General features: G+C 55.1%; 2 protein-coding genes across 9 annotated transcripts; both read left to right on the forward strand.

Moving 5' to 3' along the window:
- Positions 1 to 5253: 5253 nt before the first annotated feature.
- Positions 5254 to 36087, forward strand: HIF3A (hypoxia inducible factor 3 subunit alpha). 7 transcript variants are annotated; one of them, XM_027618883.1, is made up of 15 exons: positions 5254 to 5312; positions 10235 to 10425; positions 11351 to 11496; positions 13347 to 13431; positions 13714 to 13826; positions 13966 to 14174; positions 15848 to 15954; positions 16167 to 16314; positions 19707 to 19825; positions 20862 to 21052; positions 21992 to 22096; positions 27818 to 28089; positions 29401 to 29518; positions 31101 to 31182; positions 33464 to 36087. In XM_027618883.1, the coding sequence occupies exons 1-15, from the start codon at positions 5287 to 5289 to the stop codon at positions 33559 to 33561; spliced, it is 2010 nt and encodes a 669-aa protein (XP_027474684.1). In that variant the 5' UTR covers positions 5254 to 5286; the 3' UTR covers positions 33562 to 36087. The 7 variants fall into 7 exon arrangements, with proteins under 7 accessions (XP_027474684.1, XP_027474685.1, XP_027474687.1 ...); XM_027618884.1 differs by lacking the exon at positions 11351 to 11496; XM_027618886.1 differs by lacking the exons at positions 5254 to 5312; positions 11351 to 11496 and adding an exon at positions 8924 to 9094.
- A 2131-nt stretch (positions 36088 to 38218) lies between these two features.
- On the forward strand, positions 38219 to 60676 carry PPP5C (protein phosphatase 5 catalytic subunit). Of its 2 annotated transcripts, none has more exons than XM_027618890.2 (13): positions 38219 to 38420; positions 44873 to 45114; positions 51796 to 51943; positions 52678 to 52799; positions 55082 to 55147; positions 55483 to 55581; positions 56410 to 56515; positions 57307 to 57449; positions 57602 to 57689; positions 58524 to 58564; positions 58657 to 58835; positions 59903 to 59984; positions 60134 to 60676. In XM_027618890.2, the coding sequence occupies exons 1-13, from the start codon at positions 38300 to 38302 to the stop codon at positions 60194 to 60196; spliced, it is 1500 nt and encodes a 499-aa protein (XP_027474691.1). In that variant the 5' UTR covers positions 38219 to 38299; the 3' UTR covers positions 60197 to 60676. The 2 variants fall into 2 exon arrangements, with proteins under 2 accessions (XP_027474691.1, XP_035581015.1); XM_035725122.1 differs by lacking the exon at positions 38219 to 38420 and adding an exon at positions 40872 to 40993.
- The last annotated feature ends 272 nt before the right edge of the window (positions 60677 to 60948 follow it).

Consider the following 60948-nt stretch of genomic DNA (forward strand, 5'->3'; position numbering starts at 1 on the left):
CATCTCATTGGCCAAGCGATGGATGTCACATGACCAAATGGGCCAGGGAATGTATATGATTTACTCAGGAGGGCCTCCATGGGCACATAGTGAAATCATGGACGTGCGGTTCTATAACAAGGAGGAACTGGAGATCGGGAGACAATAATCCACTCTACCCCGGGCGACAGTGTGGTTTTTATCAAATGCATTTTTCGGAAATGACTCTCAGAGTCGCAGAGAAGTTAAGTAACTTGCCCAAGGTCACACAGCTGGCAAATGAGGGATCCAAGATTTGAACCCAGGCAGGCGGGCGCCAGTGCCCTGGATGGTAATGCCACACTACAGGGAAATACCTGATGGGGTTGTCATGATGTTCTAGTAAGAGCAGGAATGTGAAGGGCTTAGTACGGCACTTGGCACAGGAGCTGTGCATGATACTTCTGACCTGTGCTGTTTATTTCCATCACCTAATTCCAGGCTAGTCTTGGTTCGATGTTGGAGGGATTTTCTGCCCCTGGCAGCATTCCAGGAATGCCAGCTGGCCTTTCTAAACCTATATGATTAGGAGTCAGAGTCCGGGGAAGGGAGAGTGGGGAGAGAATCAGATCACAAGAGGTAGCTGTAAAGAGGTTAGGAGCAGGGGCGCCTGGGTGGCTCAGTTGGTTGAGCATCTGCCTTCAGCTCGGGTCATGATCTCAGGGTTCTGGGATCAAGCCCCGCATGGGGCTCTCTGCTGAGCAGGGAGCCTGCTTCTCCCTCTCCCTCTGCTGCTCCCCACTACGTACTCACTTGCTCTCTCTCTCTCTGTCAAATAAATAAAATCTTTAAAAAAAAAAAAAAAGAGGTTAGAAGCAACTCCTGCCCATCTCCAGCAGCAGGGAGGGTGAACATAGGGAGGTGAACACCAGGGGTAAAATGTCTGAGCAGATGTACAGGAGAGAGTGGCCAGAGATCCTGACTTATCAGATTTGGGTTGTCTGCACAATTTGGGGACCCTATCCCCCGTTCCTTCTCCGGTATCTCAAAGCTCAAGACTCCACCCCCACGGGGCTGCTCCTAGGCAGAGCTCCAAGATGGTCTTATGAGGAGTGTGGCTCATGTTACCCCCGCCAAATGGCCACAGAAATATTTTGAGTCCCATGAACTCTTCCTTGTGCAAGCTTGCCCCTTCCCATCAGGAAGTGGAGTCTCTTCCCTCCCCTGGAAGCTGGGCAGGACCTCGTGACTGACTTGAGAAAGGGGCGTGGAGGTGACACTGCATGGCTTCCAGGTCTAGGTCATAAAGGAGACACAGCTCCTGCCTGTTCCCTCGCTCGCTCTTCCTCCCTCCCTCCCGGGGCCCCAGCTGCCACGATGTGGGAAAGCCCAAGCGACCACGTGGAAAGGTCGCGTGTGGAGGTTCCAGCCACAGCCCACAGGTGAGGTCCCAGCTGAGAGCAGCAACAACAAGCAGGTGAGTGGGGGAGCTGCAGATCATGCCAGCCCACTGCCTTTGAGCGGCCCCTGTTGATGCCAGGTAGGGTGGAGGTGAGCTTTCTGCACAGAGCCCTGCCCAGATGGCAATTCATGAGCAAAATAAATCTCTCCACGGGATGGTTTGTTTTGTAAATGAGAGAGCTGCCAATTCCCACCTGAAGGGAACGAGGACTTCATTCAAACCTAACCCAGATGTCATGTTCCTGTTCAAAAGCCTCCCATGCTCCCATCGCCCTCAGAGTGAAAGCCAAGGTCCACGCGTAACCTAAAAACCCATCCTACGTGATCTTCCCACACTGTTGTCCACCTCATACCCCACACCACCTTTTCTGACCTAATCTCCCACTCTCCCCATCCATCCTTCTGCTCTAGCCACACTGGTTTCCTTGCTGATCCCTGAACTTACCGGGCCAGTCCAACCTCAGGACCTTTGCACTTGCTGTTCTCTTCGTTCAGCACACTCTTCTCCCAGAAATCCATGGGGTATCCCCCGTCCTCATCTTCAAGTCTTTGCTCAGATGTCACCTTCTCATTAAGCTCTTCCACAACCAAACCATTTAAAATTATAACTCCCACTGCCAAAAATCACTACGCCCTCCATTCTCTGGGTTACATTTCCCTATAGCACTTGTTAAAATGTACTATATATTTCACTTACGTTTCTGTGTATAGTCATTCTGCCCAAATAGAGTGTAAGTTCCATGAAGGCAGGTCAGGCATCTTAACCTGCCTTGTTCACCACCATATCCCCAGTGCCTACAACAGCTCCTCCTGTATATTTGGCACTCTGTCTCCTGAGTCCTTCTGCCTTCTATCAATATTTGTTTGCTCTTCAGATTTTTCTCTTTTGAGATAAAACTTACATATAACAAGATGCACAAATCTTAAGAGTACGATTTGCTGAGTTTTGACAAATGCATATACCTTTGTAACCCAGACTCTGTCGAGATAAGGAACCACTGTCCTGATTTTTTTTTTCCCACCTGCGATCAGCCTTGCCCATTCTGAACTTCATGTAATTGAAATCACGCAGCATAGTTTGTTTTGTGTCTGGCTTCTTTCATTCGGCATAATGATCTTGAGATTCATCCATGTCGGATGTGTATCAATAGTTCATCCTTTTTCTTGCTGGGTAGTGTTCACCATATGGGTATACCACAGTTTGTTATTCATATTGATATATTGATGTGTTGGTATGTGAACCTCAATATCTCTTCAATCCATCTCCTCTCCTTCACCCCCCCCACGGCCCCTGCCCTGGCCCCAGTCTTCTTTATACCCAGGCTCCTTCCAGTTCTCTGACCTCCTGTCTCACCCCATCATCCGCTCTCCACAGAGCAACCAGAGGAATCTTTATAGGCACACATTGTGTTCCTGTCCTGCTCAAAACTCTGCCATGGCTCCCTAGTGCCCTCAGGAGATCGCCCAATCTTCTTCAATGCCTTTCAGACCTGCTTTGATCTCACCTGCATGCACCACTCCAGCATCACCTCCCACCTCTTTATGCTCCAGGTTGCAGGCGGTCTCCTTCTCAGGTCCCTCATGGTACCAAGCTGTCTTGCCTCCACACCATTATAGTCTCTGTCCAGAGTACTTTTCCCTAGCCCTCTCTTTACCTTCCTAACTGCTATTCATCCTATTCATTCAGATGTCTCCTCCTTAGGAAACCTTCTTGAGAGGCTGGGTGAGACACCTGCACAGAGCTCCCATGGTCCCTGGTGGCTCAGATCAGTCTACATTTTAATAACAAAAAGGTCTCTGCTAAACTTCCGTTCCAGGAACAAACCTTGTTTCTCGAGGCAAACAAGAACACATCCATTCAGCAAAAATGGGAAACCATTTCAACAAACACGTTTCCCCTATTGCCTTAGCTAGGAAGCACCGAGTGAAGCTTCATGCTAACCTAGATCATAGATGCCTGGTGCATCCATACGTATTTGTAAATTCTGTTTCGATGTGTGTTTAACAAGTGCCAGTTTTCCTTGGGTCCTGTAGATCCTCACATGGCTCTCTGCTGTGTCTTGCATAGCCCCTACTTCTTCGTGTAGGATACTGCTTCCCCAGCAGCCCTTTCTAATTTAGGCCTCTTGTTTTCTCATACTCCACATGCCTCCACACTGGAGCGTGGGAGATGTTTTCTCTGTTTATCAAGATTCTTTCTTTTGGGTGAAAGCAGCTGAAATTAATTCACACCAATCTAAGCACAAAGTAAACGAATAAAGTAATATTTAACAACAACAGCAACAGCCAAAAAAGCCCATAATCGTTCTGAGATTAGAGTGAAGTTCAGGTACGGCTGGATCCAGGTACCCAAGTGCTGATGTCAGGACCGTCTTTCACAAATTTTCATTTCTGCTTTCTTCTGTATAAACTTTCATCTCATAAAGCCTCTTCTTTCCTGGTGACAGGCTCACCTCCCACCAGCTGGGCAACTCCAGTAGAAATAAAGAACCTTTTTCTTTAGTTGCAGCAAATGTCTCAGGGTTGGTTCTCACTGGCCAGGTTAGGTCACATGCCTTCCCTGAACCAATTACTGTGACCAAGGAAACAGAATAAACTGATTGGCTAGGTTGGGATCCTATGTCTCTGGAGCTGGTGCGGTGAGGGTTATGGCCAGCCCTATTCAAATTTAATAGAGTGAGAGCGGAAAGAAATGGTTCCCCACAAGAAAGCTGAGTGAGGGCAAAGCTGGGGAGGGCAAATCCTAGAAACTTTGGCTATAGTATCCTTTTCCCTGTCCAAAGCTGCATCCAGAATACCGGTCCCCTGTGGATTAGTAAACCGTCCCCTACACACACACACGCACACACACGCACACACACACACGCACACACACGCACACGCACACGCACACACACACGCACACACACACACACGCACACACACACACACACGCACACACACACACACGCACGCACACACACGCGCACACACGCACACACACACGCACACACACGCGCACACACACACACACTCGGTTCCCTAGCCAATCCTAATGCTTTAGCCACTCCTTGGTCACCTTGTACCTCTCTCTTCTTACTTCACTAGTAGAAAGATACCATTTCTCTGCTCTTTTAAAAAGTGGGTGTGTTTGGGTTTTACATATTTACTTGACATAAACTTAATCATTCAACAGTGGGAACTTGAAAAGGGAGTGAGGGAGGCAAGGAGGTGGGGCTGGGGTACAAAGGGTGCCACACTGGAGGAGGGGGGTGAGGTGGGGGGTACTGGCTGCAGGGATGGGGGCAGAGGGGCTGCGGACCGAGAGGGAATGGCGAGATACAGAGGGGGAGGGATTGTAGAGCTGCGGTATGGGTGGCGAGAAGCGGGGGTTCTCCGTGGATAAGGACGAGGAGATGGAGGAAGCAGAGCTGGGCGACTTGCAGGGGGTGGGACTGGTGGTCTGAGGGGCCCAACCGGGGGTGGGAAATGGAGGGGTGGGCCGGGGGTGAGGGTTAAAGGGTGCGGTGTCAGGTCAGAGTGAACTGGGTGGTTCGGGAGAGGGCTGGTGTCGGAACTTGGCGAGAGAGGCTGGGCCAGGAGGCGCGGCCCGCGGACCTTGCGGGCGACACTGCCGAGGAAGCCCGCGGCTAGGGGAGTGGCTGGGGGGCGGTGTACGCCGCGGTGTTCCCCCCCCCGGGAGTTCCAGGTCTTCGCCTCTGGTCCCGCCTCTTTCTGGGAAGTGACACACCCGTCGTCCAACCGGAGCCGCGGGCCGGGCGCGGCGCAGCCAACGGCGCGGCGGGGGGCGGAGCTGGGGAGGGGGCTCGCTGGGCCAGGGGAGGGGGCTAGGGGCCTCGAAGGGCTCCGGAGCGGCGACGGCGAGCCATGGCGCTGGGGCTACAGCGCGCAAGGTACTCGGGTTCGGGGCAGGAATGATGGGAAGCGGGGGGCTCTCCTTCCAGAGACCCCCCGAGCTGGGTGGGGGATGCGCGGGTGCAAGCCGAGGACGCCCCGGGACGCGCGGTTGGAGGCACATCCCCGGCGCACCCTCCACCCTACGGGATTGCAGGCAAGGGGGATTTCCCCAAGTCCCCGGCTGCCCCGCCCCGCCCCTTTAGCCTGGAGTGACTTCAGGGTGGTGATCCCCAATTTCCTGCTGCTCCGGGTTCGCTTTCCCTCCAGGTTAGGGTCCGTACGGAATTGGGGGTGCTTGTGTTCGAGTAGTTCCCGGGCTTCTGCGGAAGGCATTCTCTTTCCACGTATTGAACCTACTGGCCTCCGAATTCCCAGAATTGAGGTTGTTCCTTGCCACGGGACTCTGGGGATCCTAGGGTATACGGGGTAACCGCCAAACTAAGCCTTCCCAGATCCAGGGAGTCCCTTGGAATGGGAAGTCAGATTCTGAGTTCAAGAGCAGAGAGAGATCCCCTATAGTTGGATGCTCCCTGACAGTCTCTCAAACCTTGGGTTCCTTAGAAATAAGCAGGGGGGGGTCCCCTTTCAGCAACTACCTGGGACCGTTCCCAGGGACCTTTTTGTATCCTTTTGAAAGGTAGAGTCACCCCTTTTAATAACAGAGAAACAGCCTGACCCACTTCCCAAAGTCTGGCCCCTTATCTCCCTCTCCACCCCCACTCAGTGCCTGTGACTGTGGACAGGGGCACACCATCCAAGCCTTATTTGGGGAATCCCCCATGGAGGGTGCTGTGCCTGATTCAGTGCAAGCCTTGATGGGAGCACCCCCTGCCGAAGTGTTCAGCTGGGTCCTCCTGGCCAGAGGGTAGGTTTCTGTGATCACCTCCAACTGCTGAGTGCTCTGGGTCCAATGCCAGGGGGTCTACCTGGCCATGTTTTCTTGGGGCCCTGGAAAATCTTGCAGGCCCTTGGTTTCCCTTGTCCAGTCTGAGGCATCCAGGAAGCCTCACCCCCTTCCCTCCTCCCTGGCTTCCCAGGTCTGATTGGGTCTGTCCACACCCCCATGTTTTTTAGTCCCCCCTCCCCTGCTGTTCCCCTCTTCAGTTCTATTCCAGTCTCTGGCTCTGGGCCTGCCAGGGAACTCCATCCCACCCCTTCTGGGCCAGTCTCAGCGCAGCCCCTCCCAGCGCCCCCTCCTGGCTAGGTGGGGGCCCCTCTTGGCTGAGCTGGGGCGCTCCCCCCCTCCCCACCAAGGCCAGCCCTTTCCTGTGGTGTCATCCCAGTGCTGCGCACCACCCACTCATAACTCGCACCCGGATCCTGGCCACGCTCCGTCCCCTCCTGCACCCCTAGGATGGCCCTTGGGCCAAAGGGGGCCTGGGTGATGGTGAGTGGGCCCCCGTACCTCCTCACCCCTTTCCCTTCTTCCAGCTCAGGCTTACTGCCATCCTACCCCGGGCAGGGATGTTCTTGGGAAGTCCCTGATGGGTATAAGGGCCCGGGTGCCCCCCAGATCCGAGGGTTCCCAGAGAAGATGGACTTTGGGTACAGGTACCCCACTGGATTACCATGTCCTTGGGAATGAGCAGAGGCAGAGGCAGAGAGACTCCTCCTGACTGACCCCACCCCAAGTCCTTTCTCAAACCCAAACCCTGCTTCTGGACAGCCTAAGGCCCCATAGATCCTCTATACTTTCTTCAAGACCCCCACTACCCGCTCAGTGTCAGAAGAGAGAGGGCCAAGAGCAGCCCTGAATGTGGCTCAGGGTCTTCCTACTTTCTCCTTGCCTTTGCTCTCTGGTGGCAGTTTCTTCAGAGGTGGGCTTCTCCCTCTCTTGGTTGGGCGGGGGGTACTGGGCCCCAGCCCCCATTCCCAGGCCTCACTCTGGGGCCTCCAGACCCTGGCCCCGCCTTCTGTTCTCTGCTGGAACACAGAGGAAGGGTGGCAGGGTTCCAGCTGCACGTCCCAAGCTGGGCAGGGTGCCAGGGGGCTGGACCAGGGCTGGGCATGGGGCCAGCTGGGGAGGCTGGCCAGCTGGGGAAATCCGGAGGCAGCAGAGGTGGGACAAGGGGAAGGCACTGAGGCCACCGGGCAAAGGAGGGACAGGGCGGGGGCCCCTGGGGTGGACGTGCCCACCCAGGCATGCATTTAAGAGCAGAGGCCCTAAAGTCAGGTTCAGATCCCCGCTCATCTGCTTCTTGGGTGGGTGGCCTTGGGCCAGTGACTGCCTCTCGGAGCCTCAGTGACATATCCTGGAAAATGGGGGGTCATACCTCCCCTCCCTTGCACCACATCAAAATAAGGAGCAGTGAGGGAACCGATCTTTAGGGGCAAGATACCCCACGGGTTGCAATAAACTGTGCTCAAGTCAGACAGTGTTCTGGGTAGAAGTAGATACAGCATGGGACTCACTGAGATGCGTGGAACAGAGTTGCACTGTGTGGTGGGGTGGGGGGGGCCTGATTACCAGCTGGGTTACTTGGGCCAGTGATGCCATTGCTCAGAGCCTCAGGTTCAGGCCCTGTGAAAGGGAGACCACTTTTCCTGCTGCATCGGGCTATTGAGAGGATTTAAGGGGGTCTCTAGCTCCTTGAGTGCTCAGTACAGCAAAGCGATCATGATGATTACTCTCATGATGCTTTGGTCTACTTCCAAGGCGCCTGTGTGAAGGTCTTGTACACACACCACACCACGGGGTTACCACCAAAGCCCACAGGTCTCTCCAGTGCGCAGGAGACTCCGGAGCCTTCCGTCCCTGATGTCGACAAAGAGGGAATAATAAAAAGTTTAGCCTTCTCATGGCACTTACCAATTGCCAGGCCCTGTCCTAAGTCCTTGACGTATATGAATGCATGTAATCTTTAAAACAACCCTGTGGGGTTGTGTCGTTATGCTCAGGGAAGGCCTGCAATTTGTCCCAAAGTAACACAGCTCTTACGTAGTGGAGTCGAGACTGGAACCCTGCTCTGGGCGAACTCATCCCTGCTCAGTTTAATGAAAGAAAGGCTGGAGACCCAGGCTTCTCTGAAGCCAGGACTTCCTGTCAGAAGAACATCCGGAGGTCAGGCTGGGAGCTGGAAGGAGGGTCCCGTGCAGCCACCAGCTGGCTCCTTCTATGGAGGGAGAAGTCAGCCACAGAGAGGATTGCTGAGCCCAGCTGCCCAGGAGGTGGGGGGCCGGCCCCACCCCCATCCCCCACTCCCGCTCCCACTCCCTCTTCCCTCTGTCTGGGCCCCCGGCTCGGGGAGGCCCGCCCACCCCCACCCTCTGGGCAGGAAGACAAACAGGGCTGGAACAGAACAGGACAGCACGGAATGTCCTCTGGGCAGAGTAGGGCTGGAGGCCCCTGCCTCCCACCAGCCAGGAGGGAGGGGATGGGGGTGACTGCTGGCTCCCTCCACCCCTCCACCCAGCCTGCCCCCTTCTGTGCCTCCCACTGGTTGCATGGAGTTTTTTCCATCTGCAGCCTGACAGGACAGTCCCCTCCCCTCTCCCCATCAGGCCTGTGGGTGGGGCTGCAGGTCTCCTGCTTGGCCCCGAGGTTGATGCCATCCCCAGGAGTGGCCTCTGGTTTTTGGAAGGGACAGCCTCTCTTCCTAGAGTTCTGCTTCCCCCGGGGTGGGTCACAAGGAAGGGATCAGAGAGAAGAAGGAAGGCTTTGGAACTGCACTGCCCGAGTTCAAATCCCGGCTCTGCCAATACTAGCTTTGTGACTTTTTGGGCAAAGGACTTTACTTTTCAGAGCCCCGGTGTCCCCTTTGTGAAGTGGAAATTTAAGGTACGTCCTGGGATTGAATGAGTGCACACAGGCAGAGTACTTAGAACAGGGCCAGACCCATGCATGCTCAGCAAATCCTAACTGCTTATTAACGGTTTTATCAATATTATAAATATACAGAAGATTATGCATACTGTACTATATGTAATATACTCCGTTTTTTTTTTTTCAAAACCTGTTGTTTGGATTCAGACATTTAAGACAGTGAGAAGCACTAACCTGGAGATAAACCCAGGGCCATAGAACAGAGAAAACTGAAGAGCTCAGGCAGACCACTGTTCAAACCTGCCTTCACTCCTTAGGAGCAAGCACTACAACCTCTCTGTGCCTTGGTTTCCTCATCTGTTCAATGGGGATAACGTTATTACCTTCTTTCTGGGGTTGTCTGAGCTCTTAGTGGGTTAATGTAAGTTACCCACTTGGCACAGGGCACTGATGGAAAAAAGCTGGATAAGTGGCAGATATTTCTGACAAAACAGTCCTCATCCCTCTTCCCCTCCCCCCCCATCCCACATTTGAAGCGGATTAAAGGGTAGGGGTGAGTGGTTAGCTGTTGGCTCCAGAGAACACTCGGGTTGGTTTGCTGTGTGACATCGGCAGGGCCCCTGTTGGTGGGTGGTTGGACTTTGAGATCTGTGTTCTAAGATTCTGAGGATTCAGCTCAGCTGAGGAGGGGAAAGGGCAGGAGAGGGGGTTCTGGGAGGCTGGAGGGCAGGGGGCCCGGAGGCTGCTGACATCTTCATGTTCCCTCCCTTCCCTGGCTTCGGGCCAGCTCGGCCAGCCCCCTCCCAGCAGGAGGCCTCCCTGTCCCCCAGGCGTCCCAAGCCCGGGGAACAAACAGCAGATAAGTCAGGGAGGGGACAGCGGGCCCCGGGCACGCCTTAGAGAGCGAGGCGCTGGGGGCAGCCTGGGCTGGCGCAGGGACAGATAAAATCTGCGGCTAGGAGCTGCCCCGGAGTATAACCCTCGCAGGCCCAGAGAGCTCCGGGAACTCAGCTCCGGGCCACACAGCGAGCCCTGCACGGTCGCGGCCCTGCCCTCTGGGAGCCCGGGCCCCATGTGGCAGCGCCCCACGTGCATGTCCCATCCAACTCTTTCCCTTCCGGGGGCGCCGCCAGTGAACGCTGCCGATGCCCGCAGGTCGAGCACGGAGCTGCGCAAGGAGAAGTCCCGGGATGCGGCCCGCAGCCGGCGCAGCCAGGAGACCGAGGTGCTGTACCAGCTGGCGCACACGCTGCCCTTCGCTCGCGGGGTCAGCGCCCACCTGGACAAGGCCTCCATCATGCGCCTCACCATCAGCTACCTGCGCATGCACCGCCTCTGCGCCGCAGGTGAGCCCCCCCCCCGGGAAGTCCCACCTCGACAAGGCCCCGCCCCTTAACATATTCCCGGCGGAGCCCCACCCCCTGGGAGCGGCTTCCCTGGCGAGGCCCCGCCCCCTCGCTGGTCTATCACGTGCGAGGCCCCGCCCCTTGGGAAGCCCCACCTCCTTCGGGTTGGCATTCTAAGGAATTGGAGGCCAGCTAACTCCCTTGGGTGCTTCAACCCGTAGGATTCGGTCCCCAGGGCGACCTTCTTGCAACAAATATCCCTGCGAGGCTTAGCTGCCCAATTTTTAATGACCACTTGAGAGAGTCCCCTGCCTAGCTCCCTAGGTCTGCCTCCCCTCCCCTCAGTGCCACCCTCTTGAATTCCCACCCAGTTAGAATTCTACCCTGCAGGGGGCTTTCACACACACACACACACACACACACACACACACAGCCCCCCTTGGAGTCCCCGAGACCCTGAAAAGATTTTATTTACAAGGTCACCTGGGAGTCCCTGCTTTATTAGAATTCTGCCCATCTACAAGGTCTTGCCCCAAGAATTCTGAAATTCTGAACTCCTGGGAGGCTTGCCCCCCGCTTAGAATTCTGACTCCCTCTAGCTCCTGGCCCCTTAAATTTTGACCCCTGGGAATCCCATCCTTTTAGAGGTCTGTCCCCGTAGCAGGCCCACCCCCTTAGGATTTGATTCTCATGCGAGACCCCCACCTCCTTAGAATTCTGTGCCCTTGGGAAGCTCTGCCCCCCGAGGATTATAATCATTGGTGGCCCTGCCCCCTTCCTTGGGACTCCCAAACCACTGGCATATATTCTTGCTCACCTGGGGGCACCTGCAAGTTCTTCTGAGTGAGGGAAGGCAGAGGGAGGCTAGCCAGGGTGGCTCCGTGGCTGACTAGAGACACGCCATCCACCCTGATGCGGACACCAGGGGAGTGGAACCAGGTGGGAGCAGGGGGCGAAGCTCTGGATGCCTGCTACCTGAAAGCCCTGGAGGGCTTCGTCATGGTGCTCACTGCCGAGGGAGACATGGCTTACCTGTCGGAGAATGTCAGCAAACACCTGGGCCTCAGTCAGGTGAGAGGAGCTGTCTGCTTTGTGCCTGGCCCTGTGCAGGTGATGCCAGGATACAGAGGTGACCGAGACTGCCCTAGCCCTGCCTTTACAGGGCTCACAGCACAGAGGAGAGACAGATGTGTCACCAGACAGGAAGATGCAGAAGGGTCAGGGCTGGGACGGGGCAGCCTAGGGGGCCCTGTGAGCCAGGGGAAGGGGGTTACCTGAGCCAGCCTCAAGGGGGAGTCGAGGGCTTCCTGGAAAAGAAGACATCTGAGCTGAAACCTGAAGGACTTAGCCAGTCAGAAGTTATGGGGAATGGATGGGAACAGTGAAGACTGGGAATGTGCATGGCTGAGGGAACAGAATATGCAAAGACCCAGAGGTGAGATAAAACAGAGCATTGGGGGGAAATAAAGATGTTTATCCTGGCTAAGTGCAGAGTGCAGTGGGAAAGGTGAGAGAAAAAAGTCTAGAGAGGTCAACAGAGCTGGATAATTTAGGGCCAAATTAGGTTTATTGCCAGGGCACTGGGGAACCGTGGATGGATTTTCATCAGGGGAGAGGCTGTGAGAGAGGCAGAATCGGATTTACCATTTGAAAAGCTCCCTCTTGGTTCCCACAGAGGTAGAGTTGGAGGGATAAGACTAGAGGCTGAGGGGGCGCCTGGGTGGCTCAGTTGGTTAAGCAACTGCCTTCGGCTCAGGTCATGATCCTGGAGTCCCAGGATCGAGTCCCGCATCGGGCTCCCTGCTCGGCGGGGAGTCTGCTTCTCCCTCTGACCCTCCCCCCTCTCATGCTCTCTCTCTCTCTCAAACAAATAAATAAAATCTTTAAAAAAAAAAAATTAAAAAAAAAAAAAAAAAGACTAGAGGCTGAGGGTCCATCCACAGGGAGGGGTGCAGGGCCCTGGGCGGGAGAAGAGGAGTATGAGCAGCGGTCTGGGGACGGGAAAGCAGGAGACACAGGGGAGAACTGATTTCAGCAAATCCATACAGCATGCCTCACAGGAGAGTTATTGTTCTTTCTCCTATTTCACATAAATGGGCTCCATAGTTGGCATCTATTCCTTTCTCCTTCCTTGTTATCCCACTCCTGGTACCAATTTCTCTGTTAGCTTGAGCTCTTCTTGGGTTCAGAGAGGTGAATGTCCCAAGGCCCCACAGCTAGGAAGTGGCAGAGCCAGGATTTGAATCCAGCTACAGGAGGTGCCGTCAGAGGAGAGAGATCCCTCTCCACTGGACTGTGAGCTGTGGAGGCCCCCTCCTGCCAGCACCATGCCCGTTTCCTGAATTGAAACAACCTGCCGAATCTTTGGCTTGGCAAACAGTGGGATCTGAATGGGGTCTCACCTCAGGGCCTTTGCACTTGCTGTTCCCTCTTTTCAGAACACTCCAGAGAGCCACATGACCACCTCCCTGGCTTGGTTCAGCAATTTGTTTAAATATCACCTCAAGACACAGACTCTGACTACGGCCTCTAAGATAGCATGCCATCATTTCATGGCCTTACGCTAGTTTTCTTCCTAATACTTACCATTTTGTTTTATATCTGTGTTGTTTTGTTTTATTTGTTTCCTTATTGACCATCTACCCCGCTAGCCAGTAAGCTCTGAGAGGCAGGGATTTTGTCTGTGTGGTCACAGCTCTGCCTACCCATCTGGAAGGGGGCCTGGCTATAGCAGGTGCTAAAGCCATGGTTGCTCAGTGAGCGTGTGAGTGAGTGAATGAATGAACGAATGAACAAATGAATGAATGGACTAGGGAAGTAATCCAGGCTCGTGAATCAGCGCAGGGATGGTGAGGATGGGAAGGAGAACTCCGGTGAAAGTGCTCTTCCTCCCAGACGCCCTCTGCTTCCCTCCCTGGCAGCTTGAGCTCATCGGACACAGTATCTTTGATTTCATCCATCCCTGTGACCAAGAGGAGCTCCAGGACGCCCTGACCCCCCAGCAGAGTGAGTTCCTCGGAGGCCTCTGACCCTGGTTATAGAAGCTGAGGCTCCACCCTCCCCTCAGCATATCCCCTCCTCCTCTGGACGACCGGACTGAGGAAGATGGAAGAGGGGACATGGCCCTGCCCTGGGGTATCTGAAGGAGCATTCCCTCCCCGTGGGGGCCCCTCCCTGGTTCCAGGTCTCAACTCTGGGGAATGAGGCTGGCGGGGTGCTGGAGGGAACTGGGCCGTGTCCAGAGCCTCCTGGTGACCTGCTCACCCCCCTCCCCGTGGCCCTCCCCAGGCCTGTCCAAAAAGAAGCCGGAGGCTCCCACCGAGCGGTGCTTCTCCTTGCGCATGAAGAGCACCCTCACCAGCCGCGGGCGCACCCTCAACCTCAAGGCGGCCACCTGGAAGGTGGGCAGGGCCCGGCCTGGAGGAGGGTAGAGGTTTCTCCTTCTCAGCTCCCAGTGGGGCCCCCAGAGACATACCTCCCAGCCCCATGGGAGCCCCAGGCCCACGTGCATCCCTGCCTTGCCCCCCTCACCCCAACCAGGTGCTGCACTGCTCTGGACACATGAGGGCCTACAAGCCCCCTGCACAGACTTCGCCAGCAGGGAGCCCCAACTTGGAGCCCCCCCTGCAATGCCTGGTGCTCATCTGTGAAGCCATCCCCCACCCGGGCAGCCTGGAGCCCCCACTAGGCCGGGGGGCCTTCCTCAGCCGCCACAGCCTGGACATGAAGTTCACCTACTGTGATGAGAGGTGGGCAGGAGCCCCGCTGCCCCCCCACCCCTCCACTGGCCCGGCTCCTCTTCCTTTCTGCCCAGGGTCCCTCACTGGTTCTTCTTCCGCCCCCTGGTTCTCCCTCTGGTCCATCTCCATCTCTCTCTGATGCCATCTATCTCTGTCTCTGTGGCTGTCCGTCTTGGCATTCTCTGTGGGTCTTTTTACCTTGGGTTCTCTCCCTGTCCCCTTTGAGTCTTCATCACTCCCTCCCTGTCCTTCTGTTGCTTTCCTTAAATGAGTCGGTGCGCCTAAAGCAGTTAGCGCAGTGCCCAACACGGAAGGCAGCACTCAGCACACTGTCCTTATTCATCGCCCCCCCATCCTTCCCTTTCTCTCTCCTTCTCTTCCTCCCTCTCCCCCTCTCTCCCTTCAGCCCTTCATGTTCCTGCGTCTTCCCTCCTTCCCTCGCCCTGGAGTCATGCTTGGGAGTGGCAAGCCTGGGCTCCGTCAGCTCGGGTTTAAAGCCTGGCTGTGTACCCTTGGCCAAACGCGGGCGCCTCTCTGCACCGTGCTCTCCTGGTCTGTCCTGTGGAGTGAAACCAGAACCTCCTTAGAGCAGTTGTTCTGAGCACCCAGTGTGTTGCCTGGTGCAGAACACTATAGAGCTGTGTTTTTAAAAAAAAAAAAATTTTTTTTATTCAGTGGGGCTCGAACTCATGACCCTGAGATCAAGAGTCACATGCTCCACCGACTAAGCCAGCCAGGCACCCCCAGAAGTGTATATTTTTAATCATTATCATCATTATTATGTCTTATTTTATTCATTTCTTCCTATCTTTCTTTTTCTGGTTTTCTTTCTTCCTTTCTCTTCCCCCGCTCCTTTTCTCTCTTCTTTTTCTTTTTTTTTTTTTAAAGATTTATTTATTTATTTTGAGAGAGTGAGAATGAGAGAGAGAGAGAGAGAGAGAGAGAGCGCGCGCACATGAAAGGGGGGAGGGCCAGAGGGAGAAGCCGGTTCCTCGCTGAGCAGGGAGCCCGATGCGGGACCCGATCCCGGGACTCCAGGATCATGACCTGAGCCAAAGGCAGTCGCGTAACCAACTGAGCCACCCAGGCGCCCTCTCTCTTCCTTTTCTTTACTCACCCCGTCCCCATCACGCCTGTCCCTTTCCTGCTGCGTCTGTAACAATCACCACAAGCCAAGGGGCTCAGCACAACGCACGTTCACCGTCTCAGCGCTCTGGAGGCTCCTTGCCTTAAACACTTCTGGAATCTTCCTACATTCCTTGGTTTGGAGCCCCTTCCTCCCATCTTCAAAACCCATGGCCCTGCCATCTGCCTCCACAGAACGTGTCCTGTTCTCCGAATCTCTCTGTAAGGGCCCCTGTCGCCACAGGGGGCCCATCTGGCTTGTCCAGGTGAAGCTCCACATCTCAAGACCCTTCCCTTAATCAGCCCCGCAGAGTCCCCTTTGCCTCCCCCCCCCCCCCGCAGAGGTCACAGTAGTCACAGGTCCCCGGGATTAGGAGGCGGACCTCTCCGAGGGCCCTTGTTCAGCCTGTCACAGTCCCTTTTCTCTTTCTTACTCTCCCTTTCTCTCTGTTACAACCCTGTCTGTCTCTGTCTTGCTGGCTTCATCCCTGTATCCCCCAGCCCCACCCTCCACCTCAGCCAGTTGAACTGACCGGGCCCCACTGCACCCACCCCAGGATCGCGGAGGTCGCTGGCTACAGCCCTGATGATCTGATCGGCTGCTCCGCCTACGAGTACATTCACGCTCTGGACTCGGACGCTGTTGGCCAGAGCATCCACACCCGTACGTGAGACTTCCTGGCACTCTGAAACCAGCTCCCCAGCTCCCCATGCTCCAGGGAGCCTCCCCCCACACCCCGACTCCAGCTCCCTGCTCCCCACGCCCCAAGGAACCTTCTCTTCCCTGGTCCCTGGTACCCAAGCCCCTGCCCCCAGCGCCTTTTCTCCCCATCTGCCCCTTCTATGGCCCTGACCCCTCCCCGTCCCCCTCCCCAGTGCTGAGCAAGGGCCAGGCAGTAACGGGGCAGTATCGCTTCCTGGCCCGGAGTGGTGGCTATCTGTGGACCCAGACTCAGGCCACAGTGGTGTCAGGGGGCCGGGGTCCCCAGTCTGAGAGTATCGTCTGCGTCCACTTCCTGATCAGGTAAGTGGGAGGGGGTGTGCGTGGGTCTGGTCTGCATGGGTGTGGTTAGGTGTGTGTGCGCGCACATGACCGTGAGAGGGAGTGCTCACATGTCCGTGTATGCAGACCGTGTGTGACTGGATGCACACAGGTATGTCTGCATGTACACCCACGCACGTGTGCGTACTGTTCACTGAAATTGAAAAGTACTCTATATCCAAATTAAAGTGAGAAATCTAGCAGAATCATGGGGGCTTTTTTGCTTTTTAAAAATTGAAGTGTAATTTACATATAATAAATTCACTTCTTGCTCTACGGTACTATGAGTTTTGACAAAGGCGTGGGATTGTGTAATCACTTCCACAATCAAGCTATAGAGAATCACCCAAAAATATTTTGTCATAGTGAATCCCACCTCCCCTAACCACCCCTCACCCCCACCCCGAGTCCCTGGCAACCACCGAGCTGTTCTGTGACCCCTAGCATTTTGCCTTTTCCAGAATGTCATGTTCACAGAATCCTGCAGGATGGAACATTTTGAGTCTGGCTTCTTTCCCTTAGCATAATATATTTAAAATGGATCTCTGCTGTGTGTATCACAGTCGCTCCTTTTTAATGTTGAGTGGTGTTCTACGGTATGAATATGAACAGACCAGAGTTTGTTTATCCATTCGCCAGTTGGAGGACATTTGGGCCGGTTCCTATTTCGGGTGATTACGAAAAAAGCTACTGTAAACATTCTCATAGAAGATTTTGTGAGGTCATGTTTTCGTTTCCCTTGGATAAACACCTAGGCATGGTCAGTGTATATTTAACTTCATAAGAAACGACCAGGTCATTTTCCCAAAAGCCTGCACCATTTTGCCTTCCCACCAGCAATGTGAGGGTTCCCGTTCTCCTGCATGGCTGCCAGCATTTTGTGTTGTCTGTTTTTGTCTTCTTTGCTTTTAATTTTAACCATTCTAATGGATGTGCAGTGGTAAATCACAGGCTGTCCTCCACTGCATTCAGCATATTAGAAGTTTTTCACCATGACAACATTGTGACAAGGGGCAGCAGATTAGCACAGAAAACAGAGAATTACAGCTTTTCTTTGCAAATTATCTTCCAGGACATGGTATCAATTTCTAAAGCCTTAGGTGTTTCCCTACTCCTTTTTGATCAAGGACAGATTCTATTTGAAGATGGAAGTGGGGACGGGAGCCTGGGTGGCTCCAGTCAGTTAAGCATCTGGCTCTTGATCTCAGCTCAGGTCTCGAGATCTCACAGTTGTGAGTTCAAGCCCCATGTTGGGCTCCATGCGGGGTGTGGAACCTACTTAAAAAAAAAAAAAAAAAGCGGGTAGCAGGAATATCCATAGTCTTTGTATGGCACAAGAAAACAAGACTGATCGTCTGTGGAATGTTCTCATTTTAACACCTTTCCAAATCAGAGTCTGAATAACTTGTCCACATAGCAAGAGGGGCCTCGCCATTGTCACTGCGAAGGAGAGGGGACCTGCCCCCGCCTCTTCTGGAAACTCCTTTTATTCATTGTGAAGATTTGCCTTTCTATGGCCAGGCCCTGTGGTTTCAGTCTTCTGTACTCTAAGCAAAGAGCAGGCCCGGAGCGTTCATCTTCATTGGCAGACTTGGGTGAAGAAGGAATAGCTTACTTAATTACAGTGAAATAAGGAGCGTATGGTATTAATTGTCCTTGTTATGTGTACGTTATGTGGTGTGCAGTTGTGTGGCTATTTGTGTGTGCTCAGATGCTTATACTTTGTAGTATAAAAACTCCTCCCCTTCCAGACCTAAGCCTCCCTCCATTGCAGTGAGCAATTGCTTTATAAGAATAAAACTCATTTACACAGGGCACTGCTGAATCTTCAGCACCTAGAACAGCGCCTGGCACCTAGTAGTTGTTCAATAAACAAGAATCGCAAATACTTACATAGAGCTCACCATTTGCCAGGCACAGTTCTATGCATTTTATGTGTATTAGCCCACTCAGGCCTCCTAATAACCTGGGGAGGAGGTATTATTTTTTTTTTTTTTAGATTTTATTTACTTATTTATTTGAGAGAGAGAGAGCATGAGCAGGGAAGAGCATTAGAGGGGGAGTAGTAGACTCTCTGATGAGCAGGGAGCCCGGTGCGGGACTCGACCCCAGGACCCTGGGATCATGACCTGAGCTGAGGGCAGACGCTTAACCAACTGAGCCACCCAGGCGCCTGGGAGGAGGTATTATTATATTGCCTCTTTACAGAGGAGGAAAATGAGGCGCAGAAAGGTTCAGCCACAGGCTCGAGGTCACACAGCTTCTAAGTGGCACGGCTGGGATTTGACCCCAGGCTGCTGGCTGTAGGTCCATTGCTCTTAGCCACCAGACAGTACTAGTTGTCTAGGACATGTTTATGGAATGAACGAATGAATGAACGAATGAGTCAACTTCATGTGCCGAATATGCACATGCGTGAGCCTGGGAATAGGGATTATGAGTGCACATCTGTCTGTGTATACACTTGGATGTATATGAGTGCTCCTGTTTGTGCTCCCGTGAACCGTGCGTATACATGTGGGCCAGGTGCATGCTGGCGTTTTTTCAAAAAGGGGAAGGTGTGGCTTTGGTCCAGCCTAAACTGGGAGGTGGTCCAGCCCAGAAGGGGTTTGGTGAGGGTGGGGAAGGGGTGTAGCTTCTCAAAGAGCCAGTGGGAGGACCACCCCTGCGCTAGCCTGGGTATTGTTATGCAAATGAGATGCAAACGAGGGCCTGGTTTTCAGCCCCCTGGCCAATTCTCCAAAAGCCGATTGGGCTCGGAACATTTGGGTTGTCTCAGCAGCTAGAGACTGGGGAGAAGGTAAGCGCGGGGGCTTAAGAAGGATATATTTATAAATCCATTCCCTTGAATATGAAAAATGTCTATGAATAGAAACTTCATAAATAAAATCTTATTCATTAAAGTATATCCCTCTGAATTCTTCATATTTGGTAATGTAAGAATGTTAAATACATATAATTCATCAATCATTTATAAGAGTATGTTTATAAGTAAATATAAAGAGAATATTTCGTTCTTACGCCTTTTGACTCTCACCTTCTCTGTTCCCCGTTCCCCCCCACCCATCTCCCCTTTCTATCCAAGCTGTGTTAAATGCCAACTCTTTTTTTTTTTTTTCCCCTGTCTCCTTCCACAGAGAGAGCTTGGGAAGACACACGTAACTTTATTTTAAATGCTATTATAATAAAAAGCATCCAACCAAAATTAAATCCATAAAAGAAACAAGTAAATGTGGCAAATTATTTTCTGCACAATGCCCTCTTGCCCCTGAACAAGATCACCTCCTGTGATGGGAATCATCTAAGGGGGCTGCCTGGGCCGGGGCCCGAGGACGCTCCCTGACTTCCGCTCCCCTTTTTGCCCTATACCCCAGCCGGGTGGAAGAGACCGGAGTGGTGCTGTCCCTGGAGCAAACGGAGAGACACTCTCGCAGACCCGTTCAGAGGGGCACCCCTTCCCAGAAGGACACCCCTAATTCCGGGGACAGCTTTGGTATGGGGCAGGGCTGGGACTGGGAGGGGTTGTGGCCCCAGGACGCTTGACAGAAAGCCCAGACGCTTTAAGAATGGGGCTCACCAGGCCCTGTGTGACCTGACTCCCGCCTCCCTCCCCTTCTCACTCACTTTGAGCTCCCAGCTTCCTTAGTGCTGTCGGAATGCTAGTCTCTCATGCCTTGCGGCCTGTGCACTGGCAGCTTCCTCTGCCCAGAATGCTCTTCTCTCTTCTGTCCTTCCACTTCTCCTCTGTCCCTGGGATGATTGCTTCAGTCTTGTTGCTGCTCCTCTGCTTGGAATCCTGCTATGGCTCCCCATTGCCCCCACCCTTCAGCTGGTTCCCTGCTCCCACCTCACTGCTCACTGGCATCCAATAATCCTGATCCTCCTGGGTCTGGCTCCTTTCTCCCTCTTCCTTCTTTCCCACCTGACCCCCCCCCCCCCTCCAGTCCTGGAGGAGTTTCTCTTCCGGTTGGTTCTTCAAGGCCATCACCTTCTTCAAGCTGTTGCTGGCAGCCCATGCTCCTGGGTGTGGTGTGGGGGTCACTGGTGTCCTTTCCTTTTCTGGCTCAAAACTCACCTCCAGGGACCTTAGAACCTTCTTGAGGGCCTGGGGCCAGTCTTTTCTCCTAATATGCAAGCTCCCCCCCCCCCCCCCAGAGCGGAGTGGCTGATTGCTGCTCTGTGCCATTGGAGAATCGGGTCAGTCGTGTGCCTTGGTCTGGCCATGCTGATTTTAAATACTAAAACGTTTCCCCATCATTGGGCAGTTGCTACTCTCCCCAGCCTACTGTGTGCCCCCCACCCCACACTGGCCCCTCTAGGACCCTTCAGGGTCTCACCACAGTCTGGCAACTGGAGGGATAGAACCTGGTCCCGCAAGGGTTCTCCAGAAATCAGCTCCCCAGCACTGTGAACAGCCTCCACCCTGTTTATAGAAAATGTCAACGAAGCTCCCTGGGGTTGGTGGGGAGGGCTCTGCCCCTCAGCCCTGGATAACCATCCTGTGTCCTCCCCATCTGTGTGTCCCGTAGATGCCTCTGGTCCCCGGATCCTGGCCTTCCTGCACCCCCCTGCCCTGAGCGAGGCCACCCTGGCCGCTGACCCCCGCCGCTTCTGCAGCCCTGACCTGCGTCGCCTCCTGGCACCTATCCTGGATGGGACTTCAGGAGCCGCCACCCCCAGCGCACCCCCAGCCACACGGCGCCCCCAAAGTCCTCTTCCAGTAAGCCGTCCCTCCCAAGTAAACCCTCAGCATCCAGGCTGCTTTGGCCTTTGGCTTGAATCTTGCTATTCTCTGGGCCTCAGTTTCTCCCTCTGTGCAGTGGGAAGGTTGGGGTGAGATGGGGTTCCTTTAAGACCTAGATCCCAGATTCTTCCAACTGTTATCTGGACCAAAACCTAGGTCACTGGGGACTGGCATGGGTGACCCCTCCCTCCTCCTGCTTGTGACCCATCATCCAGGCTCTCAGAGTCAAGAATGTCTAATGTCTTAAATGACACAGACCAGGATTCAAATCCTAAATCTGCCACTTACCAGCTATGTTACCCGGACACGTGGCCCCTCAGTGTCTTCATCTATAAAATTAGGATCATAGCAAGTAGCCATCTCATTGGTGTAAGTGAGGGTTCATTGCGATCATTCATGGGAAGCACTTAGTAGACACCTGATACCTGGTAGGTGCTCGATATACCATAGCAGTTACTTTTTTTTACTTTGAGTTCAGATAGTGTGACCTCTGACTCGGGGGCCCATATTATCTGGTGTTGACTCTCCTCATCCTTCCCCAACCCCCCACACCTCCCAGATCTTCTCTCCACCAGAGAAATAAGAGGGTGGCCTTTGACGTCACCTGTACACCTGGGAGAGCGGACTCTGCATCATTTTACCCAGACTCCAGACACCAAGAGGGCCTGAATATCTTGGCCTCAGGCTTTGGTCTTTGAATCTTCGAGTTTTCCCTGTCAATCTATCCCTGGCCACTTCCACCTTCTGAACACCCAGGTCCAGAATTCATTTGCTTTTGCTGTTTGACCCCCTTGGTGTCCCAGCTATCTGACATTTAACCCTGAATTCTGCCCCTGAGCTCAGATGTCCACACTATCTTACTGTTAACGTTTCCTAAACTCCAGATTTCCTTAAGTGTCTACTCTCTCCCCACAGGCCGATCTCCCAGATGAACCACCCGTGAACATGGAGAATACACACAAACTCTTGGCCTCGGGGAAAGACCTTGAGGCTGTGGAGACAGATCTAGATATAGCTCAGGTAAGGGCTGGCCTGGAAGGAACAGTCTTTACCTCTGTGCTCTGGGGGCTGACATATCTGAGCTTTAGAGAGGGTGGTAGCATGGTTGAGGGGACGAATGGATGGAGGGATGGATGGATGGACCACTGTATTCATTAGGTGATGATGGGGGACAGATGGACGGGTGACGGTTAGACAGACGGATGGATGGAGGGATGGATGGATGGACCACTGTATTCATTAGGTGGAAGATGGGGGACAGATGGATGGGTGACGGTTAGACAGACGGATGGATGGAGGGATGGATGGATGGACCACTGTATTCATTAGGTGATGATGGGGGACAGATGGACGGGTGACGGTTAGACAGACGGATGGATGGAGGGATGGATGGATGGACCACTGTATTCATTAGGTGGAAGATGGGGGACAGATGGACGGGTGACGGTTAGACAGACGGATGGATGGAGGGATGGATGGATGGACCACTGTATTCATTAGGTGATGATGGGGGACAGATGGACGGGTGACGGTTAGACGGACGGATGGATGGAGGGATGGATGGATGGACCACTGTATTCATTAGGTGATGATGGGGGACAGACGGACGGGTGACGGTTAGACAGACGGATGGATGGAGGGATGGATGGATGGACCACTGTATTCATTAGGTGGAAGATGGGGGACAGATGGATGGGTGACGGTTAGACAGACGGATGGATGGAGGGATGGATGGATGGACCACTGTATTCATTAGGTGATGATGGGGGACAGATGGATGGGTGACGGTTAGACAGACGGATGGATGGAGGGATGGATGGATGGACCACTGTATTCATTAGGTGATGATGGGGGACAGATGGATGGGTGACGGTTAGACAGACGGATGGATGGAGGGATGGATGGATGGACCACTGTATTCATTAGGTGATGATGGGGGACAGATGGACGGGTGACGGTTAGACAGACGGATGGATGGAGGGATGGATGGATGGACCACTGTATTCATTAGGTGGAAGATGGGGGACAGATGGATGGGTGACGGTTAGACAGACGGATGGATGGAGGGATGGATGGATGGACCACTGTATTCATTAGGTGATGATGGGGGACAGATGGACGGGTGACGGTTAGACAGACGGATGGATGGAGGGATGGATGGATGGACCACTGTATTCATTAGGTGGAAGATGGGGGACAGATGGATGGGTGACGGTTAGACAGACGGATGGATGGAGGGATGGATGGATGGACCACTGTATTCATTAGGTGATGATGGGGGACAGATGGATGGGTGACGGTTAGACAGACGGATGGATGGAGGGATGGATGGATGGACCACTGTATTCATTAGGTGATGATGGGGGACAGATGGACGGGTGACGGTTAGACAGACGGATGGATGGAGGGATGGATGGATGGACCACTGTATTCATTAGGTGATGATGGGGGACAGATGGACGGGTGATGGTTAGACAGACGGATGGATGGAGGGATGGATGGATGGACCACTGTATTCATTAGGTGATGATGGGGGACAGATGGACGGGTGACGGTTAGACAGACGGATGGATGGAGGGATGGATGGATGGACCACTGTATTCATTAGGTGATGATGGGGGACAGATGGACGGGTGACGGTTAGACAGACGGATGGATGGAGGGATGGATGGATGGACCACTGTATTCATTAGGTGATGATGGGGGACAGATGGACGGGTGACGGTTAGACAGACGGATGGATGGAGGGATGGATGGATGGACCACTGTATTCATTAGGTGATGATGGGGGACAGATGGATGGGTGACGGTTAGACAGACGGATGGATGGAGGGATGGATGGATGGACCACTGTATTCATTAGGTGATGATGGGGGACAGATGGACGGGTGACGGTTAGACAGACGGATGGATGGAGGGATGGATGGATGGACCACTGTATTCATTAGGTGATGATGGGGGACAGACGGATGGGTGATGGTTAGACGGATGGATGGAGGGATGGGTAATGGATGTTTGGATGGGTAGTTAGACAGGCCACTGGTTCATTGGATAGATGATAGATGGATGGATAATGTTTGGATGATTGAGCGGCTAGATGAATGACAGTAACATGATGTAGTAGTTATCTATTGCTCCATAACAAATCACCCCCAAACCAAGCACCTTGAAACAACTAACATTTATTGTGTCACACCATTTCTGAGATTCAGGAATCTGGGAGCAGCTTAGCTGGATGGTTTTTGCCGAGTCTCTTGTGAGACTGAAGTCAAGCTCTCCATCAGGGGTACAGTCATGTGGGGCTAGAGGATCCACGTCCAAGCTCACACACATGGTTGTTGGCAGGCATCAGTCCCTCATTGGCTCTGGCTGGAGGCCTCAGTTCCTTACCACGTAGGCTCTCTGGCTTCCCTGAAGGCAAGGAACCCAGGAGATAATGAGAGTGAGCCCAAGACAGAAAATGCAGTCTTGTATAACCTAATCTCAGAAGCAACACACCGTCACTTCACTGTATCGTATTGGTCATAGAGACCAACCCTGGTACAATTCAGAAGGCATCCACATACACCAGAAGGCAAGGATCATTGGGGCCCCCAATAATTCATGGCTCTCCCTCATGCAAAACACACTCACCCCCTCCCAAGTGCCCCCAAATTCTCTTCCCATGACAGTATCAGCCTAATGTCTGGAACCTCATCACCTACATCAGGTCTGGGCGTGAAGCGCTCACCCTGTTGGTCTCACCCCTGAGACAAGTGATGTGCCGCCAGCCACATGCCCCGCATACAGTGGTGGCACAGGCACAGAGTAAGGCCATGCATTCCCCTGTTCAAAAAGAGGGAGAGGACTGGAGCGCATACAGGTGTCACTGGTCGACAGCAGTTTTGAAATCCGGTTGGGCAACTATGGGAAGTTCCTTGATCGGAACTCATTCCTACTACTTCCTAGGGCCTTTCTCCATGGTTCTTGTCTCCACTCTGTAGACGCTGGGCTCCTCACTTGGGAGTCCTCCTTGCTTTTTCATAAAGGGTAATGTGTATTTGCAGCTGAGAGGGTTTTCATGACCTTCTTTCTCGTTAGGGAACTTTGGTGGCCCAAAGGTCTCTCTTCATTTAGTACCATCTCTGTCCCTTCCAGCTTGGACTGTTTATATAATAATCTTAAAAAAAGGGCGCCTGGGTGGCTCAGATGGTTAAGCATCTGCCTTCAGCTCAGGTCATGATCCCAGGGTCCTGGGATCGAGCCCCACATCGGGCTCCCTGCTCAGCGGGAAGCCTGCTTCTCCCTCTCCCACTCCCCCTGCTTGTGTTCCCTCTCTCGCTCTGTCTCTCTCTGTCAAATAAACAAATAAAAAATCTTTAAAAAAAAATCTTATAAAAAAATCTTAAAAAAAAATGTAGGGGTCTTAGGTGAATCTCTTCGGAGGTTACTCCTTTAGACAGAAGTCATGCCCACAATCTCTTTGAGATAAGCCCTTCTCTGCTTTGGGCTTTTGCTGAGATGCTGAGTGACAGTCCTCAGAAATTTAACAGAAGCCCCGTTGTCTGATTGAGAGGGTATGTGGGGCACATCCTTAAACTCTAAAGTGCCGTTGTCTGACTAAGGGATATTCTAGGCAACACTTTGATCTTCCTTAACAAAGAATTTTATAGTCATACCCTGGGCCTCATCTTTAGACCATGCCCTCCCAAGAGTGCTCTTCGCTGCTCAGTTTTCGCATCCTTTGCCACCTGGGGAGTTCCCAGGGTCAGCGAAACCCAAGGTGAGGGCCGCAGTCCTCTCGTCTGCCACGTCTGTCCAAGACTTCCAGCCTCGGCTGCAAGCTCAGGGCGGGAGGGGTTGCCCAGGGCCACCCTCACTATAGACCAGCTGCCTACAAAGTCAGAGATTCCCACTGACTCCCTCAGTCTCAATAATTTGCTAGAAGTAGCTCTAGAACTTAGGACAGCACTGGACTTAATGATGATAGTTTATTACTTCAAAAGAATATTACAGCCAAACGAAGAAATGTATAGGGTGGAATCTGGGACTGGGAGGGTCCCAAATGCAAAACTTTCATGACCCTGGCGACATGTCATGCTCCCGGCAGCACACATGGCGTATTGCCACATCAGGAAGCTCACCCAAGTTGTGGTGTCCAGAGTTTGTTTGTTTGTTTTTTAAGGATTTATTATTTATTTGAGAGAGAGAGAGAGAGAGCGTGAGCAGGGGGAGGGGCAGAGGGAGAGAATATCCAAGCAGACTCCTGCTGAACTCAGAGCCTGAAGTGGAGCTCAATCCCTGAGATCATGACCTGAGCCGAAACCAAGAGGCAGACACAACGCACTGAGCCGGGCAGGTGCCCCAGGTGTCCAGAGTTTTCAGTTAAGGGTCATTATGTAGGCATGGCTGAATTCTTGCCCATGCAGTTGACCTTGATCTTCATCTCTACCTCCCCAACACACACGCTTCTCCTGGAGGTTAGGCTGATCTCATGTGGCCCCAATCCTCTCATCACATGGTTGGCTCTTTGGGCACAGCCAGCCCCTCAGCCTGAGTCATCTTGTTGGCATTCGCTGTCAGATGTGGCCCCAGAGGCTCACCATGAGGAGCAAAGACGCCTGTCACTCAGGAAATCCCAAGGAGCTGGGGCAAAGGCTGCACCTCGTTTTGGGTAAAGTTAATTCTTCATTTGAACGGCGAGGTTGAGAATCTTCCAGACCTTCAAGTCCCCAGCTCCTTCGTGTTTCACATTTCTCCTTCAGCTCCTCTCTCCACTTGCCTTTACTCCCAAGTGGCAAGAAGAAATCAGGCAGCCGTTCAGCACTCGGGCTGGGAATCTTGTAGCTGGATCGCCTGGCTCACTAGTTACCTGTTCTGAGTTCCACAAAACCGCACGCGACACTAAAACTTTAGCCACCACACAACAAAAACCTCCTTTCCTCAGACTTCTGGTCACGCATTCCTCACCTCCCTTTATGCCCTCACGGGCCAGCTCCTCATGCTTCACGTTGTTTGTTCAAGGCAGTCTAGGCCCCGACAGGCTCTCCAGAGCCCTTCCAGCCCCCAGCCCCTGCCCAGTGCCAAAGCCGTAGGGCAGCACCCCACTCTTGGGATCAAAATCCTGCCTGCCATTTGTTTGTGGGTAACAAATTCCCCTAAAACTGAAAATAACAAGCATGTACAACCTCACGTAATTTCTGGGGATCAGGGGCCTGGGAGCCACTTAGCGGGGTGGCGTTTGCTCCGGGTCTCTCTCTCGAGGTTGCAATCGAGATGTCATCACCCAGGGCTGCCATCACTTGAAGGCTTGCAAGGGACTACAGGATGCGCGTCTAAGATCACTCACTCATCTGTTGGCAGGACGTCTCAGTTTCTTGCCATTTGGGCCTCTCTGTAGGGCTTCCCCCAGAGCACGTGACCCGAGAGAGTTTGCAGCAAAAACAGAAGCCATGGTATCTTTATAACCTAATGTTGGGAGTCCCACACTGTCATCTCCTCAATAGCCTATTGTTCCCAGCTCAACCCCAGTTGCTGTAGTGGGGGATTACACTAGGGCTCAGATACCAAGAGGCGAGGATCCTTGGGGGCCATCTTGGTGACTGGCTACACAGAGTCCTTCTACCCATTTTACAGATGAGGAAAGTGAAGGTCAGACTCTTGACCTCGGGCACACAACTCAGAGGTGGTGGAGCTGGGAGTCCAGCTCAGGCCCACCTGAGGCTGAGGCCCTTGCTCTTAACCTCCTCCTGCCTCCCGCAGGACGTCGATGCTCTGGATCTGGAGATGCTGGCCCCCTACATCTCCATGGATGATGACTTCCAGCTCAACTCCAGCGAGCAGCTACCCAGGGCCTTCCACAGACCTCCAGGCGCTGTCCCCCGGCCCCGTGCTCGGAGCTTCCATGGCCTGTCGCCCCCAACCCCTGAGCCCTCCCTGCTGCCCCGCTGGGGGAGTGACCCCCGGCTGAGCTGCTCCAGCCCTTCCAGAGGGGACCCCTTGGCACCCTCCCCCATGGCTGGGGCTCGGAAGAGGTGAGCCACAGTAGCCGGAGGATATAAAGGGAGTGACCCCCTGTCTTGCTTTTGCCTCCTGTTTCAGCCCCATCCCTCATCTTTCCTCCTGCTGACCTGCTGATCTCTGCTCCAGCCAGGCCATATCCCCAGCCCATGCCATGTTTGTTCCAACCTCCGGCTCTGCCTCGGCTGTGCCCCCTGGAGTGCCCTCCACTCTTCTCCTCGTTTATCCAAATCCCACCGGTCCAGTAGGGCCCTCTCCTTTACAACATATTTATATCTGGCCTTGTCAGGATTTTTGTCACAGTTAAGAGAACATTGCAACAGTGTCAAAGAAACTGTCTAGAACCAAGTTTCCTAACACCTTTGAGAATCTGTTGAAAGCTATGGACTCTTTCCCAAGAACATTTACACATACGTACAAGATGCACAATTTTGCATATAATTTCAGAGGGTCCATGTCCTTCCAGAGACATTAAATTACTAATACTCAAGCTTTTGCTCTCCACGTTGCAGGCATGTGCCCATTTAGTGTCCAGAATGGTTCCTTTACTATCCCTATGAGGTTTTATGGATACATCTCATTATTTCCCAAAGCTCTCAGCTTCGTGCTGGATACACAGTGGGTGCCTGATACACAGTGGGTGCCTGATAAAGGCTTACTGAATGAGGGAGGGAGGGAATTAATGAATATAGTAGGTAGATGGATGGATGGTGAGTGGGTGGGTGGCAGATGGATCACTGGATAGATGAATGGGAAGATGGATTGGTGGGTGGGTGGCTGGATGGATGGATGGACGGATGGATGGGTAGATGGACGGATGGGTGGGTGGATGGGTGGATGGATGGATAGATGGACAGATGAATGGACAGATGGATGAACAGATGGGTGGGTGGGTGGATGGATGGATAGATGGATGGATGGACGGGTGGATGGATGATTGGTGGATGGATGGATGGATGGATGGATGGACGGATGGGTAGATGGACGGATGGGTGGGTGGGTGGGTGAATGGATGGATGGATGGATGGATGGATGGACGGGTGGGTGGATGATGGGTGGATGGACGGATGGGTGGGTGGGTGAATGGATGGATGGATGGATGGGTGGATGGATGGACGGGTGGATGGATGATGGGTGGATGGACGGATGGGTAGGTGGATAGATGGGTGGATGAATGGCTGATGAATAGAAGGATAGGTAGATACACAAGTAAAGGAATAAATAGGCACTTGGGAGAGTGAATGAGTGCTCATCACCTGCTTACAGTGGTGCCCACACCTGCTCAGGTTTGTTGTGTTCTGAGATTCTGACCTGTTTCCCTCCAGGACCCTGGCTCAGAGCTCAGAGGACGAAGCCGAGGGGGTGGAGCTGCTGGGAGTGAGACCCCCCAAACGGTCCCCCAGCCCAGAGCCCGAAAATTTCCTGCTGCCTCCCCTCAGCCTGGTATGTTGGGGGGATTTGTGGGATTCTCTGGCCCTCAGAACCTAGTGGGCTTAAACCTACTGTTTTACGGGTGGGAAAATCAGAGGGGCAGGGCCTGACTGAAGGTCAAATGGAAGGTGAGTCATCCAGGTGAGGCTAGGACCCTGAATTGCTAGCTCAGGTCATGGGTATGAAAAGGCTCTGCAAATTCATATAAGTTGGTGGTAAGTTCTAAGAAGAAAAATTAAGCAGGGTAAAGGGGGGAAATGACAAAGGCTAGTATGTATAGGAACTTCTCCTGTGGGCCTCCCTCCCAAACCTAGGACAGTTCTTGGCCTCGGATTATTAGTGTAGCATTAAGAGTCCAGACACTGAAGTCAGACTGACTTGGGTTCAAGTCCCAGGTCTGCCACCTAGTAACTGCGAGACCTTGAGCAGGTGATGGGACCACCATGAACCTCAGTTTCCTCATCTGGGAAGTGGGATGGTTACATCTCACAGGACTCATGAGAAGCAAATGAAAACAGGCCGATCCTTAGTGGCTATTGATAAACCGTATAAAAACCACCAAGCAAACGCAACATCCCCCGTCCCCTTCCTTCCCCCATCTCCCCGCTTCCATCTCGCTCCTGCTGTCCTTTCAGCACAACGGCAACCAGGATGCCCTTTCCAAAACCCAGCCTAGGCTGCGCCCCTGCCACCAGGCCTCCCTCCAGGACCTTCCGTGGCTCTCTGGCTCCTCACTCGGAGCAGGGCTATTTGAACGCGAGAGGTGTGTGATGGTATCCACAGCTGATAGTTACCGAGTGTCTACCTTGCGGCAGACGCTGCGCGAAATGCCTTGTGTGATTAAACTATTTCATCCCCACGACCACTCTTCAGATACTGTTGCCGCGATCGTTAATTCTTCACGGTCACATTTGCACAAGAGAGGACGAGCAACTGCATTGGTCAGAGTCTGGGCAGGAAAGAGCACGCGCACATGGGGGCGTTGAGGAGCATTTAAAAGCAGGACCACTGGGGCGCCTGGGTGGCTTGGTCGTTAAGGTCGTGATCCCAGGGTCCTGGGATCGAGCCCCGCATCGGGCTCCCTGCTCGGCGGGAAGCCTGCTTCTCCCTCTCCCACTCCCCCTGCTTGTGTTCCTGCTCTCGCTGTGTCTCTCTGTCAAATAAATATATAAATAAATAAAATCTTTAAAAATAACTAAGTAAAAGCAGGACTGGCAAAAGTGTGGGCAGCACACTGGGAATCAGCAAGAGGTGGCGCATCGCAGAGAAGCAGCTGGATCACATAGCACTGCTTCCTCCCCCCTCCTGCTGGCATCTCCTGTTTGGCGAACCCAGCAGGAGCACATGGAGCCAGGACTCCGTGATTCTGGAGCCCACATGCACGGTCCACCTGCTGGGGCACAGACAAAGGGCAGGACAAGGCTCTGGCGGGGACACACGGAGGAGATCTAGGACGCTGGCTTCACCCACAGTCAGACAGCCCGTCCGCGGCCGCTGGGCCCCGCCACGCTCTGAACCACAGCCGCACTGTTGTACCTCCTGGGACAGTGACAGTGACGACGGTGGTGGTGGCAGCTTTGTCTTTCTCCTGCAGAGCTTCCTTCTGACAGGAGGGCCAGCCCCAGGGAGCCAGCAGGATGCCAGCACCCACCTCCTGGAACTGAATGAGGCCCTGCGTGAGTAGCACAGCCCTGTGTCCCTCTCTCCCCAAGCAGGTGCCCCAGATGGCTGAGAGAGGGGAGGGGCGGGGCAATCCAAAAGGTGGGAGGGGGGCGCTGTCAGTGGCTGGACCAGACCTTGGTAAAGACAGACAGCCCTTCCCTGCTCTCAGCGGCACTGAGCGGGGGGCGGGGGGAGAGGCCCCCAGGGAGGCAGGGGCTTGCCAAAGCTGCACCTTGGGGTGGAAGCTGAGTCCAGGCCCAGGCTAGGCCTCCCGAAGCCTGTGTCTGATTGCGATTTGGGCTTGCCCTTCCTTGGTCATTCCCAGCTGTGTGGCTTTGGGAAAGACTTAGGACCTGTTATAATAGTTCTTACCTTAAGGAGATGTTTTCAGGATCTGTGGAGGGGCAGCACAGGAAAAGCTTATTAGCACAAGACCTGATTGGTAGTAAATGCTCGAGAAACGTCCGCCATCACGCGACGTTGGTGCTGCAGACCCTCCACAGAGTGAGACAACTGCTAGGCTTCTTTAGGTTACCATTCTCATCGTCCAGCACAATTGTCAGTCGCCAGAGCTCCACCCCAAAGCTCCACGCATCAGCTAGGGGATCTTCCCAAAGCACGAATCTGACCCTGGCCTCCCTCTGCTCCCAACTCATCCATGGCTCCCTAGTGCTCTTCCGAGAAAGAGCAAGCTCCTCACCTTGTGCTCCAGTCTCTGCGGGGTCTGACCGCTGCCTCATCTCAGACCACACTTGGCTTCACATCCTGTTCCAGCCACGGTCACGGTCTTTTGGTTCATTCTGTCCTTCATACACATAACAAAGATTTACTGAACGCAGAGTCAATGCCAGGCACTGTCCTAGGAGCTGGAGACACAACTGTGAACAAAAACAGAAATCCCTGCTGTCACAGTGCTGACGTTCTAGCGGGGGACACAGTCCAGAATAAAGACGCAAATACAAGAAGGGGCGTGAGAGAGGAAGCTAAGTGCTTCCGGGAAAAAATAATGCATGCAAAGGGAAAGGGAACTTGGGGGTGGGGGGGATTTCAATTTTAAGTAGTATGATTAAGAGTGGTCTCATGGAGAAGGCGACATTTGAGCAAAGACCTGAAGGAAGTGAGAGAGTGAGCCGTGACAATTTCTGGGGGAGGAGCATTCCAGGCAGAGGGAACAAATGCAAAGGTCTGGAGGTGGGAGTATATCTTAGTTGAGGAAAACAGGGCCAGTATAGTTGTAGCAGAGTGGCGCGGCGGAGGGTGGGGGGGCTAATTGCGTGGGGACTCTGTAGGGCATTGTGCTGACTTTGAAGTAATCTCACTTGAGGAGACAGCCTCAGGACCTTTGCATATGCTGATCCTTCTGCCTGAATGCTTTTCCTTCTATTCTTCGCCCAATTACTGCATCCTTTAGATCTCAGATCAAATATTACGCCTTCCATGAAGCCCTCCCTAACTTCCTAAGCTCATGGCTCATAACATCGTAGACCATATTTATGTGGGTGTTTATGTCATTATTTGATTTTTGGCTGTCCTCTCTCTGTGGGTGTGAGCCGTGTGAGGGCAGGGGCCAGGCTTGTCTTGTCATGGCTGTACTCTACTGTCTGTGAGGCAGGGCAGTGGCTGGACACAGAGCAGGGCCTCAGTACATATTTGTAAAGGAAGAGCTAATATTTATCTAGCACTCACTCTGTGCCAAGTTTTGTGCAAAACCTATTGTGTACATGACCGAACTGACACCCTTCCCTAGAACTCAGGGCAGGGAGTTTCGTCTGTCCTGTTAACTGCTGGGTCCTGCGTGCCTGGCACACAGCAGGTGCTCAATAAATATTTTCTGACTGGGTAAATTCTCACGAGTGAGGTAGGTCTAAGTCTCCCTGTTTCCTGGGTAATAGCAGGAGCTCACTTACTGAGCGCTCACCAGTACTAATTATTGTCCAAAGCACTTTACACGGATTCACTCATTCCCTTCCCACAGTAGCCCTGGAAAGGAAGTATTGTTGGTGTGTTTTACATATCAGGTAGCCCAGGCACAGACAGGTGAAGTCACCTGCCTCAGGTCACACAGCAAGTAAAGAGCAGAGCCGGGAATTCAAACTCAGGCCTCATGTGGCTCCAGCCTTGTTAACTTCTGCCTTACATATCCTGAGCACTTTGAGGTTCAGAGAATAGAACTTGCCCAAGATTTTACCATGGTTTGAATTCAGGCACGGCTGCCTCACCACCCACGCTTTTAACTGTCAAGAGGGGAAGACGGGTTTGGGGAGTAATCCCCCACCTTCCATCTTCCCCCCGCAGGCTTGGGCCCCTCGCTGCTCTCTCTCTACCCGGATGAGGACACCGCTGAGCCCAGGAGCCACTTCCAGCCAGGAGCAGGCTTGGCCCAGGCCAACTGAGCCAGCCCCCCTTCCCTTCTACTCCCCAGAAAGGACCTCAACCACACTCCACGCCGGCAGCCAACGCACAGGATGGGGGTACCAGGAGAGGGGTTCCCTCTCTCCTCTCAGCGGCCCCCCCCGCCCACCTTGGGCCTACCTCAGCCCTCACCCCTCTGCCCCCCACGTCTGGGGGCTCTTTGGGGTGGTCTCAGCTCAGTGACCTCTGGGAGGGGGGCCCCTGGAGCCCTCCTCCTCCTTCTCTCAGGACTTCCCTTGGGGTTCTCAATACTGGTGACCTCATCCCTTTCTCCAACTCTCCTGGCTTGATTTTGGGTGACTAGGGGTGGGGGAGGTTGGGGTTCAGATCTGTGTTTCTGGGCTCTGGGGAGTATCGATAACCATAATCACATTTCTTTTCCATCCATCTTTTATTATTATTTCTCTTTTTTCATTTTCGTGATAGGTTTTGAATTGCTATGAATGGCCTGGGGTCCATAAGAATGCAGGACTCTGATCCCCCCCTCCTCCCTCAGGTGTTAATGGGGGGGGCGTTTCAGGCAGACCTCACCCCTAGCAACTTGATTAGCCCCTTAGCCTTCCAAGTGGCCACCCCGCTCTGCCTGCCCCTCCACTGGGGACTTCCGCTGCCCCCAGCCTTGCCTGGACACTGGTTTCATTTCCAGGGGTAGCCTCCAGCTTCCTCTGCTCCCAGACCAGGCAACCTCCGGCTCTCTAAGGTTCTAGACCACATAACTTCTGACCTGCTCTTCTAGACTGCCCCGCCCCCAACACATCCTCCAAACCCCTCTGACTCCAGACCTCGCAACGTCCAGCTTTCTCGTTCTGGACCTCCCCACCTCCGGCAGTCTCTTTTCATACCTCCACGGTCTCCCAAGTTATCTGGTTCTAGGTCTCACGGCCTCCAAGTCCCTCAAGCTCCAGAGCCTACACCCACCAGAGTCCTCTGGTTCTAGACCTTTCCCTGTATATAAGTCTCCCTTGTACCAGATGTCACATGCTCTGACTCCTGCCGATGCCAGCTCTCACAACCAACAGCTGCCTCCAACTCTGGACCCCATGACCCAAGCTTCATACTGGTTCTAGTCTTCCTGATCTGGAATACACCTGGCTCCAAATCCAGACTTCCTAATTTGATGAATCGTGTTGGTGGTACGCTTGATGCCCAGCTCCTTCCTTTTCAACTTTCTACCCTCAAGACTTACTTTCCCCATCAAAAAGAAGTAAAATGAGTTTTAAGTCGATCTTATAACCATTATAGTACTTCCAGGGCAGACTCCATGCTCTAGGTCTCTCCTGCTCTAGACCTTGTGACGACCACCATCCACTGGTTTGAGACCACCCAACCTTTAGAACTTACAGTCCCCAGGACCCTCTGATTCCGTATCTGCTGATCTCACTTTTCTCTGATTCTTGAACTTGGCTTCAGAGGTCTTCTGGTTCCAGACCTCCCGCTATCGATTCCCTTGGTTCTAGACCTCACAATCTCCAGTTTGCTGTCCAGATCTTAGGACTCCAAATTACTCTAGATCTAGAACTTAGTCTTCAGACTTCTGATTATAGACCTTGCCTTTACCAGTTTTTCTGGTTCTAGACCCTACAATGCCCAGCTCCTGATTTTAGATCTGATGACTCCAAAATCTCTCTGGTTCTAGAACTTGGTCCTCAGAGTTTTTCAAATTCTACTCTTACTCTACAGATTCCTCTGGTTCTAGGCCTCACAGCCTCCAACTGTCTCTGATTTCAGATCCAAATTCTTTTGGTTCAAGAACTCAGCCTCCAGGTGCTTCTGATTCTAGAATCTGGACGTCACCCTGTGGATTCCTCTGGTTCAGAATCTTAAGACCTCTGACTCTCTGATTCCAGACCCCACCCTCCTAATTCTATTCTGGGCTTCCTGCCCTACTCAGCTTGCCCCAATTCCTGCTCTGTCTGAAGTCTTCCCATTCCAGGTCCCTCCACTGGTGGACCTCATGCTCAAGCCTCATCATCCTCGAGCTCTTATCCCTACAGTTTCCCTGTCTTGGAACCCTCAGCTCTCCAGGGATGCACTTACCTTTACTTTACCCCAGGTACCTTGGGGACCTGGGGCTCCCTTACAATCCAGGAGACTTCCCCAGCCGTACAGACACACGCACAGCTCTATGTGCCTATCACGGGGTGGGGAGAGAGGCCAGGACTCCTTAGTACTCCTGCCACCACCCGGGTGTCACTCTTACCCTCCAACCCTGTTTCTACGATGGTGCTACTTTTGGGTCTCCCACACAAAAAGGCCCCCCCTCTCTCAGCCCAATTCACCTCCTTTTTGGAAGGCACTTCTCACTCTGTTTTGTCGTGGGATGGCCTATCCAGATTGGTGCTATGGGGAAGAAGGGTCGGGTCCCTCCTTCCCTCAGGGGGTAACCTGGGCCCTCAATGGAGGGAACTGGGCTGGGCTGGGCTGGGGAGGGGAAGGGACTGGCCCAGCCACTCTGGCTCTGAAACCCACTAATCTCTATGCCACCATAAAGACCTCGCCTTGGTAGGCACCAGAGCTCTGTGTGTTGACTCATCTTTGGGGTTGCTTCGGGGTGTGGTTGTCCCGTGTGGCTGTGATTCTGTGTGTATGTGTGACTCTGTGTCCCTGCATGGGTCTAAGTAACATTGTGGGCCTGGTGATGTTGTAATTCTACATATGTGTCTTTGTGAAATAATTCTGTGACCCTGTCGGGGTGGGGAGTTGTAATTCCATGTACCTGTGTGTTAGTATCCGAGTGAAATGATCCTGCTTTATGTGTGTTTCTGGTGACTCCGGGTTTCTGTGTTCCTGAGTGTGGGAGGTTTTGTGTTGAAATTGTGCTTACACATATGGGACTGTTTGACACTATCATTCTGTATACTGATATCTATGTGACGTGGTTTTCTGTACTTGAGTGTATGCGTGAGAGATTGTGTGTCTACAGATTCATGTGCAGATGGGCGTGCCTGTTGTGTCCTGTCTCTGTATAACCCCTCTCCTATGTTCCATGGAGGAATCTTTTTTTTTTTTTTTTTTTGGTCACGTTTCCTTATTTTTAAGTAATCTCTATGCCCAATGGGGGCTTGAACTCATGACCCCAAGGTCAAGAGCCACATGCTCTACAGGGCCAGCCATGTGCCCCGTCATGTAGGAATCTTTTCAAAGAAAGAAAACACTTTCAAGCCTTGACATTTGTTGCCCCCTTGCCTTAAATGCCTTTCTCCCTTCCTCCTTCTCACTTGGTTATCTCCTACTCACACTTCAGATCTTGGTTCAGATACCCCCTCCTCCAGGAAGTCTTCCCTGCCCTCCCAGCAAGATGAGGTCCTCCCAAGACCTCCTGAGAGCCCCTCCCCTCACAGCTCTAGGTACTCAGTCCCACTCTGGATATTTATAATGGAGTAGGTATTAAAAAGTACTTTATTCCTATGATCTTATCAAACTTTCCTCTAATCATCTATAATAGGCACAGTTATAGTCCCCATTTTACAGAGGACGAAACTGAGATTCAGAGAGGATGATCACTTGCTAAGGTCACACAGCAGGGAAGGACTGAGCTGGATTCGAATCTGGGATTCAAATCCATTACAGCAGCTTTCCCATACACACCCCTAAAAATCCTCAAAAATCTAACCCACAAGGTGGGCTATGGAGCGTAGAGACAGTAGAGTAGGACTGAAGAGCACAGAATCAGGTGGGACAAGGTGAAGTCCTGGCTCTGCCGCTCTCATTGTATGACCTTGGGCAAGTTTGCTGACCTCTCCGTATCTCAGTGCCCTCAGTGGTAAAATGCAGCTGATACTAGTATCTACCTTCTAGGCTGATGGTTGGCTGTGACAGGAGGTGGTGGGATCAGGCTGCCAGGACAAGGAGACGGGTGCATGGGGTAGCTCATGCTTCCAAGAGGGGAAGCCACAGCAGGGCCTTAAAGGATTTAGTGCTCTAGTTCCACAGGAGTCCCAGCAGAGGGCTGGGAAAGGATGGCCTGCAAGGGTGTACAGTGGGTGGGGGTGGCATCTAGAGATACTGCCTGAGGCTGTACTATTCAGGGTTTCCTAGGTCTTTAGAAAGAGTTTAGGGTTTTTTTTTCTAAGGGCACTGAGGCACCTAGGCAGGCTGGGGACTGGGGGATGGTCTAACAAACTTCTGAGCCTTGCTCAGGACTAGGGGATCCGGAGCGCCTACAGTTAACAGCTAGGAGCACTGCCCTCAAGATTGGAACTTTATTCTCTTGGTTTGAGAAACCACGCATTTTTCACACGGGGGGGAACTGCCCCTAAATTGCTCAAGGTCACACAAATAATTGGCAGGAGGGCTAGTCTCCCGGCTCTGGTTCGGCGCTGGGCCCGGAGCTGCCCTGCAACCACACCCACCCACCCGAGAAGCCGGGACGGGGAAATCCCACCGTGGAAGCCCTTCTCCCCTCGCCCCCCGCCCCGAACTTCCGCGGCCTTGGCACACGGTAACTTTGGGAGCCTTCCTCCTCCGCGCCCCGCGCGCCCCCTTTCGCCCTCCCCATTGGCTCGTTCTAAGAAGGGCGCTGTCTAGGAGCCCTCTGGTCACCTTGTCCTCCGCGCGCTCTATGGCGAGAGGGCTCTGCGCACGCGCGCGAAAGACGCCTTCGGGGCCCGCGCTTTACGACACTTGTGCAGCAGCGGCAGCAGCAACTCGGCACTCCTTCGCGACGATTCGGCCGGGTGCCCCTGGCGGCCGTTGCCAGGGTGGGGGTCGCTTTGCGGCATGGCGATGGCGGAGGGCGAGCGGACTGAGTGTGCTGAGCCCCCCCGGGACGAGCCCCCGGCTGATGGCGCTTTGAAGCGGGCAGAGGAGCTCAAGACGCAGGCGAACGACTACTTCAAAGGTGAGCCCACCCCGGAGGGGACCAAGGGAGGGTGGAGAGCGGCCCAGGGCAAGGGGTGCCCGGCCCGCGCGGAACCATGGCAACGCGGAGCGGCAGCCTGGGCGCGGGGCAGACACTACCAAGTGACCCGGCGTGGGGGGGCCCAGGATGGCGCTACGAGGGGGCAACAGAAGGGGCTTCTGACAGAAGGGGTGATACCTAGTAGTGGCGTTCGGAGCGGGTGCTACTAAGTGGGGAGACTGGGGAGGGCGCTACCAAGTGTGAGGCGGGAGGGGGACGGGAACGAGGGCATATCCGTCTGTGAGATCCTTGAGAGGTGCTAGCTATGGTGAGACCTGAAGAGGGCGCTGTCAAGTAGTGACGGGGCTGGGGAGTGATGGTGCTACCAAATGGGGAGATCTGGGGTGGTTGCACCAAGTGGGGCGTGGGGGGCACTGTCCCAATAGAGTAGGGAATTGTGGGGGTGGGGAATAGATCATTAGGTGGGAGGGCAAGGAGATAGGAGATTTGGGGTTGCACGAGGAAAAGGGATGCGTGGGAGGCCCTGGGAGTAAAGGTGGGAAATCCCAAGAATAGTATGACATAAGATCTTGGGAAAGAGTAAGATGTGGGGGCACTCATTCATTCACTAATTCAACATGTTTATTGAGCACCTGCTTTGTGCTAAGGCCTGTGCTAGGCTCTGGGGATTTAGCAGTGAATGAGGCAGATGTGGCCCTGCCCTTTTATAGCATGTAATTTAGCAGGAGAATCAGACATTGGGTAAAAACACAAGAAATAATAAAATACTTAGAAGTTGTGAGGAATGCTTTGAAAACAACCCCCACAGGGTGTGAAGTAGAGAACAAGGGCTGGAGGCTACTTTAGAAAGCATGGTCAGGGAAGGCCTTACTGAGAAGAAGGCATTTAAGTTGAAAAGAATCTCAAAGGAGTGTTCCAGGTGGGTGCAGCCACATGTATAAAGGTCTTGAGGTAGGAAATGAAAGGCTGGCGTGGCTGAAACTTTGGCAAGTTAGCGGGGAGACTGATACAAGATGAGTTTAGACCAGGGCCAGAACCAGATAGGGTTTCAGAAGTCACTGCAAAGCTAGTTTGGATTTTACCCTAAGAGGAGACATTGAGTAGATAGATGGGCCAGCCTGGAGCTCCAAGGAGAATTTGGGCATGGTCAGCCTATGAATGGAATAGAACACCTGGGAATGGATGAGGTCATATAGGGAGAGAAGGGGCCAGAACCTTGAGGAATTTTAATGTTTAGAAAAGAAGGAGAAGAGGCTGAGGAGGAGTAGTCAGTGAAGTGGAAGGGAAGTCGGGAAAGGTGTCAGGAAAGATGAGAGAAGAGAGTGCTTCTAGAAGGAGAGGGCTGTGCCTTGGGTCGGGTGCTGCCAGGGTGAGCACTGAGCCTTGACTATTGGATTTGGCTCCACGAATGTTGGTGGTAGCCTTAACAGAGCAGTTTCTGGGGAATAATGAAGGTGGTAGTCAGCTGGGTAGTCACTCACCCAAAAGTGAACAGGAAGTGAGGAAGTAGAGACAGCAGATGTTGACAAAGTGGTTCGAGTATTTTGGTCCTAAAAGGGAGTGGAGAAACAGGGAGGGGGAGCTGCTTTTTTTTTTTTTTTTTTTTAAACGGATGGATGAGTCTAAGAGTCTGGTCCCATAGCCAGAACTGATCCTGCAGGAGAGAAGGGAGACTTAGAGCAGCAAAGCCTGGGAGAAGGGAGTGGGGGAGGAATCTAGGGCCTTAGTGGCCTTCAGTTGGCCTTTAGTGGGAGCACAAGGGGATTCAGAGTGGGAGCATTTGGTCAGGCTGCAGCGACAAGGATGTAGGACCTGTGAGGGATGAGGCTGGAGGTGGAGTGGGGATGTCATCCTCAGGGTGGTGGGGAGGCATGGTAAGATCCCCCAGCTTCTTGGCTGGCATTGGATGCAAGGGCAGAGCTGGAGCCAGGAAGGAGACTAGGGTGGTGGACAGGTGAGGGACGGTGGCATTGCTGACCAGAGACAGAAACCAACTTAAGAAGTGTCTCAGAGAGGAAATGAGGGCTGGAGAGAGGGAGGAGGGAGTGCCAGGCAGAAAGAACAGGATGGCAGAGGCCTCTCCTGGCAAAGGGGGGCAGGGCCCGGCACCGAGGAAGTGAGTGGGGCTGGAGTGTAAGAGGCAAGGGAGGAGCCTGAGCTTTCTGCTGGGGACTCTGGGGAGCCATGGATGGTTCTGAGAAAGGGAAGGACAGAGTCAGGTTTGTGCTTTAGCCAGACCCCCTGCAGAGGGGCAGGACTGGAGGCTGGGAGAGCAGGGAGGAGGAAGGGGGAGGAACCTGGGCCGAACAGGATGAAGGCCAGACTGGGGCAGGGCGGGGCTGTAGGGATGGAAGTGGATGAATAAATCTGAGATGTTGGGGAGGCTGACTTGACAGAACATGGCCACTGCCTGGCGTTGGGGGGTTGAAGGGTCAGGAGAAGTGTCCAGGACAAGGCACGGTCTCCAGCTGGGGGATGGCAAGGAAGGTGGGGTTGTCCCTGAAATGGGGCTAGGAAAGAGCAGCCAGCACGAGGCTTGATGCTGAGGCGAGGTAAGAATTCTGGGAAACAGTAAGCCATGGGGAGGGGCCCCAGGACCTGGGCGCTCAGAAACCCTGAGGCTGGGCAGGCAGCCAGAGGTGCTCGCATTGAGCTGGCAGAGGAGAAAGCTCCTCCTGGTCCAGGCCGCTCGCTGTCTGGCAGGCAGTGGCAGGCACAGAGCCCCAGCCTCAGGGGCTGTGGGAATAACAATAAAAAGAATAATTACAGCTCTCCTTAATTGAGCCCCTGTGGTGGCCAGGTACACCACTTTGCTTAATCTGCCCCGTGGCACTGGGAGGTAGGTAGGAGCAGCCCTGTTTGTTTTATAGAGGAAGCTGAGGCTCAGAGAAGTGAAACCACTTGCCCAAGGTCAGAGTGTGAGCAGCAGAGCCCGGATATCCCCCTTCCTCGCCGCGTGCTTGGCTCCCATGTTCAGAGTCCTTACCTGGAGCCTGCAGGGGGAAGAGGGTAGCCCCCCTGCCAACACGGCTGGATCCCCTCTGTGAGCTCGGAGCCTGGTCCCCGATGTTGCTCTGCTCTCTTCCCCTCTCTCTGGTCCTCATTGCCCCCCCCCTCCTGTAAAATGGGAGGGGTTGTATTTAACCCCCAAAGAGGCCTCTGGGTCTAAGACTTTGTAGACATGGTTAAGATCTCGGGCTGCCTGGATCCAAATCTTGTTTCTTTCTCCAGCATGCTGTGTGACCTCCAGGCAAATGACTTAACCTCTCTGTGCCTTTGTGGCCTCATCTCTAAAATGGGGACCGTCTCGAGGGTTAGATGCACCCAATTTGTAAAGCAGATAGAACAGGGCCGGGATACGGTGTCGTTGGGTAGATGCGTGAAGTGCAGTCCGCTCCCATTTCCTCTGATTCTCCTCTTCTCCTCAGTCAGTCATGTATTCACTTCTTTTGCAAGTATCTGCTGATGGTTTTCTCTGCTGTGGCCACATTCCATGTGAGAGTTTATTTAGCCCTCACAGCTCGGCGAGGCAGGGCACGGCCGATCGTGATTCCTGCATTTTCAGATGAGCCAGTGGAGATGCAGGGAGGGAAGGCTGTTTGCCTGAGGCCTCGTGGTCAGCATTCGTAGAGCCAGGTGTCAGGCCACACGGCCACTTGAGTAGCACCTCAGCCGTCGAGAGAGCTGGCCAGCTGGCCTCTGGAACGCAGCCAGGAGGCTGGAGGTAGTCCTCGAAGGCACTGGCATTCCAGGGAGGGTCCGTCAGACTTAGGCTGTCTGGTTCTGCCCTTGCTTGTTTCTGGGAAGTCCTGGGCCTGCCCTCCGGGACTCCCAGTCCTGAAGAGACACACTCATCACCTAACGGCGACAAACCCAGAATGGGCAGGGCTGGGATAGGTGAGCCCAGGGCCCGGGGCAGCCCGAAGGAGTGCCTGACCCAGCCTGGGGGTCAAGGAGGGCTTCCCAAAAGAGGGGACATCGGAGCCATTTGAAAGATCGCCATTTATTAGGCTGCAGGAGGAATTGTTCTGTTGCTCCTGGCCATCTCCCCAGGACCTGACTTCTCCTTTTCCTAGTGTCAGTGTGTCTGCCTCTGTCTTCCTTCCTTCCTTTATTCATTGAAGAACTATTCATGGAGCCTGGAACCCTCTTCTTCCATTTTCTTCACCTGACTCACTCTTGCTCACTCTTTCTCATCCTCCAGGTCTCCCGCTCTGGCAACCTCTTGGTCTGTCCCTGTGCTGAACACTCGGGGTCATCAGTGTCTGGAGAGGTTGTGTGTGTGTGTGTGTGTGTGTGTGTGTGTGTGTGTGTGTCTTTCTCCCCGGGGTCATCAGTGTCTGGAGAGGTTGTGTGTGTGTGTGTGTGTGTCTCCCCGACCTACTGGACTGTGTGTGTGTGTGTGTGTGTCTCCCCGACCTACTGGACTGTGTGTGTGTGTGTGTGTGTGTGTGTGTGTGTGTGTGTGTGTGTGTCTCCCCGACCTACTGGACTGTGTGTGTGTGTGTGTGTGTGTGTGTGTGTGTGTGTGTGTGTGACCCCGACCTACTGGACTGTGTGTGTGTGTGTGTGTGTGTGTCCCCGACCTACTGGACTGTGTGTGTGTGTGTGTGTGTGTGAGAGACCGACCTACTGGACCGTGAGCCCCAGAAGGGCAGGGCAGAGGGGGTACTGTGTCTTCGGACAGGGCAGGGCTCAGAGAAGTAAGACAAACAGGGCCCCAGGCCTCACAGGGCTTAGGTTCAATTTGGGGAAATGGAAATGGATTATAAGCAAACAAAACAAAGGTTTATCATGGTTTATCCAGTGGCACTGGAGAAAAGAGGTGGGAGTTAGGGCAAGCATTCCCATTTTAGGCCAAGTGCTAGGAGAAGGACTCCCAAACTCAGGTCCAGAGGGGGTAAGTAAGTTGCCCAAAGACACCTGGCAAGTAAGAGATGGAGCCAGGGATCGGGCCCAGGCCACCAGCCCTCATGCTAGGCTTCCTCTCAGGGCCACCTGGCACAGAGTAAGAATGGGAGTGTTTGGGTCTCAGCTTGTCCCCCAATTCCTGCCTCCCACTTGCCTTGTGACCTCAAGTGTGGGCTTTCCCTCTCTGAGCGTCAGGACCCTCATCTGGAAAATGGGGCTAATGCAGCTGTCCTCAGGGGTATTGTGAGGGTTCAGGGAAGGGACTCATGTACCAAGAGCCCATGGGACTTGGCACATCATGGTCCGCCAAATCAGGCAAGCCTCTGTGCCTTAGCCTCCTGCCTGTCGAATGGGCACATGGGAGGGGTCCAAGCCTGGCTCTGCAGATACAGACCAGGTGTCTGACCTTGAACAAGACCTCCGTGGCTCGGGTGTCTGGGTGGCTCAGATGGTTAAGCGTCTGCCTTCAGCTCATGTCATGATCCCAGGGTTCTGGGATCAGGTCCCGCATCGGGCTCCCTGCTCAGCGGGGAGTCTGCTTCTCCCTCTGCCTCTCTCTCTCTCTCTCTCTCTCTCTCTCATGAATAAATAAAATCTTAAAAAAAAAAAAAAGACCTCCGTGGCTCATCTGTAAAGTGAGCACCAGACGGTGCCTATGCCATGGAGGTGTGAGGATCTCTGGGTCAAGATATAAAGTGCAGGGCACAGCCATAGCTCATTTCAGATACAACGAACCTTTTCCCCATGGCCAGACGGCACATCCTGCTGCTCTGCACTTAGGACCGCAGTGTCCGCACCCTGCTGTGGCTGTGGCCTGCAGGATCTGTCTTGCCGGCCTCCCTGCCCTCATCCCCTTGCATCTTCCCGCTCGCTCCACCCCAGCCACACCAGCCTCTCACTGGTCCTGGAACACAGGCTTGTGCTAGCAGCACACCCCTCCCCGCCCCGCCCCAGGGCCTTTGCCCCTCCTCTTCCTTCTGTTGGAAATGCGTTTCCTCTTGTCCAGTTTGTTGCTTCTTTTGGGTCTCTGCTGCTGTGTTCCCTTCTTCTTGAGGCCTAAGTAGATTCCTTCTCCTTTCCCACGTCCTGTTCTCCTACTGGGCCCCCTCTTTGGGCTTGTTTACTTGTTTTGGGGGGCTGGACTACCAAGGGGCTCAGGGCAAACTCATTTGCTGATTCACAACATCTCAGCTCTGGTACTCGAACGTATCTTCTCCGGGCCATGGGACTGCAAGAAGACCCTCCTGAGGTTCTGGAAGAAGTATCGCCCAGGTTGGGGCCTTAAGGGGTGATGGCTGGGTGGGTGTGTGGAAGTGACTTTGAGTCCTGGAGATTTGAACCTGAGGGGACCGTTGGGACAGGGAAGAGGGGACAGGCTGAGTAGACATTTCTGAGCTCAGCTGCGGACCTCGGTTTCCCCATCAGTGCATGCGGAGACTGGGCCAGTACCCAGCGTGTGGCCCGTTCTCACTGGGTGGCAGCAGCCCTGCCTCATGCCGCCTCCTCCTCCATCTCCACAGCCAAGGACTACGAGAACGCGATCAAGTTCTACAGCCAGGCCATCGAGCTGAACCCCAGCAGTGCCATCTACTATGGCAACCGCAGCCTGGCCTACCTGCGCACCGAGTGTTACGGCTACGCGCTGGCCGACGCCACACGGGCCGTTGAGATAGACAAGAAGTACATTAAGGGCTACTACCGCCGGGCCGCCAGCAACATGGCACTGGGCAAGTTCCGGGCTGCCCTGCGTGACTACGAGACGGTGAGCCGGGCCTCGGGGAGTGGGCCGCCTCCCGGCACCTGAGCCGGGTGGGTGGCGTCCACCTTGGGCCAGATGGGGCGGGCGGGGGAGCGCGGGGGAGCGCGGGGGGAGCAGGGATGGCCTCAGGGTGCGTGGCTGGCGGGGGAGGGAGGGTGTGAGGAGGCCGTCTGCCTGTTCATCCACCCCTCACCCATCCGACAGATAGAGTGTGTTCACATCGCAGCTCTGCCATCACTTGCTTGGTGACCCTGGATGAGTTACCTGGCCTCTCTGGGCCGCCTGGTCCACAGCATGAAATGGGGAGAACACCAAGACCTGCCTCTGAGGGTTGCCATGAAGAATCAATGAGTTTCTGTTTTTCAAGCGTTCAGACCAGTGCCTGGCCCGTAGCCCATGCCCTGTGACAACGCACCGTTGGGGTTTTTGGCTGTTGGTGACCGAGAGCCACGCAACCCGTCTTTCAGCGGAGCTGTAATTTGGAGGAAGGCAAAACCCAAACCTGTGACTTAGAGTAGGCAAACAGAGTCATGGCAGGCGAGGATATGTGCTTGAAAGGAGGCAGAACAGGGCCATATGCTGTAGAGGGCAGCAGATGGGGCACGTGTCGTGATGAGACGAGGGAGGGGACCTAGAGCATGGCAGGTCACTAGTTCACCCACTCATTGGCCACTCCCATCCCTGTGATTTCCTCTGATGGTCATGATAGGCGTGAGGACATCAGAACGCATGCGTTCCTGCCAGGCATGTTCGTGCCCTCCGTGCGGACTGCCAGAACGAATCGTTGTGGCAGCCCTGTGGGAGGGGGGCTGGTGATTAACCCCATTGTGCAGATGGGGAGGCTGAGGCCCAGGGAGTCGGGTCACCTGTCTGCCAACATGCGACTGGCAAGTGGCAGACCTGGGGTTTGAACCCCTGGCACCTGTGTCTACTGCTTCAGAGAGCCTGACAGGAGGGGTTTTGCTTATTCTGTTCATTGGGTCATTGCATGGCACCAACAGGGGCTCAGTCAGAATGTGTTGCATTATTCTGCACTCCCCCCATACACACCCCCATACTCCTTCCTTTTGTTTCCTTCACTGCTGGGCACCGGGCAGCTCCTGTTGGGTGGGGAGGGGCGCCTAGGGGGTTGAGAGCCACAGGCTGCAGTTGGAGGGAGTGGGGCTGGCTGCTGGCCTGGGCTGGAGGGTGGATTTCAGGCCAAGTGAAGTCTTGAGCCAAGCCCTGGGCCAAGGGACACCTGTATCAGGGTGGGGGCAGGGGCATGGAAGAGGCGGTAATGTAGAGACTGGGGGGCAAAATGGAGGAGGTAGTGGGGTGACACCCAGGAGGATGGGGGAAGGAACAGTGGGGCAATGCTTAGGAGCTTCAGGTCTCAGGCCGCTCCCCAGCCTGGCCTCCGCCTTGTCCCCTGGTGTCCTCGTCCAGAGAATAGCAGCAAGAGGAGCGGCCACCTCCTGGGTGGCCATGGTGTGAGTAGAGGTTACTGGGGCAAAGGGTCCGTTAATGAGTAACCCAGGAGGGCCCTCAGGGTTGGACGGGGGCAGGGTTTTTCTGCAGGGCTCCCAGTGCGGGGACAGGCCTGGAGGACACGGGGCGGGGCAGAGGACCGACGAGCGCGGGTCTGTGGCAGGGTCTTCCCCATGCGTGGAGTTGTAGGAAAGTCTTTCCCGGGGTACAGTCCCCTTCTCCTCATGGCTCTGGGCCTTGGTCAAGCAAGGGCCTAACCCCACATACTCGATGAGACTGAGGTGGTTGGTTCTAGCCATCATGTGGACATAATCACATCTGAACTTCTTCCCAGGCCTTTTGGATGCCATGGAAGGCTGGGTGGCGGGGGTCCACAGCCTTTTGGGAACCAACCTGAGGTGGGGCCACACTCAGCATTTAAATGGTCACAGCCTGTTTCCCTGTGGAGGCTTCGCCAGGAGCAGTGGCGAGTCCCCACATGAGCCCGGGATCCTTGCCCGTGTGGGTCCTCCCCAAGCCTTCAGGCTGTCCGCTTCTCCACTCTGACACATTTCATCAGGCTCGGTGAGCGCCAGGCAGCTCCCCGTCCAGAGGTCTCTACCTCCTGCCCCCTGCCTTCCAGAGGTGCCTTGCGACATGCTAGAGCTTCAGGCCCCCGCTTAGATCGCGGCTTCCGTGGAGGCAGGGCCACAGTGTGGCCTTGGATGAACACAGGCCTGAGACTTTCTTTCTCTTTCCTTTCTCGGCCTCAGTGTCCTCATCTTCACGCTCACCATGGGCCTCGCTCTGTTGGGAGCTCTTTACATGCCTGGGCTCAGTCCATTGTGCAGGCAGGAAGCAGAGGTCTGGAGGGGAAGCCCCTCCAAAGCCTTGGGGAAGAGTTGGGACTGGAACCCAGAGTTCCGTCTTGTGTCTGTTAGTGGGCCATGAAGTCAATCCAGTGGTTTGACACCAGCAGCTCTGTCTTCCTCAAATAGAGTAGAAAAAAACAGTTCCTTTGGAGGAAGTGTGTATATATATTTGTGAAAAAATGTTTCTCATGTACGTGAATATGAGTGTGTGGTATAAAATGTATCTTTCCTTACTCTGAGTCATAATCCAAAGCCTCAAGGCTACTAATGTAAGAGCTGACATTGGCAGCAGTCCGGCACCCAGCCATGGGCTGGCTCTGAGTGCTTTGGCTCTCTGCCCTCGGTGTCCTCATCTGTAGAAAGGGGAGAACACTAGGGCCTGCCTCAGAGTGTTCCTGTGAGAAATAAATGAGATTGGTACGTGGAGAATGGGGCCTGCCCCCACTTAGCACTCGCTGCCCTTCGTCCTGGGGGTGTTTCGGGGGAGAGCCCCTGGCCCGCAGGAAGGCTGTGTGCCCCTCCAGGGGCCTCAGCAGGAACTGGTCTCCCTTTTCCATGGGTCCACACTGAACCCCGCCCCCCCCATCCCTCTCACCTCCAAGTTAATCCTTTCAGAGGGACCCTTGCTCCAGGATTCCTTGTCCGTTTTTTGGGTCCTCTTCTCAGAAGACTGCTCCGCCCCTGCCGTGTTCTTTCCTGTTTGTGGTTAGAATGCAGCTGGTCATCCGGGCTCAAGCCGGATCCAGGGGACTCCTTCTACGCTCCCCACCTCGGATTTTGGAGGTTTGGTTTATAATAGGGTTTGCGTTTGGGTTTCTTCTTGCAGCATCGTCCAGCCTTGCAAGCCCGTACGGCGTGCGTACACCTAAGGAGTGGCGACCCCGTAGTTCCAGGAGTCGCTGTAGCTGATGCCTCGTACAGCCCGCACCGTGGGCCGGGCGCCAGGGTGACCTTCATGCCCTAGTAACGGGCAGTCTTCACACCAACCCTGCGCCGTGGGGCCTGTCCTTCTCCCTGATTTATAGATGCAGAAACCGAAGCCCAGAGTGTGGGTCTCTCCCTCGAGGTCCCACGGCCAGGAAGTGACAGGGTGGTACCCGAGTCAGGCTCGTGACCACTGACCGTCCGCAGCGGGCAGAGCGCCTCGGCACAGCACTCTCCCATCGCTCAGCCCGACTCCGACCGTCTCTCCTCTTCTGTTGCGTTTTATAAAAGGAACGTTGAGTATGACTCGCTAAATTAAGTCACTAGAGGGTCTTGCCTTGGAGGGTGACAACCTTGGTGTCATGCTTGAGACTGTCCCTGTGCATTGCCTGCCCGAGACCCGGCCTCCCTCCCGCTGCCTGTGTGCCTCGGACAGGCCCCTCCGGGCCGCATCTCAGCACTTTTAGAGTCAAGTTCGGGCAAATTGTTTGGTGGCCAGATCTGACCCGAACTTACGAGCGGGATACTGTGACTACCAGTGCCGCTCGGACCTGCCGGGGGCGTTACAGTCGTTACAGTCCCCACGGCATTGCCCGGCTGCCACCCGCAGGCGGCCCCCGCGGCGTCACGTAGGGATCACGAACCCGGCTTACCGTGCGGTCAGTTCGAACATCGTGGTTCTTGCCTGTGAGCACTCCCGGCTGAATGGCACTTGTCAAAACAGTTTCTCAAGGGCATCGTGGCTTCACACGCAGTTGTGAGAAGTGAAGTGAGACCGTGCTCCTGGTTTCCCCCGTAACCACGTAGACACCTTGGTCAGAATCTGGACCGTGATACAACCCACATACCACTTTCTAAAGACAAGTCCAGCGTTGAGTTCTGACCCGCCAGGCCCCTCCAGTCTGGAGGGAATGACCTTCCCCTGGAGCAGGGGTGCCCGTCAGGGCCACTTCCGCTTTCCCAGCCCGTAGTGAGTCGAGGCGGCAGCTACCGGGCCTGGAGTGAGTACTTGCTGGCTGTCGGCCCCTGTGATGGGCCCTCCGCAGGGGTGCTGGCACCCTGCCCTCTTCCTAGGAGCTGAGGGGGGCTCAGGCTGGGGACAGGTGGCAGTGGGCAGGGAGAGGGTGCAGCCCAGCGTGCACAGTGGAAGGCAGGGTCCTAGGCAGGGACAAAACAGAATCCTGGCTTCTTGGGCCTCGGTTTCTCTGCCTCATGTCTCTGGGCCTCAGTTTTTTCATCCGTCAAATGGGGGTTGTGTTAACACCCAACAGAACTGCTTGGAGGGTAAAATGAGCCAGTTCAGTGTAGACGACGACGTCAGGTACATAGTAAGGGCTCCGAAATTTAGCCGTGTATTGTTACTGCTACTGGTCCTCTTTTCCCGGCCTTGTTAGTATTCGTCCCCATTCTCCACCTACCCTGCGAGCTCTCTTGAGAACGGGGACTGGCCGGAGGAAATGCTTAGTGGTTCATCCTTCCCCTGGGATGCGTCTATTCCCTCCTGGGGCGCAGTTGCAGCCTCACCCTTGTGGGGCCACCTTCCAGTGGAGAGACACCCACCTCCAGCCATGCTTAGGGCTGGGCCTGGTGAGCCCCGGGGCTTGTGGGAGCACAGAGGGGTGCTTGACCCAGCCTGGGGGGTGGGGGTGCTCCTGGAGGAGGAGGAGAGCTAGGAAGGAGCTGGAGGTGGAAGGGAGGTGTCCTGGGCCGGGGGCAGCCTGTGCAAGGTGACGGGAGCTAGCACATGGCACTTGTGGGTTTGCTCTGGCTGGGTTGTGCTGGGCGGACAGAAAGTAGAGGGGTGGGCAGGCCCGCGTGGGCCAGGCCGAGTGGCGGTTTGGACTTGATCCCAGACTCATACCCTCTCCCTGTTGGGAAGGACTCCAGGGGGTGTCTGGTGCCGCCTCCCGAGCCTCGCACCACACCCACAGCCCAGGTGGAGTCGCCTGGCAGGCTCCCCTAGCCTGAGCCTGCCCAGACAGGAAAGAAGCCATCGCCTGCCACCACCCAGCTCCCTGCCATCCGCTGGGTCTGCGCACCCGTCCCCAGGGTGGATGAGCCCCCGTGATCCTCCAGGGTTAACAAGTGCCTCTCGCACAGGCTGCTGACTCCTCTGGGGGTGGTGGCATCCCCACACTTGAGGGCCAGCTCTGGCACCTCTCTCTAGGCCCCCGGCACAGGAGCTGTGGACCTACTCCTCGGGCCACCCGCGGAGTGGGCACGTCAGGCAGGGTTCACTCATAGCAATTAGAGTTAACAGATAAGGAAACTGAGGGGACGGGGGCGGGGAGGGTGACGTCCTTGCTGAAGGTGACACAATAAGCAAGTGGAAGAGCCCTGTCTGCTTCCGAATTGGGAGGGTCAGAGTTTGTAGAAAGCGGGATAGGAGGTGGGGGGGGGGGGCGGGGGATGGGCTCCCTTTATTGAGAACTTACTGTACCTCCAAGTCCCGGGCCTGGTGCCTGTTTGCGTTTGACCCCATCGCAGGCACAGCAGCCCGTGAAAGGGGCCATGAGGTGCAGCCACTGCTTGTGTGGACTTTACCCTTGCCGGCCCGGCGGCGCACGCACGCTCTGTGCAAGTTCTTGCCTGTGATCCTCACGGCCGCCCTCGGAGGCGGAGACCGTTACCGCTTCCCTCCCGTGGAGAGGCTGCCCGGCTGCCCCGGGGTTCCCCGCTGCTCCGTGTGACTCGGCTGAGGATTGGTGGAGCTGGGCTTTGAACCCGGGCAGCCTGCTTCTGCCCACAGTCTCTACTGCCCCTCAGGGGCAGAGACTGAGGGGACAGCACTCAGTGCTGGTGCTAGCTACAGCGGGCGGGGCCCTGGCTTCCTTACTTGGGCTTCCCCACGGCCCTGCCAGGTGGAGCCTGCCATTGTGTCCCCCCACCCCTTTTATAGATGAGAAAATGGAGGCCCAGGGGGTCCAGGTTATCCAGCAGGTCGTTGGTTCTGTTGAGCCTGGGCTGTTCCTTGTGACTGTGGACCCAGCCCACCCTCTCCTCTTCCTCCCACAGTCCTCAGTGTTGACTGTCATGTCAGTAAAGCGAGCCTCAGCCTGCTGGGGTCCACACGAGGAGCTCCAAGCTGAGCACATGCTCCGAAGCTGGGACACTTATTTTAACGACTAAGATTTTTGTAAGAAATCCCACCTGCTTGGGTTAACGGTGTTTACCAAACCTCCGGACAGCCCTGAGTGGGCAGCTGTCCTTGCCCAGTTTCGGGAGGCACAGGCTGCGGTCTGGAGGTGGATCACGTTCAGGATCGCGCCGCTAGCGCATGGAGGCCGGTGGTCTGGCTCCAGGTTCGTGGCGCCCGGGGCCCAGGCTGAGCGAGCGCGGCCCCGGCGTCCCCTCTTCCACCTGCTCCTCTGCCCCAGGCCGGCTGTGCCGGGGCGTTGATGCCTCTTTTCTTCCTTCCTCTGCCCACCTGCCTGCCCAGGTGGTGAAGGTGAAGCCCCACGACAGGGATGCCAAAATGAAGTACCAGGAGTGCAACAAGATCGTGAAGCAGAAAGCCTTCGAGCGGGCCATTGCAGGCGATGAGCACAAGCGCTCCGTGGTGGACTCGCTGGACATCGAGAGCATGAGTGAGTCGGGCCTGGGTGCCCTGCCACACCCAGCCCCGAACATTCCACATCCTTGCACGGGCCCTCTCCATTCCCCACGCACACTGGGGAGTGGCGGCGGGGGTGGCCTCTGGCCCCGGGCCGCTGTCTTTTGCTCCTCTTCCTGTGTCCCTGGGAACTCCACAGTCCCACACTGGGGCTTGCATTCCCCAGGTCAGGCCAGGCGGGTGAGCCCCTCCTACCCCCCCCCCCTGCCCCGCCGGGGTCTAGCTCCCTGCCCGCATCTGTACTGCCCAGCCCACCCTTCCCGGGCCTCCCTGTGGGACTTGTCTAGGTCCTCCAGGCCCTCCGACGATTCAGTTATTCGTTCCACAGCTAATTACCGAGCACCTGCTACGTGCCAAACCCTGTTCTAGGCACTGGGGATACAGCTGTGAATAAAATAGTCTCTGCCCTCATCAAGCTGATGCCCTGGTAGGGAAAGAGATGATTAACAAGTCAACAAATGAATTAACTGTGTTAAGTGCTATCAAACCAAGCAGGCGGTGGGGAGAGAGGGTGCTGGAAGAGGGGGGGCCCACTGGACAGAGAGGAAAGCAGAGCCGGCCCGAACAGAAAGAGCGGGCAGGGAAAGGGCCTGGCTGGGGAGTGGGACCTTCTCCCTCCATCTTCCTCTCGCCCTGTGCCCGGGAGCGCCCCCCCCCCCCCGATGGCTATGGTCACTGACTCGCCCCTGCTCCCCGTTCACACACCAGCCATTGAGGATGAGTACAGCGGGCCCAAGCTCGAGGATGGCAAAGTGACAATCACCTTCATGAAGGAGCTCATGCAGTGGTACAAGGACCAGAAGAAACTGCACCGGAAATGCGCCTACCAGGTAACGCACCTGCCGGGGGCTGCACACACCTAGGAACTCCGCCACAAAGGGCAGGTCGAGGGGCAGGGCGGCCATGACGGCCAACACTGAGGAGCAGGGAGTGTGCTGAGCACAGTGCAGAGGAAGGCTTTATTTCTGATGCTGCGTTTTCGTTTCTGGCATTTCCATCTAGTTATTTTTATTAATAGTTCTCATCTCCCTGCCCCATATGTTCATGCATGTTGTCTTTTCCACTAGATCTTTTACACATTTATCATAGTTATTTTTAAAGTCTCTGGTAATTCCACCATCTGGGTCATCTCTGGGTCTGCTTCTGTTGTCTGTTCTTCGTGTGTCTCATCGTTTTTTATTGTCTGCCAGACATTTTGGGTAAAAGAACAGTAGCGACTGAGCTAAGTAAGAATTGTGCACAGACAATGGCGGCCCTGTCTTCCGTCAGGCCGCTGGTATGAGGGCCCCTATCCGAGCGATCTGCAGTTGCACGCAGCTCTTGCTGGAGTTCGCTCCTGGCTCGCACCGTTTTCAGACTGGAATCAGGACTCTCCCGTCAGCCCTGGCAGGATCCCAGGGATGTCTTTACGTTGTAAAGTCTCCAGCTTCTGGAACTGTGGGAGCACTCTCTTGATTTTCAGCCCCATGGCCAGATTTTTGGGCTCCTGGGGGAACTCTGTGCTCTCCAGTGTTGCCCCCACTCTTGTGCCTCAGGAGGCCCCCCCCTCACACACACACTATGCTCCTCACACCTCGCTTTCTGTGACGGCGGCATGAGCAGGTTGGCAGGTGAGAGCAGAAGCGTTCGGTGGCGGGGGCTACTCCGGGCTCTCCGCTGTCACCAGCCTGCACACGGCCCGAGTGCTCTGCTGGCTGCCCTCACTCTGGGCCTCGCGGTGCCTCTTGGCCTCCTGCCCTCCTGCCACGCTGGTGGGAAGCGCCAAGGAAGGGCTTGTTGCTGCTACAGCTGATGCATTTAGGTTTCTTTGCGAACACCCTCGGCTCTCAGATGGTTTTCATGAGATTGGATTTTGTGGGTTTGGGGTTTGTTGTCATGAGGGCAAGAGTGAGTCTTTTGTAACCTTCTCCATTCTGACCAGAGGTGGACATCTTCTACTTTTTTTTGATACTTTGGGTCCCCCTTCCCCCCCAACTTTTTATTTTGAAAATTGTCAAACCTGCAGAAACATGGAAAGGACAGTACAGCTGATATCCATGCCCCCTTCACCCAGATGCGCCCGTTGTTCGCATTTTGACACGTTTACCTTAGCTTTCTACACACATATGTGCATGCACATGCACTGCGGTCTTTCTTTCCTCGTTTCTTGTCCTGAACCAGAGAGAAGTTGCATCATAACCTGTATCTCCTAAAAGCAGGACCTTGTCCTCCGACCACAGTTCAGGTGTCTCCCCTTAGAAATTAATACTGCCTGGGGCGCCTGGGTGGCTCAGTCATTAAGTGTCTGCCTTCGGCTCAGGTCATGATCCCAGGGTCCTGGGATCGAGCCCCGCATCGGGCTCCCTGCTCGGCGGGAAGCCTGCTTCTCCCTCTCCCACTCCCCCTGCTTGTGTTCCCTCTCTCGCTGTGTCTCTCTGTCAAATAAACAAATAAAATCTTAAAAAAAAAAAAATTAATACCGCCTAATGCAAACAGTCCATAGGCCATCCACAAAATCTGGAAACACTGTCAAATATACATGACAACATCAAAGTCATGTTCAATCTTTTCTTAGCAAAAACTAGTATTGTCTACATTTCCAGACAAATACTTTAATTTCCCTCGGTTCTCCCAAAAATGTCCTTTTTAGCTATTTTGTGGTTTTGTTTTTTATGGGTGTTTGTTTGTTTTTAATCCAGAATCCATTGAAAGAGCAAATGTTGCATTTTTATCTTCTTTCATCTAGAACAGTCTCGTGCCCTTTTGGGGAGACGCTTTCATGACACATGTAGACATGTCCCGGCCAGTTGTGTTAGAAAATATTCCACATCTGGATTCATCCATGTTTCTTCATGTTGCTGATTGTATTAAGGGGAACCCAGAATCTCCATTTTCATGTGAAATATCCTGATGTTGAAATGCCACAGAGGCCGCTGGGGCCACAGCTTGAGGGCCGCCGGTGACTCCTGCCAGCGCTCACTGGTCCAGCCTCCCCTGCCCATTCCTCTCCCCTCCCGGCCTCTCCCTCACCCTCCACACAGCAGTGTCTCCCAGTTAGCCCAGGCTCCCCAGGGCCTGGGATGGGCAGCTGGCCCTCCCTCCAGCCAAGCTCACAGCCTGCCCTGCCTTCCAGATCCTGGTACAGGTCAAAGAGGCCCTCTCCAAACTGAGCACGCTCGTGGAGACCACGCTCAAAGAGGTGCGCGCTGTGGGGCAGTGTGTGGACAGGGCAGGGGTGGGGGGGCTCCCCGGCTGGGGAGGGGCTGTGGAGCTCAGAAACTCACAGACCCCCCTGGCTTGGTCTGCCTTTCCTCCCCCTCCACCCCCCGCCACTCCGAACCTCTCCCCCGATGCCCCTCCCCTCTCCTGGCCTCCTGATTTCTGTCCCACCCTCTTCCTTTCTGTGTCCCCTGTCTGTGTCTTTTGCATGCTTCTTCTTGGTCTCCTGTGACCTCTTGCCCCTCCCCTCACCTCTGCCCCCTCCCCACGTCTCTCTCTGGGCCCCTCCCTCTCCGGTGGCCTCTTTTCTTCCAGACAGAGAAGATTACGGTGTGCGGGGACACCCATGGCCAGTTCTATGATCTCCTCAACATATTTGAGCTCAATGGTTTACCCTCAGAGACCAACCCCTATGTATCCTTCCTCAGAAGAGCACACCCTACCTGTTCCGTCACGGGGCTTTGAGAGACGAGCCTCCGCCAGCAGGCAGGGCATGGGCCCGCAAAGGGAGAAGCCGGAGCAGTGGCTTGGGCGCGGGGGTGTGGGTGGAGTGGCCGGCCGGCACCAGATGGGCCAGGGCCCGTCCCCCCATGCTGTGTGACCTGGGCAGGTGGCCCAGTCCCTCTGGGCCCCAGCCCCTCTTCATCTTCAGATGAAGCTGCTGTAAGAGCGCACGTGTAACAGCACCAGGCACTGCCACTTCCAGCTGTGGGACCATGGCACGCCCTCTCCTCTCGGGCCTCATATTCCTCGTTTGCAAAATGGGTGTCGTAGGGTCCGCCTCATGGGATTGTTGAGAGCGTTGTGAAGAGCCGAGCGGCCCACAGTCAGAGCTGTATAAGTATTTGCTGAGGTTACGACCATTGCTTGATAAATGGCCATGGTGTGGGGCCACCAGGCCTGTGCAGTATTGGGGGGGGGCGGGGGTGAGTATTCTGTTTCCCCTGTGGCTTTAGGGCTTGTATTTGGGCGGGGAGCAAAGCAAGCTGACCACCCCACGTCCCCCTCCACCACCTGTTTCCTTGAGAAACAGGTGAGGTTGGGGATATCAGTACTGTCCTGCTGAGCCTCAGAGAGGCCCAGCTGCTGGGCCAGAGCCAAACAGCAAGGAGAGACAGCAGTGCAGACCTCCAGCCCTGCTGACACCCCCACTCCTAGGGAGGAAATGGCAGGAGCTGTGAGACATGGAGAGGCTGAGGAAGAAGCCAGTGCCCGCCCCCCTCGTTTTCCTTAGCAGAGCAGATATTTAATGGCGACTTCGTGGACCGTGGCTCCTTCTCCGTAGAAGTGATCCTCACCCTGTTTGGCTTTAAGCTCCTGTACCCAGATCATTTTCACCTACTTCGAGGTAAGCTGGGCAGCAGCAGGGTCTGGGGTCAGTGTGGCCTTGTGCAGGATGAGCTCGCTGGGGAACAAGGGCCCCTCTGGGGTGGGGGGGTCCTGTCCATGGAGAGATGAGCAGGAGGAGGGAGCGAGGGCAGTGGGCTGCGTTGGGGGCTCCGGGGGGCCTGGGTGCCAGGTTCGTGGCCAGGTTCAGGGGCTTCACGCAGCAGCGCTTGGCACGTGGTAGGTGCTTGGGAACCACCTGTGGTGGGCTTCCCTGTAGGAGGTGGTGAAGAGCTGGCCGCGGCAGACATGGGGGCCTGGACAGCTTCCTTGTCCGCCCGCGTAAGCCCCAGGAGCCCTGGGAGGGAAGAATGAGGTTGCGTGGGGGACACTGGAGGCACAGCCTGGGGCCAGCCCACGTTGGGTGTTCTGTAGTAGGCCCACTGTTTTGTTAAGACTCGCCCCCTCCTTGGTCCTTCTAGCCTGGAAGGCATGCAGCTTCTCCAAACAGGAGCCCAAGGCCCACAGGGGCAAAGGACACAGCCGTGGTCACTCGGGGCTGGAGGCTGGACCAGGCCTGCGCCTTGTGGCCTCACACCCCACGTGTGCCCCTCAGACTGTATTTCCCTCCAGAAAAGGGACTGAGAACAGTGTCTGCACCTCCTTGGGTTTCTCTGAGAGGCCAACCAGCTGATGTGTGAACGTTGTTGGCTTGGGGCCGCCGGGCAGTCCTCCCCAGGCCCCTGGACATGGGCCCCAGGGGGTGCCCAGGCAGGGGGTGCTGAGGCTTCTCTTCATCCTGCTGCTGGCCAGGCAACCACGAGACGGACAACATGAACCAGATCTATGGCTTTGAGGGCGAGGTGAAGGCCAAATACACAGCCCAGATGTACGAGCTCTTCAGCGAGGTGTTCGAGTGGCTCCCACTGGCTCAGTGTATCAACGGCAAAGTGCTGGTGAGGGCGGCGGCAGGACCGCGGGCCCCTCTGCACCCCCAGGGGCCGCATGCGGGCACATGTGCTGGGGAAGCAAGTCGGAGGGTTGGGGTGTGGCCGGTGCCTCCACCCACACCGCTGTTTCCCCTCTCCCCCCACCCCCTGCACCCCAGATCATGCACGGGGGCTTGTTCAGTGAGGACGGCGTCACCCTGGACGATATCAGGAAGATTGAGCGGAACCGGCAGCCCCCAGATTCAGGTGACCAGGGTGGGCCGGGTGGCAGCCCCTTCCCTCGAGGGGCTGCAGCATCTCCAGCGGAGAGGGGTGGCCCTGCGCCAGGTGGGCTTCGCGCCCTTGGCAGGGACCGCAAGGCTGAGCCTCTGTGTCCTCACCTGTAACTCGGGTTGGCGCACTCCCCTCCCGGGGCCGTGCTGACGAGGGAGCGTTCGTGTTCACCATGGGGAGCACGCATCGATCACTTATTTGTGAGTTTGGCCGCTGAGCCCGGAGGGTGACGTATCAGGGCTCCTGCTGGAGCCATGAGCACAGACGGAGAGCGCGCACTCGCACACACAGCTGTGGGAAGCGTGGCATGGGGCCCGGATTGGGTGGGTGGGTGCCCTCTCTGGGGACACCGGATTTGAACTGATGGGGAAGCAGGCACCTGCCACCCAGAAGAACGTCCTTGGCCAGCAGCACAAGGGGGTCCCACATCAGGTGCGCTTCACAGGTGGGAGGAACAGCTAGCAGGCCAGTGGTTGGGGGGTGAGCAGGGATGTACTTTTTGAAGGGGTGGATGGGGCCAGACCCTGCAGAGCCTCACAGGCCCGGGTGAAGAGTATGGGCTTGGTTCCTAGGGCAGTGGGAGCCACAGCAGGCTTTGAGCAGCAGAGGGGTGTGATCTGAACTGCACGGTTAAAAGTTCCTCCCATTGTGGGGTCAGAATATGTTGAACGGGTCTGGAGGGGAGGTCACGGAGCTCAGAACCCCACTTCACGGGCCCTTGCTCAGGGATGCCCTGCCCAGCCCCCACCCCAGCTGTGCTCTGGGGTGGGCCAGTCCCTGACGTCCCCTCTCCTCCCCCCCCCCCAGGTCCCATGTGCGACCTGCTCTGGTCAGACCCACAGCCGCAGGTCAGTGTGCACAGGGCTGTGGCCGGCAGGTGTGGGCTGCGGGCAGAGAGGGGTGGGGGGCGGTCAGCACCCTGAGCTCCCTGTCTCCCCAGAACGGACGCTCAGTCAGCAAACGGGGCGTGAGCTGCCAGTTTGGCCCTGATGTCACCAAGGCCTTCCTGGAGGAGAACCACCTGGACTACATCATCCGCAGCCACGAAGTCAAGGCTGAGGGTTACGAGGTGGCGCACGGCGGCCGCTGTGTCACCGTTTTCTCCGCCCCCAACTACTGGTGGGTGCCGCCCCCCCCACTGCTCTGGGCTTCTCTTCCCCGCCCATTGTGTTTTGTGCTGTGGGTTTGTTTTTTTTTTTTTAACTTTACGATCAGAAAATGTCAAAGACAGGCAGGCCTAGGTAAAATAGTATAAGGAACGCCCACGTGGCCATCACTCAGGTTCAGCAGTTCCCAACTCCCTGGGCTCTTTTAAAGCAAACCCCAGGCATCCCTTCTTTCATGCGCTGACACCCCCGTATGTGTCTGGAAGAAAGAACTCTGCTTTTCTCTACGTACGCAGAACACGCTGTCACGCTGTCAGGTGTCAGAAGAGGTCACCTGAACCCAGCTCTCTTTTTCCTCATGTCTCTCATAGATGTCTCTTTTCAGTTTGATGTTTTCCAAGTAGGACCCGAACAAGGGCCACACTCTCAGTCTCCTTGTCTTCCATTTCCCTGTCCCTCCTTCCCTGCCGTTTGCCGGGTTTTGGTTGAAGAAACCAGGCCCCTCGTCCTGCAGTTACCTGTGCTCTGGACCAGGCCGCCCATATCCTCTGGGTGCTGGGCACCACGTTCCTCTGTCCCCTATGTTTCTGGGTGCTGAGGGGCAGGGTGTGCTCAGGTCAGAGTTCAGGTTTTGGCAAGAGCCCTGCCTCCATGGGGCTGGCTGTGTGTGCCTCCTGCCTGTCGGGTCAGGAAGGCCCTCTGCTGGCCCCGCCTGCACGCCCCCTGCCCCCCCTCCCACCTTCACCCTCCTTCCCCTCCTCCCCCAGCTTCCCGCCCAAGCCTCCCCGGGGGGGCCCCCTCCTTCCCCCTGGATTCCTGCATTTCCCGGTTGGCCTCTTTCTCACTTCTGTGTCTCTCTGTGCACCTGTGTCTGACTTTCTCCCTCTTCCAGCTCTCAGCTCCTCCGTCCCTCTGTTTCTGTCAGAGTCTCTGATGGGTTCTGTCTGTCTCTCCCTCTTCTCTCGGACTTTCTGCCATCCAGTCTCCTTGGACCCTCCTCTCTCCACCGCCCCCCCCAGCCCCTCCTTGTGTTTCCCCCTGCCCCACCGGTGACGGGCTCCTCTGCCCCTGTCCCCACAGTGACCAGATGGGGAATAAAGCCTCCTACATCCACCTCCGGGGCTCCGACCTACGGCCCCAGTTCCACCAGTTCACAGCAGTGGTGAGTCACCTGCGCGGCCCCCTGCTCTCCCTGGCTTGGTCAAGGGCAGGGCACAGTGCCCAGCACCTCTCGCGGGGAGGGCTGCTCCCTGCATCTGGTGCTGTGAAGCTCTGCCCCATTTCTGTCTCCCCTGTGCTCTCGTTCCCCAGCCTCATCCCGACGTCAAGCCCATGGCCTACGCCAGCACGCTGCTGCAGTTAGGGATGATGTGAGGCCCACGCGTCCCAGGGCCTGCTCCCCATGTGACCCCAGGCCCGGTCCAGGGCAACGTTGGACCCCCTTTTACTTTGTAAAGTTTGTATTTATTCCCCTTTAGGTTTGCAGAGGGGGTGGGGAGCCGACCAGAGGGTCCGCTCCCTGGAGAAAGAGAAAGGAGGAGGTAGAGAGGCTGGGGTTGGGGCACACCCGGGCATTGCAGGGCATTGCAGGGCATTGCGGAGGGAGGCTGCAGGGGGTGGGGTGGGTGGGGCCCAGAGGCTTCCCCGCCTCCCTCATTTGCATGGCCACCCCCCCCAAGCAATAGGGCCCCGCCATAGGAAGACCCCCAGAAGGAGGGTCATCAGGGAGGCCTCACCTGCATCCCCCCTCTCCTTGCGGCCCCGAGATGGGGCAAGGCTGGGGCTCAACCCCCTTCCCCAGCTATTTTATGTCTGTAATTAAATATGTTAAAATAAAGTCATTATTGTAAGTCAGCTGGTCTCAGGTGGTGGAGCTGCTGGGATTGGGATGACTAGCATCTGGAGGGGAGGGGGCTCCACAAAGCCCCACACCCCTCCTCTTCCATCTCTCGGGGGCTGGGCTGGCTGGACCGCTGGGCTCGGGGCTGTGGAGGGAGAAGCCCCAGCCTCCCCAGGGCGCACGCCGGGAGACAAGGCGCAGGCTGGGCTGGGGCTGCCGGGCCACAGCGGAAGCTGGAGAGACTCGTCCTTCCCTCTCACGATCCTGGCGGCGGGCACTCACCGAG

Source organism: Zalophus californianus, chromosome 17 (assembly GCF_009762305.2).
Source record: "Zalophus californianus isolate mZalCal1 chromosome 17, mZalCal1.pri.v2, whole genome shotgun sequence".
NCBI lineage: Eukaryota > Metazoa > Chordata > Mammalia > Carnivora > Otariidae > Zalophus > Zalophus californianus.

Coding starts and splice junctions, on each gene's coding strand:
- HIF3A (XM_027618882.1), top strand. CDS start 10,152: ATGTGGCAGCGCCCCACGTGCATGTCCCATCCAACTCTTTCCCTTCCG. Junction 11,497..13,346: donor AACACCTGGGCCTCAGTCAG/GTGAGAGGAGCT, acceptor CCTCCCTGGCAG/CTTGAGCTCATCGGACACAG. Junction 21,053..21,991: donor GCCCCCAAAGTCCTCTTCCA/GTAAGCCGTCCC, acceptor CTCTCCCCACAG/GCCGATCTCCCAGATGAACC.
- PPP5C (XM_027618890.2), top strand. CDS start 38,300: ATGGCGATGGCGGAGGGCGAGCGGACTGAGTGTGCTGAGCCCCCCCGG. Junction 56,516..57,306: donor TCATTTTCACCTACTTCGAG/GTAAGCTGGGCA, acceptor GCTGCTGGCCAG/GCAACCACGAGACGGACAAC. Junction 57,690..58,523: donor CCGGCAGCCCCCAGATTCAG/GTGACCAGGGTG, acceptor CCCCCCCCCCAG/GTCCCATGTGCGACCTGCTC.